Raw genomic sequence first — 72,089 nt, forward strand, 5'->3', positions numbered from 1 at the left:
ATAAATAAATAAAAACATCTTTTATGTGATGGTCTGTGTGTTGTGTGAGAGGACGTGTGTGTGTGTGTGTGTGTGTGTGCAGACAATAAAAGTTCCTAAACCCTGAAGTTCATTTTTACTACATGCGTTTTAAAACTCCCACGTCCCACATTTCTCATTCCCGTTCCCAAAGTCTCTCTCGCTCCTCTTTACTTCTGCCTGTTCTGGGAAACAATCATGAATATTGGGTTTCTGTTCTGGGTCCCGACCCTCTCGCCAGCCTGTTCTTGGATCCGCCGGTGGATCTGCCCACATTCCCCACTTCCGCCCGTTCTCTGACCATGATTCTTGGATCAGTCCTAATAAAAACACCATGTGTTTACATCCACTCGCCTCTGGCTCCTTTTTAAGACAAGTGGCTCGTTTTTTAGCAACTGCTGAGAAAATAAACACATTAGCTGTGACCTGCTGAGGAAACAAGGATCTGTTGTTTCCTGCTAAAAGTCACAGTGGATTTTAATCAAGTCCTGGTATGTAGGAGCTAATGAGAAACAACACAGGAAAGACGCCTGTAAATCTGGAAATGTTAAAGAGATAGAGATACAGTATGGAACCGAAAGTATGTGGACACGTTAGCTCAGCTATGATGGAATCTCGAGCTCTGCTATCAGCCAGTCGGATGTCAATGACTGAATGGGATTTTGTTATAACTGCTGCAATTACAGCATCTGTCAAGGATGCCTGCACAGAAACAGTGGATGATGGACATTGGTGGGTGACTCTCCGTGCACCATACGGATCTCCATATGAAAATAAGCGATCGGCTTGTGGCAGGTAACGGTTGTGACACTAACAATTAAGAATAGAGGTCTGGAGCAGTAGAGGTGACTAGACTGGGAGGAAAACCTGGCAGTAGGTAGTTCAGTACCTTAACCACTAGGCTACAACTGCCCTGGTTGCATAAACAATAAAAGACAAAAAATATGTGGACATCATTTCTAATTATTAAGGCGTTTAGCCACTAGTCTGAAAACCCAGTGATCACTCTATATAGACGCACCTTACGTCATCCTACTCTCCCGAGAAGAGGGCGTGTCTAAATTCCTAGATCCCTTAAAATGCTCCTACTGAGGCGCCTTAATTCTGAGTGATAATCTGACTGAATAACAAGCGAGCGTCTGGCGCCTCCTCAGCGCTGAAGGCAATCCCAGCATCCATGCGGCACAACTTTTCTCACAAAAAATGACAAACATGGCGGACGAATGGAATACGGAGCAACCAACGGAGTTCTTTTCAAATGTAAATAAATTCTCACTGATGTTTAATTTGTATTAAGGTGCACAAGTGGAGATTATTTGTAAATTCAGGCTCGTCAGGGACAGTTTAACGTGCTAGCGGGTTGTGCCGCCTCAGCCAATTGGTTTGAATAGCCCGAGGCTAACTGTGTTAGTAGTGCGTCTAAATAATCTGCCTAGTATTATGGGGTTCTTAGTAGTCTAAGTAGTGCGTCTAAATAATCTGCCTAATGAGTTCGATGTGTTATTAGAATCCTCTACTAAGGCAGCTGATCAGGTAGGCAGTAGGCAGCAGGGCAGCTCACTAGATTTCACCTTTAATGCCGGACCTAAATGGCACTAACTGGATAAACATTATGCTGTTCTTTTCAGGATCTGCAGTAACTGCCCACATCTCGTGTGAGAGACGTCTACAGCCTGGAAGATTGAAATAAAAAGCAGACGCTCCGCACCATCACGTCAATCCTCAGCCTGTCAGAACGGAACGTGCAGTGAGCATCGGCGATGACAAAGCTTCTGACGTTTGACGTATGATGCAAGTCTGTCCGTCTGAACTGAAATGAAGTACAGGAGCGCCGTGCGGTCCGATATACGCCGATTCCGAGAGAGCGAAACACACTCACACACACACACACACACACGCTCACGAGCCACATTCCTGCAGGGAACACGGATTCAATTAAGCAATCCTAATTAGATTCCACCCCTCTCACCACTGGATCTCCGGCTCATGGTTCCACTTTCAGATTTCAGATACTTCCTTCATAGAGATACTTTTCCTCCAGAGAAGGACAGAAACGACTTTCGAATCTACTAAGCAGTCTGTCCCTGTGTCTCGAATACCGGTTGTGCCCTCACATGCCCTCATGCCAGGAAACATGGGCAGCGTTTGTGTTTGAATGGCAGTAATGCACATGCCAGCCTGATGATCAATAAAAAAGACAACACTGGACAAGAACTTAAGCAGCTGAAGTCTTTAATAGCGCAAGAATGAGCTGAAAACATATTTAAAAATTGGTGTACTCAGTTCCCAAACTATTGGGGAGTGTAATTAAAAATTGTATTAAAAATCTAAATGAAATAAAAATCAAAGTTTATTTGTCACATACACATAGTCATACACAGCACAACTGCCAGGAACAAGACTTATTTATTAGGTTTTTTTTATTGCATTTTTTTAACCCGATTGCATTACGCTTCCTCTCTACTGATGCTGATCCCCACTTCTGATTGAGGAGAGCGAGACTGACACAGGCCCCCTCCGACACGTGTGCAGTAGCCGACTGCATCTTTTCACCTGCATGAGACGAGTTCATATGCAGATCAGCCTTGTGTATGGAGAGACACACCCTGAGCAACGCATTATCTCTCGACTCTGTGCAGACGCCGTCAATTAGACAGCAGAGGTCATAATTGCATCAGTGGGATCTGGGATCTGGCTCCCACCTGGATGAACAACAGCCAATCGACGTTCATGTAGCCGCCCAGCCCAGCCGGATGGTGTGCCAGCGTGTTTTACCGCTAAATTGCGTTTATTAGGATTTTAACATCATATTATACACACTTTGGTTACATTCATGACAGAAACAGAAGTTACTGGTAACACAAGATTCATCACTTCATGTTTTTAATATCAAACACAGTCATGGACAATTTAGTCTCTGTGGGACTGTGGGAGGAAACTGGAGCTCCCGGAGGAAACCCACACAGACACGAGGAGAACATGCAAACTCCACACAGAAAGGACCCAGACCGCTCCACCTGGGAATCGAACCCAGGACCTTCCTGCTGTAAAATAAATCTGAAAACATACTTCAGTCTTGTCCTCATAGTGCTCACTCACTCTTAAGCCAAAATCTCTGACAAGTTTCTCCAGAAATGAAACCCTGGTACAGAAGACGGCTGCCACCACAAGACTAAACTCTTGGAGTCCTTTCAAAATGCTGCTTTGTAACCATTCACTGACTGTTTACTTTGTGGGTTTTGTTTGAAGCGTTTGCTCATCGTGTGCTCCTGCTGCTTCATTTTTCTGCCTTTGAACTTCACCCTGAGAAATCAGAAAATAGCTCAAACCCTCCTTTTGGATTCTATTTTGGGCGTTTATTCATCACCACCGTGTCTCTGTCAGTGCGTTCCAACAATGAGTGTGTTGTAGTAAAAAAATACCGCCTGCAATGCCACGGTGACCACAGGGTACATGACCTGGCACGGTGCGAGCTCGGGAAAAACCCTCGCAGGGCACGACCACACGGTGTTTATGGTGTTCACACACGTTTATATACAGTGGCTAACCTCAGCAGAGTCGAACAGGAGCCCGTGATGAACCAGTGAGCAAATTCAAGGAGCTTTTGTGCTTCTTAGAGGAGAAACGCTGAGGGTGGATACCTCACTCAAGAACCTGAGCTCAATTTTTTTAATTGTTTAGTGAGTCAGAAAAGCTTCAAACTACTTATACTGACCACACACAGTCAAACAACAAGGTAAAACCTGTCAGACTTCTGGAACATGACGGGAAGACAGAGAACATGACTGGAAATGATAAAATTAGAAAGATTTCAGAAGATGAAGATGAATAAACAAGAAACTAGGAATAAATAAACCCTGACAGACCAACATATACTCCAAATTTAGAGTATGATAGTCCAAATTTATCCGCACTCTGGCTGTAGAATTTATTTTAATCACCTTTCAGAAAAGACAAATACATCATTTTTCAATAAACTTTTCAATGTCCCTCTGTCAACAAGATTTCACATTCCCTTAAAAACGTTTTAGGCTGAGCTGTGAGCCACGATCGCACAGCTGTCTTCACCTCTTCATCAGACGTGAATCTTCATCCTCATACGGCTTCTCATATAGATTTATATTATATATTATGTCTGAAACACCTGAACTGACTTCTATTTCTGCTGTAAATTTGGGTGCATTTAAAAGTAATACAACATAGCAAACTAGAACCAAGCCTGTCATGACTGATGTAAAATCAACCACGATTATTCAGTTGTGATGTTTGTTTGGGGCGGGTCGCTGTTTACACACTGTAAAGGGGGGCAGCTGTCATGTCCAACATGGTGTGTATAATCTTGCCTGGAACAGCAACGTTGGTCGAATGGAGTTAACGCACACGTACATCCCAGAGGGTTCCAGCAGCTTGGCTCACGTTCAATAAGAGTGTACGGGCGACCTGGTTCCCGAAACCCGAGGCTAGTAGATGCTACGCTATAGCGGATCCCTGTGATCAGTATACACTGTCACACCATGGCACAAAAGTCACAAAGAACTGGTCTGTCAGGGCAGGAGGGTTCGAGTCACTGGGGATCAGCAATAATTCAAGTTGGAGCAAAATTTTTTTTTTTTATAAATTTGGGTTCCAATTGAATGTTTAGGCCAGTTTAGGTCATAAATGCTTACAAATCAATCATCTGATCCACCTGCTGGCATGTAAAAAGCCTTTTAAAACAATCTAACATGGTTAGAAAGTACAGACTACAGTGCTCTTACTTTTATTACATCAATTTTTCCTTTTTTTTTATAATTAGCTTTTTTTTCCATTCATGACAGTTCATTTCAGAACAATAGAGGCTCAGCGATTAAGCCCCTGCTGATGCTAATTGTCTGACCTTCCCCGGTTCCTGATGATGCTACCTGTCTGACCTTCCCCGGTTCCTGATGATGCTACCTGTCTGACCTTCCCTGGTTCCTGATGATGCTACCTGTCTGACCTTCCCCGGTTCCTGATGATGCTACCTGTCTGACCTTCCCTGGTTCCTGATGATGCTACCTGTCTGAACATCCCTGGTTCCTGTTGATGTTACCTGTCTGACCTTCCCTGGTTCCTGTTGATGTTACCTGCTGGACCTTCCCCTTTTCTTGCCGACCACACTTGTTGACCCCACGACTACAGAGAGCAGCTCTTCTAGTTTTTTTCCCTGTAATGTCAAGCTTCCCCTTTTTCCTTGGTCACCAAGTTCCTTTCCTGCACCTGGATCCCCTGTTCCATGCCACATTCCTCGTCTCCAGTCTCCAGTGTTCCTGTCGGCTGCAGCAGTCTCCTGGTTCCCTCGTTGCACCTTCTAAGTATTACTGCTTTAAGTATCTTGGTTTTGTTATCTCCTTGATCCCCTGTTCCATGCTACCTTCCTCCTCTTCAGTCTCCAGTGTTCCTGTTGGTTCCGCCTTCCCCTGTTCCAATCTCTAGGACCCCTCGATGCTCTCCTAGTAGTACCTGCCCTGTGTCTACTTGCTTTGTTGTTCTTAATAAACCTGTTAAACTTACCTCTGTGTCTGTGGTGTGGTGTTCGCCTAGGGTTCTAAAAAAACCTCTTGGTGGCTTCCAGCGTAATAATTTAGGATTAAGGGCCTTGCTCAAGGGCCCAACAGTGGCAGCCTGGCAGCTGGGGTTTGAACCTGCGACCCTCCAATTACTAGTCCAGTATCTTAACCACCAAATAATTGTTTTTCATCATGATCAATCGAACAAATCAGCTTCCGAGAACACGAATATTATTGAGTTGCACTTTGAAAAAATCAACTTTAAATGTTTAATTCATGGTTAATCGTGGTTTAATTTGTGTACCAATGAGAGAAAAACTGCACTGGTGTCACTAGAGGTGAATCAAACCAGGTCTGATTCATTAAAATCGTTTGTCTTGAATCATATCAAAAATCCCTTCACCCCCTACCCTCAGATATTCTTCTACAGAAATACAACTTCACTTCTGATATTTGAGCCGTTTTGCATACAGACTCCTCTCATCCACCCCCCTGCCCTTCCTAAAGCCCCCCTGAGCCCATCCAGTTGGGGATGTCAGGAAGCCAAATGAACAATTTTTTTTAGTCTGCGCCTTATTTGCATAAGAACAGCTTTGCCGCGGCTCTCCGATAGGTGACCTTAATTGCCGTCGTCCTTGCCGAGCCCTGATTGCAATTAATTTCATTAGGCGGAGTATCAGTACGAGCAGAAGAACACGTTAGTGTGCGACTGGGACCGGGATGCGCAAGCTGTTCCTAATCAAGGAGGCTTTTTGGTGTGCGGTTGTCCTGTCATTCTTCTCGTAACGATGAAAAATCGGGCTCGGCTCGGATCGGTCTGCGGCTTATCGCCGCGATCAATCTCGCTCAGCGGCCCGAGCCATGACACATTCATTACTTTACACACTGCTTCAGTAAAAAAGACTTGTTAACGAAGGTGGATTGCAGTGATGGCAAAAAGTGATGTGATTCCTTCTAAAAGAGTTCTGTGTCATCAAACCATGTCTATATAGACTTGGCTTAGTGCACAGGGGCACAGTCCTGCTGGAAAAGGAATGGGCCTTCCCTAAACTGATACCACAAAGTCAGAAACATATAACTTATGTGATCTAATTAATGTTATACACCTGTCATCATATGGTGTGTCTGGGGCAGTTGTAGCCTGGCGGTTATGGTACTGGACTAGTAATTTAAAGGTCGCTGGTTCAAGCCCCATCACTGCCAGGTTGCCAGGTTGTTGGGCCCCTGAGCAAGGCCCTTAACCCACAATTGCTTAGACGATGTACTGTCACAGTACTGTAAGTTGCTTTATACAAAGGCGTCTGCAAAAAGTAAATGTAACTCTGTCATCTGATTCTGTTTGTAGGCAGCTGTAGCCTAGCAGTTAAGGTACTGTACTAGTAATCGAAAGGTCGCTGGTTCAAGCCCCATCACTGCCAGGTTGCCACTGTTGGGCCCTTGAGCAAGGCCTTTAACCCTCAATTGCTTAGACAGTATTCTGTCACAGTACTGTAAGTTGCTTTGGATAAAAGCGTCTGCTAAATGCCGAAAATGTAAACGTAACTCAACACGATTCTGTACTGTACTAATAATCGAAAGGTCGCTAGATCAAGCCCCACCACTGCCAGGTTGCCAATGTTGGGCCCTTGAGCAAGGCCTTTAACCAACAATTGCTTAGACAGTATTCTTTGACAGTACTGTAAGCTGCTTTGGATAAAACAGCGTCTGATAAATGCCATAAATGTAACAGTCTGCAAGACCTCTACTCAATAATTAGATGGGGTGTCCACATACTTTTGGCCATTACTTTTCTGTAGATGAAAGAAGAAGTGAACGCTCTATGCAGGAGCTCGATTCGCCAACAGCTTGTGAAAAAGATCAGCATCACTGTTGATGAGGATATGAACGATTACACTGGTGACAAAGAGCAGGAAAAGCTTCAGGCCCACAAGGCGGATCAGCGGCGCGCCAATTTACACCGTCCTCCGAGCAGCTGCCGGGGAGGCGGGGGGCAGGCGGTACCTCATCTACTCAGGATTAGGTCACCTGGAGGGAGGGAGCGTGTGTTCTGGAGCTAAAAGAGTCCGAGTGTGAGACGGAGCGCCGCTGGATCACCGGGTTCATGCGCTGAAGTACGTAAAAGGAACGCTTTTATTACAACTGAATAACATGTAAACAATAAGGGGCCTTGCTCAGGAGCCCACAGTGCAACAGTAATGGTGATTACTAGTCCAGTACCCTAATCACTGGGCCACCACTGCTCTAGAGACAGAACCAGCACCCAAACAGGGACTTGAACACTGGACCAACTGAGCTATCCTTCATTTGTCATATATTCCAGCTCATTTGAAAGCTGGAGTCAGAGCGCAGCGTCAGCGATTGTACGGCACCCCTGGATCCAAGAGGGTTAAGGGCCCAACAGTGGCTTCATGGCAGAGCTGGGACTCGAACCTACAACCTTTATGATTGATAGCACAAAGTTCTACTCACTTTCACACTGCACTTTCAATAATCTAACAATCTACAACATACAGGACATCAGAATAGACGACAGCATGGAGCTCCTCACTGGGCCAGCACCGTGAGACTGGGGGAACTGGAAGGAGTTCTGCGTCTTCATTTATCTACTGGGTTAAGTGTCTGGACATGAACTGATCTTGCCAAAACATCACTCCCGGCTCAGGACCACTCAAAAGCTTAAATTCTATTAATGGTGAATATTTTCACCATGTTATGGACTGTAGAAGGTGAAAATCCTAAAATTCTTGCAACTGTGACTGTAGGCCGCACAGGTGGCGCAGCGGTAAGAACACACGCTGGAACCAGAGCTGGATCTCGAATACATCGTATCGAATCTCAGCTCGGCCTGCCGGCTAAGGCTAAGCGGCTACATGAACAACGATTGGCCTGTTGTTCATATGGGCGGGACTAAGCCGGATGGGGTCTCTCTCCCATAACTGGTGCAATTATGACCTCTGCTGGCTGATTGATGGCGCCTGCACAGAGATGAGAAAAGAGTGCTCTTAGGGTGTGTCCCTCCGTACACACGCGTCAAAGTGTAGGTGATAACATGCATACGGCTGCTGCCCACGTGTCGGAGGGGGCGTGGGTTAGCTTCGTTCTCCTCAATCAGAGCAGGGATCAGCATTGGTGGAGAGGAAGCATGACGCAATGGGGCAATAGGACGCTCTAAAAGAGAAAAAAGGGGAGAAAATGCATAAAGAAAGTATATTTTTTTAAAAAGGCCAGTTTACAAATCACTGCTTTAATTTGCTTTTTACTTACTGTTCCAATTTTCTTGGAACTGGATCATATGGTTGTATCATAAACAACAACTAAAACTTTATAATCCTACTACTTAGAGCAGGAAATCACCAACATGTGCTGGAAATGTGTCCACCATGCACCAGTGTTTCTTAATCCAGGCCCTGTAGTTCCCATTGTGCCCCTGTTCCAACACACACCCAGTTTAACCAGGTTCAGGTTCGAGAGCATGATAAAAATGAACCACGTTGGATCGTTCCTGCTCCACTCAGCTCTCCGTTCCACACCATCCTCCGTGGCTACTCCCGTTACGCTCGGCTCGAGCGAGCACCCTCTCCACGCCCTCCACGCAGGCTTGTTTTGATTGGCCACGGCTCAGAGCGTAACCGTCCCCGTCGAATCGGCTTCGACCAAAACACGGCGTGCGAGTTTTTATGAATGGAGGGAGGAATCAGGCACATGTGCAGACACGCTCTCAGATCCTACCAGTGAGGCAAGTGCGCCACTTATCCTGATATTAATCCAGTTCGGCGCAGAATTGATGCTGTGATGCAATTTTGAAGTGAAAAATCATCAGACTGAGAAAAAAAAAACAATGAGGGCATAACAGAGGAGCAGAAATGGCACACTTTTTAGGGTGGTGTTGTTTGTAGACACCAAACCATATGCTTGCTAGACATTTTGAACCTTAATATGGATCCAATACTATTCTGGGAAGGCTGAACACAAGATTTTGGAGTGTGTCTTGGAAATTTGTGCCAATTCAGTCAAAAAAATAGCCTCTGTGAGATCAGGCATTGAGATCAGTGGGATTCAGGTCAGTGGTTTGTCCATTTTATCCACACCAAACTACTCAAATCATGTCTTTATGAAAGTTGCTCCTTCGCCTTCTTGATTGCTGCATGTTGCGTGAACATCTTTTATAAAAATAAAAAAAAAAACAGGTTCAATTTGTCTAATTCCATTTCCTTTTCATGTCTGGGTGGGTCCGGGTCCCCAAAATCACTGAATGCAATGCTTTAACACACCCTGAACATGACGCCAATCCATCACAGGGTTTCGGCCATCCCCGCATCCTCAGACACAGCCAGACATACTGTATCTGTATGTAGGGGCAGTGGTAGTTCAGAGGTTACAGTACAGGACTAGTAACTGGAAAGTTGCTGGATCAAGCCCCACATCTGCCAGGTTGCTGCTGTTTGGCCCTTGAGCAAGGTATACAAGTCGCTTTGGATAAAGGCGTCTGCTCAATGCTGAAAATGTTAATGTAAATATATGTAGACACATGGTCCACTGCTAGCACCGCTGGGGATTCGAACCTTGCATCCAAGCAGCAGTGTGCTGGCATAATTTTACTGCTGTGCCACCCGAGCACCTTTGCAAAGGATTAAATGCTTTTATTTTGTGAATGTTTTGTTTTAATACATGCGTTTTGGTTTATATTTATGAATACGAAGCTAAAAGACATCATGTGTAGTTTTTTAAAGAGGCGCTAAAGATATAGTCATGGAAATGGGTCATTAATTAAGATACTTGACTAATTATCTGATGGTCAGTGGTTAAAGGTCGATAGTTCAAGCCCAACCACCATCAAGCTGCCACCGTTGGGCTCTTGAACGAGGCCCTTAAGCCTCAGATTGTTTCCAGTCTTAATTAAAAGTCATTTTGAATAAAATGTGATTATGAAGTGATTATTGAGGTCACCCTATGACCACCAACCCTAAATCAATCCATTTGATCACACACCGATTCTCCTGCTCCAATAAGCTCCTTTAGAAGTGACGTCATCGACACCAATGCTCGAACACACTCCATGAACTTTGTGTCGAGAAGCAAAACTAGGGAACTGGGTTAAGTGCACCCGGAGCGTTTCCATGTGCCCACAGCGCCCCCTACGTGCAGACAGACCGAGTGTGCCAGACTGTAAGAGCATTACATCACAGTTTCTCCAGCCATTCAGAGACACAAAGAGCTGAGCTACATCATTCAGAACACAGTGCTGCAGAAATACACCAGTCGCTGTTCTGATTACACCCTCAGCTCCCATGTCCTGATTCACAATAAGAGTGCTGACACGCTTCAGCTGTTAATAGATGTGGATGAGACCAAATGAATACGAGATCAGTCATTCAGCCACTCATTTTCACTAACTGCTATCCTGGTCCTTGGGCACACAGGGCACTAGGCCATCACACACACACACACACACACATTCCCTGACTCTTTTACACACACACTCAACTCAAACGTAGCTTTATTGGCATGACAAATATGGACATTCGTATTGCCAAAGCTTAGTTACTTACACACACACACACACACACACACACACATTTACTCACTCATGTTCATGTCATGTTTTACACACTTTGGTTCTATTCATGACAGAATGACACAGTCATGGACGTCATGACTCTTATTCACCTCACTTGGACGTCTTTGGACTGTGGGAGAAAACCCACGCAGACACGGGGAGAACATGCAAACTCCACTCAGGAAGAACTTGGACCTCCCCACCTGGAGATTCCCCTTCCCCCCCTCCCCATGGAGAAAAGAAGTACTTAGAGAAAACACAAGCATACAGGGGACCGATATGAGGATCGAACCCAAGTCACCAGGACGCACATTTATGTGTGGCACTCTATTAGTTGTACCTCAGTGCTGCCTGCGTAAACATAATAAAGAATATGTGGCAGATCAGTGGTTCTGGGTGGTACCGGACTCACTGCGACCCTGATCAGAATGAAGAAGTAAGTGAAAATAAGTGCATTGAATTTGTGTCCAGGTTCCTTCCCCAATTTCATTTCATTTGCTGCTGGTGCCACCTAGTGTCTGATACAGAACGTTTAATACAGCTACTACATGTCTTTAAGACAATGGGAGGATGTCAGGAAATCGGGAAACCCACGAGAACATGCCAAACTCCTCACAGTTGAGAAGGCTAATACTGAACCCAGGTCCACAAGACGCAGAGCTATGCAGCACTAATTATTCTACCGACTGCATGGTTTTATTTCTATTAAGCAACAAAAGCATTAATAAAGTTGTAGCCTAGCAATCAAGGTACTGGAGTAGTAAGCAGAAGGTTGCTGGTTCAAATCCCACCACTGCCAAGTTGCCACTGTTGGGCCCCTGAGCAAGGCCCATAATAACCCTCAATTGCTTAGACTGTATAATGTAAGTCGCAAGCGTCTGCTAAATGCTGAAAATGTAAATGTACATGAAATCAGGCATTGATTAGAGATAAGACTCGCAGTCAACGCTCCAATTCATCCCAAACCTGTTGGATGAGATTTGGATGTGGGTTGTGTACAGGAATTTTTTTCTCTCCATATTGAGCAGCCTATACAACTTGCTTTATACAGTGTTTTTAATGACACAAAACAGGAGAGGGCATTCCCCAAACTGTTAGAAGGTTGGAAGCACACAGTTCTCTTGACTGTCACAGTGAGGATGTCGCCAGAAGGGAGGGGTCGCCAGAGTGCGAATTAAGAACATTCTGTTTGGAAAAATACAAAAATAAACTAAAATTATATAAACTTTTACTTTTAAAACTTACTGTTAAGTTAAATGAATGCAAGATTGACTGGATTTACATTCATCCTTATTTTAGCCTTAAAATATGAATCTAATCACAGTAAAATACAACAAAAGCAAACCTCCAGAAAGTCCCCAAAACGGGTGGAAAGTGCAAAGCTAAACTGCGGTCAAGCCAGCCTCCACTTCGAAATGCTCAGTCAAATCAGCCCCCACGTTGTTTGTAAGGATGTGCGTATACTAAACATTACGGTAATAGCGTCTAGTAAAACTGATAAAAAAAAGTCACTGACGACCTGAACGTGACTACATCAGTTATAAATATAGAAATATATCAGTTAATATATATATAAATATATCAGTTAAAAATACAGAAATATATCGGTTAAAAAATATAGAAAACAGTTAAAAATATATAGATATATCAGTGAAAATATATAAATATATCAGTTAAAATATATACATGTATCAGTTAAAAAATATATAAATATATCAGTTAAAAATATATAAATGTATCAGTTAAAAATATAGAAAACAGTTAAAAATATATAGATATATCAGTGAAAATATATAAATATATCAGTTAAAATATTGGTAATAACCTGACAGCAATTCTGATAAGTCATTTCTAAATAAAGGCTTTTATATTTCAAATTTCAATTATTTTCACTCTAGATTGTTATTAAAAAGAATTCTCTAGTTTCCACAGAATAATTCCACTTCATAATGATAGTACATCATCTGTAGATGTCACTCAGTTAATATCAAGCAATTCTGATGTATCATTTTTAAATAAAGGCCTTTATGTTGTTATATTTCTATTATTTTCAATCTAGACTGTAATTTAAAGGAATCCTCTTGTTTCCACAGGACAATTCCACTTCATAATGATAGTGCACCATCTGTAGATGTCACTCAGTTAATATCAAGCAATTCTGAAGTATCATTTTTAAATAAAAGCTTTTATATTGTTATTTTTCTATTATTTTCAATATAGACTGTTATTAAAAAGAATTCTCTAGTTTCCACAGAATAATTCCACTTCATAATGATAGTACACCATCTGTAGATGTCACTCAGTTATTATCAAGCAATTCTGATGTATCATTTCTAAATAAAGGCTTTTATATTTCAAATTTCAATTATTTTCACTCTAGATTGTTATTAAAAAGAATTCTCTAGTTTCCACAGAATAATTCCACTTCATAATGATAGTACATCATCTGTAGATGTCACTCAGTTAATATCAAGCAATTCTGATGTATCATTTTTAAATAAAGGCCTTTATGTTGTTATATTTCTATTATTTTCAATCTAGACTGTAATTTAAAGGAATCCTCTTGTTTCCACAGGACAATTCCACTTCATAATGATAGTGCACCATCTGTAGATGTCACTCAGTTAATATCAAGCAATTCTGAAGTATCATTTTTAAATAAAAGCTTTTATATTGTTATTTTTCTATTATTTTCAATATAGACTGTTATTAAAAAGAATTCTCTAGTTTCCACAGAATAATTCCACTTCATAATGATAGTACACCATCTGTAGATGTCACTCAGTTAATATCAAGTAATTCTGATGTGTCATTTTTAAATAAAGGCTTTTATATTGTTATATTTCTATTATTTTCAATGTAGACTGTTATTAAAAAGAATTCCTTAGTTTCCACAGAACAATTCCACTTCATAATGATAGTACACCATCTGTAGATGTCACTCAGTTCATATCAAACCATTCTGATGTATCATTTTTAAATAAAAGCCTTCATACTGTTATTTTTCTATTATTTTCAATGTAGACTTTTATTAAAAATAATTCTTTAGTTTCCACAGAATAATTCCACTTCATAATGATAGTACACCATCTGTAGATGCCACTCCGTTAATATCAAGCAATTCTGATGTATCATTTCTGAATAAAGGACTTCATTCAAAAATGATACATCAGAATTGCTTGATATTAACTGAGTGTAAACTACAGATGGTGTACTATCATTACAAAGTGAAATTGTTGTGTGGAAACTAGAGAATTTTTTTAATAACAGTCTAGATTGAAAATAATAGAAATGTGACAATATAAAGGCCTTCATTCAAAAATGATACATCAGAATTGCTTGATATAAATTGAGTGTAAACTACAGATGATGTACTATTATTACAAAGTGAAATTGTTGTGTGGAAACAAGTAGATTCCTTTTAATAACAATAAAAGTTAAAAAGCTAAGATTAAATTTTAGTTGACTTTAAATTTAAAGTAAAATCATAATGTCAGGTTATTAGCAATTCTTTTTTTCAAAGCTTGAAATTGTATCCCAAATACAGTTTGCAGAAAGAAATTGGTTTATTTAATTATTAAATTTTTAACTGATATATTTAGATATTTTTTAACTGATACATTTACATATGTTTTAACTGATACATTATATATTTTTAACTGATATATTTATATATTTTTAACTAATATATTTATATAATTTTAACTGATATATTTATATATTTTTAACTGATATATTTATATATTTTAGATGATATATTCATATTTTAACTGATATATTTATATACATTTTAACTGATATATTCATATTTTTAATTGATATTTTTATATACATATTTTAACTGATATATTCATATTTTTTAGTGATATATTTATATATATATATATATTTGTATCCGATATATTTTTATATTTTTAACTGATACATTTATATATATATTAACTGATATATTTCTATATTTATAACTGATGTAGTCACGTTCAGGTCGTCAGTGACTTTTTTTATCAGTTTTACTAGACGCTATTACCGTAATGTTTAGTATACGCACATCCTTACAAACAACGTGGGGGCTGATTTGACTGAGCATTTCGAAGTGGAGGCTGGCTTGACCGCAGTAAAGCTAACGTTTAGCCAAAATCCAGTATTTAAATCTATTTATTTTCATAACCCATTCATAACGTGAATTCAGGAACTTGTAGACATGTTTTAATTTAAAATCTTTCCATGTCAGATTATATTTAGCTCAGTAAAGATGTAAGGAATGAGCTGCCAGTATAAACTTACGTTAGCTGTACAAAATGTTTTCCTCTCCTGTAATGGAGTGGGATGTGGTGAGAACATGTAAGGTGATCACATAGTTAAACTCGTGTGGTCAGAGCTCATGATTATGTTCCAAAACCACATTTCAGTCTGTCCATGAGCAGTCATAACCACTCATAACCACTCTGATCAAATGTTTCCCTGTCTGAAGTAGCACAGCTTCCAAAAAATACAGCACATACCATTACTTTCAACCCAGCTAACAAAATTATGTTCTGAGAACGTTCCCCAAACGTTCCATTTTGGTTGTGGGAACGTTGCATTGGAATGTTCCCTCAACGTTATTTTGTCCAGTTTTCTTGATGTTCTCAGAATGTTTTTTTAAAGTTCTGAAACTAGCTGTAGCCTAGTGGTTAAGGTACTGGACCAGTGATCAGAGGGTCGCTGGTTCAAGCCCCACCACTGCCAGGTTGCTGCTGTTGGATCCTTGAGCAAGGCCCTTAACCCTCAATTGCTCAGACTGTATGCTGTAACTGTACTGTAAGTCGCTTTGGATAAAGGCATCTGCTAAATGCTGAAAATGAAAACGTTCATAGAACGTTATACCTAAACCTCATTTGCAACCATAATTTAACGTTCTGGGAACGTTGTCTTGGAATGTTCCAAGAACATTGTAAATAAGGTCCTCTGAACGTTCCCTTAACGTTCCATTTTGGTTGTATGAATGTTTTATTAGAACGTTCCCTCAACGTTATTTTGTCATTTTTTTGTCAGTTTTCTTAATATTCTCAAGACATTCAATACAAGTTAAAGAACATACCCAAAAACATTTTTTAATGTTTTAAATGTTACTTTAACATACTTTTAACATAACTACAGATAATGTTAATCCAAGACAATGTTAATCCCTCTGTCTCTGTGATAAATTGGATGAAGGAGATTACAGGCACAGAGAGAATCCGTTTAACTCTGCACATTTATTCTCAACATACACACACACACACACACATTCATGCTTCCAACCCGTTACATGTGCATTCACTTAGTAATTCTACCATCATTATCTTATATAGTCATTAAGTATTAACTGCCACCTTCTAACCGTCAACTAACGTACAGTTATATATCACCAAATACAATTCTAATATACTACAGTCTTGAACCCCCCAACCCCCTCAGACATTACCATTAATTTAAAAAAATATCTGAATTACTCTGATAACATTTGCTATGATGGTCTAATTCAAACAGTTCATGTGATAATACTGACATAAACTGAGGCAAAAATCAATGTAAACATATTAATTTAAAAAAATCATCAATCAAATTAAACTGAATGAACGAAAAATTAAAAAAGAACAATCCCTCAATTTTTCTATCCCTTATAAACTGAGGTAAAATCAGTTACAATATATTGTATTTATTATATGTTATTATTATTATTCAAGCAATTTTATTTATTTATTTAAATTAATCAATGGAAAATGGAAAAAAATATATATAAATTCTAATGTAAATGAATGATTGGAAAATAGGGAAAAAAACAAATAAAGTTAGGTAGTAATTCAGGGCGTCTCTGCATTCTCCACCTGCAAAGTAAACAGAGGTTTTTAAAGTATTTCTGCATATTTATCAGTACATGTAAAACATTTTACACTGTAACCAAGTCATTCTGGGCAGCTAAAATACAAAGCTTCCTTGAAGTTATGTTGCAGTCTTTAATTTATTTTAAGTCTTCAGTGTGCAAGAGGTGTCTGTGGCTCTTTTTTAATGGTTGAATTACTTGTATGTGTGATTTTACAGTGAAAATCATGAAATAGCATTGTTTCATGAGGTACATGGCGGTATTTAATATGCCATAAAATAATTACACAGCCAGCTTGATTAAACAAAATTAAGAAGGGAAATCATACCAGTGTTGTGGATGATTTAATATTTATTTAAATATTGTTTTTTTTTGTAAATATTGTTTCTGTTTTTGTATTTTAAATAATCCAACTAATCAATTAATCAAAAACAAAATCACCAGATTGATTAGGAAAATAATCGTTAGTTGCAACCCTACATGTGAAGTGAGACATTTTTTGTGTGCATACATGTTAGTTTAGGATTATAAACTGTTCAGACAAATGTAAGATACTGTATATGTCACATTAAAAAGCTACGGTGGAAAAAAAGACTAATTTAGTAAAAAAAAAAAGCATTTTTTGACAGAGAATAATCCACCGGGTAAAATTGTCATTATAAGAGTTGTAGTATGTAATGTGGGTTACACTTGATAAAATACAACTTGTTTTTAATATGCTGAATACTTTAAATGCTATTAAAGTTATGAATAAAAATCAGTTTTTATTACATATAAAAGGTAAAAGTGTCAGTATAAGAGTTGTAGTATGTAATGTGGGTAACACGATAAAATACAACTTGTTTTGGAGCAATTTGATGAATACTTTAAAAGCTATTGAAGTTATTAATATGCTGAATACTTTAAATGCTATTGAATTCATTAATAAAAATCTTTTTATTATGTAATACAGGGTAAATTCTTTATCATTAATCTGATGAAGACCCCAACAAGGACATCGACACCCCGAGTTTCAAACTGAAAGTCCACAACAAGCCCACGTCCAAGGTGAAGAATCAATGTTTTTAAATGGTATTCATAAAAATCCCAGCTTGTCCACATATGCAGTACAGTGTATCGCTCATTGTTTACTAGATAACTGTTGTTCATGCTGTTTTCAGAATATCCTTCAACTCATTTCAAGTCACAACTGGATTATCTTACCTCCTTTATCATAAGTCTGATAAAGACCCCAATGAGGACATCGACACCCCTGAATTTGAAACTAAAGGTCTACACACTTGTTTACATTCATGACAGGACAGGTAGTATCTGGTTACACAAAATCCATCAGTTTAAGTTCAATGTCAGTCTTGGACAATATTGTATCTCCAATTCACCTCGCTTGCACGTCTTTGGACTGGGAGGAAACTCGCACAGACACGGAGAGAACCCAGACCACTCCACCTGGGAATCAAACCCAGGACCTTCTTTCTGTGAGGCGACATGTCCCGGTCTCTTAAGGTTTCTCACCATTCTACTGACTTGCTAATATACAGAAAGATTACAGAAAGAGTCACACTTTACACCCTTTCTAATGGGGAATTCAATTCTAGTCAAGTCCATCACCACGAGACTATATATGACCAAATGATCATGTAGAATATTTGAATCGGAGATGTCCACAGCTTTACAAACCAACCAGGCAACTGCGTTGAAAGGTACAACTGACAGTGTTCATTCAGCAAGTCTTGGTCTTTATAGTTTTTGCTTGATTGGTATGAAAAGCAGCTTTACATTAATACTTACTGGATCCGATTTGACACTTCTGGTCCAAGTGAGGCATAAAATGTCACACTGTTAGTGAAAACTTGGGTATATACGTTTTATTATGACTGCATCACATGATGCACCTCAGTAATCCATACAAACATACAGTACATTAATAATCTACAAAAGGTGACATTTCATTGCATTAGGTAAATGACATCAAAGTTAGTCGAAGCTTATTAACGTCTTTATAAACACATACAAACAGTCTATTGTATGTTTAAATAGTTTAGAATTCATGGTTTTACAAAATCTAGCTGTAATATGGAAATACTGATAACTGCCCTGAGAAGAATCACTACTGTGACTTGAGCACAGTACACACACGGTACACACACACAGTACGCACATAAAACCGGGTCATGTACACGCCGGCCACTTCATTAGGAACACCCGTACATTCATGTAGCTATTCAATCAGCCGGTCTTGTGTCAGAGACGACGGAAAGCAATCATTTCTTACAAAAAACACCCAGCGAGCAGAACACAGAGGTATGAGCAGTCCAGACCGGTTTGAATTGACTGTAAGGATACAGCAGCTCAAATAACAACCTGTTACAACTGTAGTGAGCAGGAACACGTAGGTGGGTGGCCTACAACAGCAGAACACCACATGGGCTTCCACTTTGTCAGGCAAGAATAGAAGATTTGAGGCTACAGTGGGCACATGCTCCCTGAATCTAAACAGTTGAAGGATTATTAAGAGAAAAAAAAAAAAAAAGACCTTGGCATAGATAGCATGTGCCCGTCTGACATAAGTGGCACCAGTGGTCTCAGAATTTATCATCTTGTGCATCCTGGGCACCGCCAGGATGCCAGGCGGTCAATTTGCCTAGCCCACCACCGCGGAGATCTGCGTTCGTACCTCGGCGGTGCTATTAGAGGCTTGGGCTATGAGTGGTTCATTACTATTATTATTATTTATGATGGAGAATAGGAGTGTTGCCATTGTAGTATTCTTAACATTGTTGGTATCACAGTCATTGGAGGTGGTAGACATAGTGTTACCTTTATTTTACCTTTTGTTTAGCATATTAAATATTTATTTTTTCAGCAAAGCTTTGACAATACAAGTGTAAATATTTGTCATGCCAATAAAGCACCATTTAATTTGAGTGGTTAAGTTATTGTAACTATTCTGCCAGCCAAAACCATTCTAGTAATTGTTCTGTACCCACATATCATTAATTGATGCTCACTTGATGTTTTTCTGCACTATTCTGTGTAAATGCTAGTGACTGTCCAGCATGTAAATGTAGGATTAGTATTTTTTGACATACTCAAAGCTGCCAATCTGGCAACCACAACCATACCAGGTTCAGTGAGTCAATCAGATCACATTTCCCCTTCATTACATTTTCGGCATTTAGCAGACGCTTTTATCTAAAGCGACCTACAGTACTGTAAGCAATTGAGGGTTAAGGGCCTTGCTTAAGGGCCCAACAGTGGCAACCTGGGAGTGGTTGGGCTTGAACCAGCAACCTTTCAATTACCAGTCCAATAACTTAACCACTAGGCTACAACTGTCCTCCGTGTTACTGTTGCATGTAAAGATTTACCTGTAAACAAACAGGTATACAGGTGTTTCTATTAAAGCGACCGGTGAGTCCATAGTTTCCATGTAAAATGAGCAGAATCCTTGTTTGCAAAGGGAAAAAAGTTTACCTGGTTACCAGCTCAGTGGCTCAACCTCAGACATCAAGATCAAGCACCATTCATCAAGAACTACACTATTCACACAGCACACTTAAAATCAAACCATTCTCCCAGGTCTGACGACCAACACAACCCTCCCCCACCCCCTCGCCAAAACTAAAAACATCACTGGGTATCAAAAGTACCAAAACGTGACCACTACGCACATCAGACTCGTCCAGTCTCACGAAGTCCACTTTGTTCCAATTCAAGTATTTGAAATATCATCAATAACGAACGCACACGCCCGTCCCGTGCGGCTTCACACCATGAGCAGCTCATCCAGAGGCAGCATGTCCAAATCACAGGAGTCGAAGAGGTCGCTGATGCCCTGATCCTCATCCATACCCAGCTGGTACTCGTCCCCCAGCAGTGCAGGCGAGAGGGTCACGAACGGCCCCAGGATGGAGGACAGAGACGAGCTGAAGGGGGACAGGGGTGCTGCGCCAGTCTGTGCCACGCTGCTTTTGCCAAGGACGCCGTTCGACTGGCCGGCATCTGCAGCTCCTGTGACTTTAGCACCTTCTGCAAGGAGAAACAAATAGTCATAAATATGCAAAATGCAACTTGGACAAACAAACTGGTGACGTAGAGAAAACTAGTCATGACAGGACAGGTAGGTAGTTACTGGTTACACAAGATTCATCAGTTCAAATGAATGTCAAACAGTCATGGACAATTTTGCATTTCTAGTTCACCTCTCTTGCACGTCTTTGTACTGTGAAAGGAAACTGGAGCTCCTGGAGGAAACCCATTCAGACAAGGGGAGAACATGCAAACACCACGCAGAAAGGACCCAGACCGTTCCAATCAGGACCTTCTTGCTGTGAGGCGACAGTGCTACCTTGTCAGTAAATAAGTACTACGGGGCTGGAGGCTCCTCAGTGACCATATAAATAGAGCTAGCCAAGTGCATGACCTCAGCCAAGAAGCCACGGTTACATGTACCATTTAATAGGTGCGGTCAGACTTGGTCTGCCAGTAAAGCAGTTGAATCTGCATATTTGGTTTGGCACAGTTTTAGGGCCGGATGCCCTTCCTGACACATCCATCCTATTTATCTGGGCTTGGGACCTGCACTAAGAGAGCACTAAAGAGTCCCTCTAATGGATAGGTTCACATAACACCATGCACCTTGTGTATTTGTGAGTCCAGCCAGGGATTTGAACCCAGGTACTCGAGTACTGCTATTACCAGCAACACTACACGAGCTCAAAGCATTTCATTGCATGTCCGTCATGAAATGACAACAATGAATTGCGAATAAGCACCTGTCGGACGCTCATTAGTGGCTCATGTCAAGAGCATACGTGGCTCACCTTTGGACATTTGGAGAAGGTTCGTCTCGTTTCCGTTCACATCCATACCGTTCTGTATCGGACCGGCCGAATCAGTGGTGTCCGTGCAGAGGAAAACGTCGATGGGGCCTTTGGAGCTGCTCAAATGCACCTGTAAACTCTACATAAAATATAAAGAAATTCAGTAATGCATCGGTTAGCTTAAATTAATGCCAAAATATCAGTGATTTAACATCAAAAAGACAAACATGCACTATAACCATAGTGGTTGAGGTATTGGACTAGTGATCAAAAGGTCTCAAGCCCCACTACCACCTAGTTTTAACTGTTGTGCTGATTAGTAAGGCACTCGGTGTGGAATAGCGTGCTCTGTATCAGTCAAAATTGTAAGTCTCTTCAAATAAAAGCATCTGCTAAATGCTGTAAATATAAAATCTAGAGATGTACCGATCAGGGTTTTTGGCACCGATTCCGATCTCCTTTCAGGGACATCGGCCGATAGCCGATTCCGATCGGGTTTTTAAGTTTATTTTTAAATAAACTTAAAAAGAGCCTCACAGTAAAGATAAACCGGAGCAGCGCGCGTGTGTGTGTGTGTGTTTGTGCCTTTAGAAGAGACGCTTTGTTCACAGTATCGCTATAAGTGATTCATTGATTCATGAGTCGATTCATTTTTATGTGAAGCGTAAGTTTCTCTTCTCGGTTATCTCTCCGTGTTTACTGTTATTAATTAAATGTCATGGTTTTAAATAAACACCAGCTACTACAGAACATTGTGTGACTCTCTTACATTAAAAAGCTTCATTAAAAAGCTTAATTAAACTGCTATTACCACAGATCTGTAACCGACCGTCAGACTCGTTCCGTCTAAAGAGCTAAAAGTTCAGCAGATGATCCTGAACTAACGAATTTGGTAATGAATAAACTTTTGCCTCTGATTGGCTCTGTAACGTCTTCTGTTCTCATCTACATCACAAGTAAGAACCGCTTACGATTTACCAAAGTGAACCAGGAGTTTATATAACGTGCTGATAGAATCGACTCAGATGTGACCGGGTTGAATTATCTTTTTAAAGTAAATATTACAATCAGCAAAATTACATCGTAAGAGCTTTCACGATGGTTTCTGTACGATTGTTGATGAATGGTGATGTGATGGTTGGTGCTTCATAGCTCAAATTCTGGATCAATCCACTGAGCTGTTAACTTAACGTGGTCTTTATAGATCACACGATCGGATCGGCTACTTTTAGGAAATATCGCCGATCGCATATTCTGATTAAAAATCGGCCGATACCGATTCGTAGCCGATCGATCGTCCCATCTCTAATAAAATCCAAGCAACTAAACGTCAATGCTGCACACAGTGTGAAATAATAAAACATGTCATAGGTCAGGGCCCCAAAGGGCCCCATATTTTGTCCATGATTTTTATTGCAAGCCAGGCAAAACAAATACATCAAAACGAAATTCAAATAAAATATACTTAATTAATAAGACATGGCTATCTGATTCCACTGTGGTTTACAAGATGTAAAGTAAAGCCGCCACAAGGGGGTGCACGTGTACAAGTTTATTTCGTGTCTGTGCCAGCTAAAATTTGTTGATTTATTTATTTTGTGGCTTACAGAGAACCCTGTATCTGGCTGAAATCTGGGTCTTTATCTCAGCTGTGCTATCGGACAGCCGGGTTTCCACACTGGCAGGATTGGCTAGGACTAGGATTATGACCCTGACCAGGATGAAGCAGTTGATGAAAATAAATCAATGCCGTAAAGAAGAAAACAAAAACCGACAGCCCACAAAACTCCTCCTTGGTTCCTTCCCATCACAAGATGAATAGTCACCATAAGCTAACCAGCAGAGAGAAGATTCGTTTCCTTACCTCCTTTGGATCGGGCACCTCCAGCTTAGTTTCTGACGGGGCTTTCACAGCGATCACGGTCTGATCCTGCAAGCTTTTGATTCTTCTGACGTCCTGATATGTGACATAGGCATACGTGAGCGTAGATAAGGAAATCCAAACCATCTGAGAATCTGTGCTGTGTTATTATCACAACACAAACTGCCCATTGTACACACACCCATACTGTATGCTTTTAATCTCAGCATTTATTGTACATTGTACTTTATGAGAAGGTTTTTAAATCTTTACAGCTGCGTTTTATCACGTTCAAACTGAAATCAGTACATTTACGGTATTTAGCAGACACCTTTATCCAAAGTGACTTACAATACTGTGGGAGTATACTGTTCAAGCAAATGAGGGTTCAGGGCCTTGATCAAGGGTCCAACAGCACCAACCTGGCAGTGGTGGGGTTTGAACCAGCGACCTTATGATTACTAGCCCAGTACCTTAACCACTAGGCTCCCACTGTACCTAGACAGCGACGTCTTATTTAGCCAACAGATTAAAGTGCATCTGACGAATCTATATGTACACATTTACATTTTTCGGCATTTAACAGATGCTTTTATTCAAAGCGGCTTACAGTACTGAGACAATCTAAACAATTGAGAGTTAAGGGCCTTGCTCAAGCCTGGCAGAGGTGGGGTTTGAACCGGCAACCTTCTGATTACTAGTCCAGTATCTTACCCACTAGGCTACAGCTGCCTACACAGATCTAAAAGTACCAGCATGTATGTAAGAGTGCAGGAGTGACATGATAACATCTTGACATAAGGTTAAGGCACTGGACTATTGATCAAAAGGTTACTGGTTCGAGCCCCTTCACCACCAAAAACACCGGAGCAAGACCCTTAACACCCAATCGCCAAAATGTGTCATCAAAAGCAGGTTTGCATTTGATTTTGAGTGTGCTGCTATTAGCTGGTCACTTAATAAGTAAGTATGGACTAATAATGGCAGATTATCCAAATTTAGGAAGTTTAATACTGCTGCTCATGTGCTGTTCATAGCCAAAGCCAATACGAAAAGTATGAGGAAGGGGAAAAAATAGCTTAAAACTAAAATGTGCCCATCATGGAGACACTGAATGGGCTTTATAAACCACTGTGGTTACTGTGGCTATGGATCCGTCACTAGCCACAACAACAGTAACCAGAGATCAGACCAGCTATGGACCACAGAATTATTGATCTGGGTTAGATAGAAATCCAGTTGATGGACATCCAGTTGTGAAGACATTTGCCACATAAAACGTCTCTCCTTCACTAGGCAGAGCAAACCAACAGTACTGGTCTGTATTTCTCAATTCTAATTATTGGACGGGCTTAGTCAGTGTTAATTAGCCGATTTAATACTGATTTATTCATTTATTTGGGTGTTATTTATTTATTTATTATGTTTTAGTCCATTTTATCTTGTCTTTATACAGTATTTTGGTCCATTTAATATTTTTATGGCTGAAACATAGGTTAAAACTGTTCTTGTGTTACATTTAATACTGATAAATGCACTGAAAAGCACGAAAGGATATTTTTGATTGTGCATCTCCTCGGTCATCTGCTGAACGTTGTTGGTGCAGGTCTGAATGAGCTCGTCCAGTCGTCTCTCCTCGTCTCTCAGAGCGATCATCTCTCTGCTCAGGTTCTGCAGAGGAACCAGCGGACCCGATTCCGAGGGCAGACTCGAACCCCTGCGACACACAGCGCAGTCCTGTTTACATTTACACATCAGGGTACAAACAAACTTCTTCGCTGCAGAATTGCCTTAATTCAACCACACTGGAGGACTTTCTAGCAAGGACGGCCAACTTAATGTCCAGCAGGAGAATCAAATTAAGAATTAAGTCAAAGGTTTAACTACGTAACTACAAAACAAGGAAGCGAGCGAAGACCCTGGTTCCAATTATGGCAAGTCACACAGTCCCTGAAACAGCAGAGCATCATCATTGTGAACTGTGGGTTTAGCTGTATGGCAGATCAACAAGACCATATTTAAACATATCACCAAATATTGTGGAAGCTACTAAAGAGAATTAAATAGCCATCATGTTCAATTTATAGTGTCCCAATTCTCAATTGGAGATGTGGGTGGCAGAGGACTGTACAGGACTATTTGTGGTGCATTACACTGGCCCACCACAACAGAGATTCAAACCCCTTAAACATGATTAGCTATGTTTAAGAAGCCCTACATTGGACTAACACTCTGTCTGGGGTGTTCTTGATGAAACAGGACCCTCAGTGACACTGACCAAGCTTAAGTGGTTGATGAACCTTTAATATATTTAGAGAGAATGTTATTCGAGTCCATGCCAGTACACACACCACAGCGCGCACACACACTTACAGCCATTCGATGTTGTTCTTAGACTTCTTCTTGATGAGCCGCACTCCCTCCAGCACGTTGGTGATGTCGTACAGGCGCCTCTTCTGGACGTTGAGAGCATCGGCAGCCTGGTTGAGATCCAGCACGCCGTCGGAGGACTGAGCCAGCAGCTGACAGAACTTCTTGGTCAGGAGGCCGAGCGACGTGTCGTATCGCGACTTCTCGGGAGGGGTTTTGGGAGCTGGTGACGTACAGGAGGAAGTGTTAGTTTGGTACAGCATTTTATTGACTCTCTAAATGCTACACTGCTCTCTGTGTAAACTTGTCCTGTCTGACAGGTGAAAAGAAGTGGTTGCAGCAGTATAGGAAAGATGCTACTGAGTAATTTGATAACATGTTACATACTTTTGGGGCTCTTCATTCGTAGAGTTGCTCTGCGCCCCCTCGGTATTCTTGCCGGTTCGGTGTACTGATGATCCCCGATGTCCAACTCCAAGCGGCGTTTGGCCTGCAGAGAAAAATATTCGTGGTCGAATAAGAAATGACCATCACCTTGCAGCCAAAACCGAACAGCAATAAAGCGATCGATGCTAATCTTGAAGCAAACAAGACAGACGAGCGTTACGGCAGTTCTAGCACTGAACCCGTCTGACTCATTAAACAGTGTAAACACTTCACTGATGAAACCAGGAGTGGAAAATCAATAGATAATCCAGCGTCACCACAATGGCCAGGCGACAGCGAGAGGTTTCGAGTGGAATACAATGCTGCATTGCATCGCAAGCAACCCATTCCATCTGCAGAATGAACCTCTGTATATAAAAAACACTGTCAGAAAACCAGACGTTCGTATTCATACTTCTGTACTTTGGTAAAAGGAATGGTTTTAAAAAATGTAATCAGTCAATTTCACACCGTAGTTATTAGACCAGCATAAAAACAAGCACTTGAATTGGGGTTGCTTGAATAGGGATGAAACTGGTTGTCATTCACACCGAGTACTCAACTGAGAAAACGACTGAGCACCCCGAGCCTCGGCAGGGGTCAGGGTCTTGTAAAGGGGGTCGGGATTCAGGTCAAGTTACGACGCTGCACCTTTTCAATACACGTCCGTCAAGCTGCCAGTCACCATTACACATTTACTCTAAACGATGAAGCTTATTGTTCTCATCAGGTGACGTGAATGCTTGTTTCACGTCTTCATTTTATCTTTGAACACAATGAAGCACAAGTACAAGAGTGCTGGGGGGGGGGGGGGGGGGGGGGGGGGGGGGGGGGGGGGGCTCATGTTGGAATCCCTACTTCTACACAATCGGCTGTGCGCATACAGTGAAGGACGGAAGGGTCTGGTGGATGAGCTGCATGGAGGAACCCCTGTATTGGTTGTTTATTAGGATTTTAACGTCATGTTTTACACTGGTTACATTCATGACAGGAACGGTAGTTCCTCATTACACAAGGTTTATCAGTTCACAAGGTTATCGAACACAGTCTTGGACAATTTATTATGCATGTCTTTGGACTGTGGGAGGAAACCGGAGCACCCAGAGGAAACCCACACGGACACGGGGAGAACGTGCAAACTCCACAAAGAAAGGACCCGGACCGGACCGCCCCGCCTGGGGATCGAACCCAGGACCTTCTTGCTGTGAGACGACAGTGCTAGTCAGTGTGCCGCCTGAACCCCTGTCCAAGTCATAACGTGTCCAAGTGCTTGGTGAAGACGTATTTTAGTATCTCTATCCACAGCTGGTTTCTTTCTTGGAATAAAAACAGCTTGACCAACACCACCAACGGAAAAATTAGTTAAATGGGGTTTAATGCCAGGACAGCTTATTGGCCATTTTCCTGGCAATAGTGATTTCATTGGACACTGCAATGGGGGGGGGGGGGGGGGGGGGGGGGAGAGATGAGCTGAAACACTGATATTGATCCTTGATTTCCTTTATAGTTGGTGCTATGTTAAATTGGCATCTTTTATGGTGGTAAATTATGCATTCTGTTGATAAATGCTTAACTGTAATGGGAGTTTGGCAGCTTTAACAGTAAGTAGTACCCTCACCCCCTGTTAGGGGTGTCTGAGGTATGTGACCTGGTTCCATCTGTTTGGCAAATGAATTCAGGTTGGCAACTGAAACAACTCCAGCAAGATTTAGGCAACAATGGCAACTTGGCAGTGATGGGGATTGAACCCGTGTCCTTCTAATGACTAGTCCAACGTCCTTAACACTGAGCTACCACTGTATATAAACTGTAAATCTAGTCATCCTTGTATAATATCCACCTGCTCTTGACGCAAAAGAACACATTAAAGCTTAATACCAAACACAATGCCAAAGAAATCAAGCCTGATTGAAGTCTTTGTGACTAATTTAGGGAGGTCAATGATTAACTGATGAACTAATGAGTCGTTCGGTTCAGACCATCAGTTAATATTGTCATTTAAATTTGTCAGCTTATGCTTGATTCGAATTAAGAGCAGTGCTAAAACACACTTTTATTCTCACCGAATTGAGAGTCGCCCCTCACTTACCATTGGTGTACTCAAGCCAGTAATTTTATATTATTTACATGATGAACTAGTGAAGCTGTTTAGTGTTAGTCTGGAGGGAAACTGCATGTTAACCTAGTGAAGACAAGCCCATGTTTCTGTATAATCAGTTTCCTTTATGGTGGTCTGTAGAATAAAACACTGAACTTTAATCTGAGCCGATATCTGCTCTAAAGTTCAACACTGTGGAGGCACCTTAATAAAAAAGCTTCACCCAACCCCCATCCTGACACAAACTGAGGGCTTTGACTTGAATCCCAAATGGTTCTCTATTGAAATGTATAGTGAACTATGTAGGGGGTGGAAGCCACTTACATGAGGGGAGTTTAAAAATCAGTCCTAGTGTTCATGTTAAAAAAAAACGAACGGTCATGTTTGGCTTCTTTTCTTCTTTTTATTCCAATGCAAGCATTTTAAACAAACTATGTCTTAACAAAACCACTCATATATGTATAAAAGTCCAACGAAAACTTGACCAGTGGCATCAATTCCTCTCAAGAAGTGAAGAACTACGTTCACTAGACAGCCTTTCGCTTAAAATAAACACAATCAGGCAGCTTGTGGCAGCTTGCACAAAAATCTTATATTTGCCAATAAAACCAGTCAAATGTGTCGGTTCCCTTTTAATCTACAAACCCTGATTGTGAAGAAACTCCACATAACACGATATACATGACTTCCACTTCATGCGATGGAGTTTTAAGCTAGTAGATGCAGTGATGACCTGCGTTTACTGACAAGTATTCCCAAGCACCACTTTCCATCATTACAGAAACATATCCAGCTTTAATGCAGTGCCATCTGAGGGAACAAAGGCCTTGACTCTGGCATCAAATATTGGTTTTAACCAGTATTAAAGATTCTTATAATAATGTCAAGGACTGTAGATGGTGAAACCTCTAAAATCTGTGCAATCCTGCACTAAGAAACATTATTTAACTGGTGGACAATTCACTCACCCAACCCTCAACCTATTCATGCTTGTAAATTACTAAATCTTATGATTTATAACATATTGTATACCCATGTGTTTTCAATGTAAAGCATTAAATCGTTAGATATATTTATCTTATTACCTGTAAAAGACATTCTCATTTTATGTGCATTATACCAGCTGCCCTAACTTATTTGGAGCTGGGTATGGACAATTTGTACAACACTGTATTTCTCCTATGTATAAACTAACAGTCTAAGGCTCTTAACTGATACACTGCATACAATAAAAAGCCTTTGCTCTCAATGTGGTGCAGTTATATAGTAAACAGATATTAAGTTGTAATTTGTAAGTTTTAAGAAGCTCAGGCCTGTTTTTGTCCTGCATTGTAGCAGCTTTACTTACCTTTAAATATAAAGTTCTAGCTAAAGCAAGAGAAAAGTACAAAGATAATCATTTCGACAAATAAAAAGCTGAGTGACATATAACTAAACTAAACACTAATACTGGCATTTACATTCACAACTAGCTAACCAGACAAGTTAGCCATCATTGTTTAGGCTGCTACTCGCCATTTAAAGCCTTTCAATGAGTAAAGTAACATGTTATACCCCAAACTACTGATTTCTCACCGTGTTTTGATGCTGACTCTCAAAATTAAAGTTGTAAAGTTGATAGAAATAAGTTAAATTAGCGGAGAGTGAAACAAATCAAGGACTGGGAGACGAATCCGCAAAGAACCGAGTCAATTCACCAAACTCAGGAGTCGAGTATGAGGAGTCGGCGCCAAAACAAAAGTTCACTAGAAAACATATTTCTTTGTATAGCGTCGAATTAATATAAATTTACAGGATATTATTTATTTTATATACTTCTGCAGCTAAGCTGATGAAAACGAGAATTAAGAAAATGTGTTGGCTAAGACTTTTCGATCGATTCAGGAATCAAAATCAGAGTCGACTCTTCCAAAATCAAACGATACTATAGGGCTACAGTCAAAAGTGATAATTCGTCTATGCAATTCAATGCAAAGAAAACGATAAATATTTATAAAATTCAACATTACGTGCACGACTTTACACCACAAAGTGTGTAAATTTGCATTGAATTGCATTGTTTATCTACTACTTTGCATCTAGCTAACCAAACAAGCTAGCCATTAGTTTTTCGGTCGCGATTGAATGGTACAAGTTCTTAAATAAGTTATTTATTCGTTTGTGTGCCGATATATGCCGACAAACATGTTTCAACAATTTGAACCTAGTCATTAATATAAGTGAATTACGAATACTTTGTCACTTTACACGAGTCATCGAATCGATTCTGAACTTTCTGAATCGACGCTGATTCGATTCATTTCAGGACCCAAACAACAACAGGGAAAGATTGTATATGTGTATTGTAATTTTCAGCATTTTCAGATTAAATCAAACATGTTTTAATGATAATCAATTTAAAAAAACATATTAAACACACGATATAACAGAGTCAAACTGACATTTATTCGTAGAGTTTTAATGCTAGCTAACCAAACTACTTAGCCATCGATGTTTAGTTAAGGGTGTGAGGCAAAACACATTTAAGTCATTCATTAAGTTTATTTTGTATACCAAATTATTGTCCTTCATACAAAGCTGAGGCAAAATTATTTACAAAATTTCAGTACTTTTCGTAAAAAGACGCAAAATTGAGAGCGAAAATGATTGTACACTGGGGAGTCGATTCCAAAAACAATCAAGTCGATTCTGTGATTCACTCCGAAGTCAGTCGTTAATACTATAAAAACATTAAAAGTGACTAATCTATTTTTATTTCTAGACATCTTTTACGAATATTTTATCATAAATTTCCTTCTGGTTCGTGTTTGTTTAGAAGTCCACAACAAACGACTCCTAATCTAATCGACTCTCAAACTGACAGACCTCCATTTTAACATAATATTTACAGCTATAAAATACAAACATGACAGACTCCCTTGTTTATTATTATTAAGAGCGGTCCAGTTAATTCTAAATCCTGGCGACTATGTAGGATGTGCTTTTCCTGAACATACTATCTTCAATTTGGGTCTTTAGGTTATTAATGGCCCATTTATTGTGCTCTCTAATTGTATCTATTCATCTTGTTACTGGCCGTCCTCGTCCTCTTTTACCTTCAACATCTTCGATCATAATTGTCCGTTCCTATGAATGGGTTCTTATCATAACGTTTTACATGCGGACACGTGAATTTAGATTGAGAATCGTTTGTTGTGGGCTTCTAATCAACTCACAGACTGACGGGCCTCCATTCCATCGTAATGTTTACAGCTATAAAATACAAACATGACAGACTCCCTGGTTTATTATTATTATTAATATTAAGAGTGGTCAAGCTAATTCTAATCCCTGGTAACTATGTGGGTAGTGCTTTTCCTGAACATACTATCTCCAATTTGGGTTTTTAGGGTTCTAAATGACCCATTTATTGTGCTCTCATTGTATCTATTCATCTTCTTGCTGGTCGTCCTCGTCCTCTTTTACCTTCAACATCTCCAATCATAATTGTCTGTTCCTATGAATAGGTTCTTATCATAAACACAAACTGACAGGCCTTTATTCCACTGTAATATTTACAGCTATAAAATACAAACATGACAGACTCCCTGGTTTAATATTATTATTAATAAGAGTGGTCAAGTTAATTCATATTCCTGGTGACTATGTGGGTAGCACTTATCCTGAACATCCAATCTTCAATTTGGGTCTTTAGGGTTCTTAATGGCCCATTTATTGTGCTCTCATTGTATCCATCCATCTTGTTGTTGGTCGTCCTCTTCCTCTTTTTGCCATTTCCTATAAATCGATTCTTCTCAATGTCTCAGATTAATTAGATTCCCTTGTTAAATGGATATTATTATATTGTGGTTGCTGTTGTACCACATGCACATTTTGATGCATTATGGTTTGGAAAGTGAACTATTATTCTGCACAATTCAAGTGGATCATCAGGATTAAATAACCAGTTACATGCACCATTGCACGACCATCATTTATAAACAATGCAGTAGTAAACAAGGACTAAATTATTGTAATAATAATGCACTATTTAATGCCTTTATAGACACACTTACCGGCGGTCTTCCTAAAGCTGGTCGTGTTCCTGTGCTGGCTGCAGATCCTTGCAGAGGAGTTGTGTACAAACTGCCCACTGAATTACCCAGGGCATTATTAAGAGCATTATTACCCTGAGAGGGTGAGGAGAGCATCTGGATAAACGTGGGTGATGAAAAAACTGCAGTCCTGCGATCAGACCCCGAAATGAGTCCAATATTCGGATCAAGAGTCGAGCCTCCCTTCCTCATCTTCCCTCCCTGGATTCCCTGTATGTACCTCCTCTCCTGCTTTAAGTGTATTTTACTACAAAACGCACCCACAGACAATCAAAATAATCATCAATACTGATAAATAAGAGTCTTATGTATCAAACGAGCCCAGAACATGTACACATTAGTCGCTCCGAAGCGTCAGATGGAAGCGATTTCGACGAGACGCTGAACTTCCCCGGGAGCCGCTTCGGTTAAAAAATGGCTCCAGGAAGCGGACAATGAATGGAGGGGGAAGCGCTTTACCCGCCAAACACATCCTCGCGCGAAACTCAGATTTCCCGGGAAATTTTTGAAACGGATTTGCATGTCGAACGCGATTGGTCGCTTCTGCTACGCCGTGCGTCGTGATTCGACACCGCGTTGCGAGAGACGAACCAATCAGAACGCAGAAGGCGGTGACTTCAGAAGGGCTCGAATTGCTTTAGTGACGAAAAACATTAACAATAAAAAAAATTCTTATTAATTATTGTATTTAATACATATACATATCAAACATGGTGATTTTTTAAAAAAAAATAAGACCCCAAAAAGTAAAACTTCAGACCCCCAAGAGGAGGACATTAAACCCCAATAATGAGGACATCAGACACCAAACAAAAAAACATCAGACCCCCAAAAAGAAAGAACATCAGACCCCCAAAAAGAAGGAACATCAGACCCCCAAAAAGAAAGAACATCAGACCCCCAAAAAGAAAAACACCAGACCCCCAAAAAGAAAGAACATCAGACCCCCAAAAAGAAAAACACCAGACCCCAAAAAGAAGGAACATCAGACCCCCAAAAAGAAAGAACATCAGACCCCAAAAAAACACCAGACCCCCAAAAAGAAAGATCAGACCCCAAAAAGAAAAAACACCAGACCCCCAAAAAGAAAGAACCTCAGACCCCAAAAAGGAGGACATCAGACCCCAAAAAGGACATCAGACCCCAAAGAAGGAAGACATCAGACCCCAAAAAGGAGGACATCAGACCCCAATAATAAGGACATCAGACCCCAGAAAGGACATCAGACCCCAAAGAAGGAAGACATCAGACCCGAGAAAGGAGGACATCAGACCCCAAAAAGGACATCAGACCCCAAAGAAGGAAGACATCAGACCCCAAAAAGGAGGACATCAGACCCCCAAAAAGGAGGACATCAGACCCCAAAAAGGAGGACATCAGACCCCCAAAAAGGAGGACATCAGACCCCCAAAAAGGAGGGCATCAGACCCCCCAAAAAAGGGGCGCATGACAGTGTGTAGTTAGGACAACCTTAACTGATATAATTGTGATGCAACAAAATAAACTAAAAATCCCCATATTAATGAATGTTCTTCTACTCACCACATTTACAAAAATATCATCGTGATACTTCACAAAAAGCATGAAAATAATCTACTCTTCGAAATGGAAGGGCGGCGAGTCGACCACTCAGAGCTGTACGTCGTTTTCGGTTTGGCATGTTGACAGCAGGAACATTTATTAAAACTTAAGTGATTAACTGGCATTTCAGGGCTGGATGTCCTCACAGAAAGTGGTGGCTTTAAACCAATGAAATACAATAATTTCTTTTGACATGTTCGTAAAGCAAGTGACAGTTAAATTAATAATGATCGTTACAAGCATTTGGTTAGCTTCAAAAAGAAAATAAAGGCGTCTCTGTCCAGTCATTGAGCCAGACTTTAATCAGGCAGATAAAAAAACCAATCCGTCCTCCCTAAAACTGGACGTATGGACACCCTACATCCAAGTCATGGTAGTCCTACAGACAGTGATAAAGCACCAGCATTTTTACAGCCTCAAGATCTGCAGATTAAACTGTGCCTCATTGTATTCCAATTAAAACAACTCAATCTCACCTGGAGCTGATTTACAGCTGAATTACCTGTATTGTTTTTGCACACCTGATGTTTTTAATAAAGAAGACTTGGACACCCAGAATCACCCTTTTTAGGAACTGTTCACATGGATGATAAGCCCACTTTGGACTTACAAAATCATTTATTACAAATAAAATGACATAAAGCCACGATGTTATTCAGACCAGGACCATGAAGCTTTCTGCATGTGTTAATGACTTCAATTGCTTGTGAGATATATCAGCCTGGTAACTCCTGTACAAAACTAAAGAACTAAACATCAGATCTCACACGAGTATTTGTTAAACAACTGCCTGCTATATTTTCAACAACTGCTTAACATCATACAATGGAAGAATTAGTAAACAAAAAGATCAGGTTAATCATCCAGATCAAATTTAATCTTCTTTCCTTGGAAGGCTGTGATCTGAGCTTGTTGTTCTTTCCTTTTCCTGCTGGCCTCCCACGATGGATGCAGGGCCTGTTGCGACTGCTTGCCTGGTTTATTATCGTGTCGGTCAAATGCCGGTTTTGAAGGCTGGCCTCTGCGGTCACCTGCTGGACCAGTCTGCCTTGGACCTTGATTTCGAAATGGCCTTTTGTCAGTTCCAGAGTCTTGGCTTTTAAACCAGGACGGTTTCCCATCGGAATGTTTCTGGTTCTGGAAGCGCGGTGGCTTTGGTCCTCCTGGTTTCCCTTTTTGATTGGGACCGCTGGATTTCGACAGAGCGGAGCAGAAGACAGACTGCATTTTAAACTGAGATGCCTTACTAGATTCTGTCGTGTCCTCTCCTTCGGCTGGTTTTTCAGAGTCATTTTTCTCCTTGCTAGGTGCGTTAGATGAGCTGCGTTTCTTCTTGAATTTGCTTACTTTGCCGAGGAAGAAGTCGTCATCGTCATCGCTCTGCTCCGACTGGGAGGACTGCTTATGGAAACGTTCCTCAGTGCTGTCGTCGAAATACTCCTTCTCCTCCTCCTCCTCAGAATCTGACAAATCCGACTCGCTGTCATCTTCATCGTCCGTATTGTCCGGCTTCTTGGTCGCAGGTTTGGCCGCTTGTTTCGGAGTCGGTGCCGATTCCTTCGTCTTGGAAGGATTTTTCTGGATGACTTCAGGTTTTTCTAAAGTTTTAGGACTTTTTAGATTGCCGGGGGGTTTCAAAGCCTTTTCAGTCTCTCCTAAATGTGATTTTGTGGTGGATGGCTTGTCTTTTGCAGATCTGGACTCAACTGGACGCTTTACAATATTCACCCTCTTTAAGGGAGGATCTTTAGCCTTTCTTTTCTCAGCATCATCTCTTCCATCATCAGCATCATTCAAATTTGTCTCATCGTCCTCTTCATCTTCCTCATCAGCTACACCATGTATCGTCCCACTTTCCGCCTCTTTGCTATTATTCTCCTCAGCCCTTGCCACCTTGCCACTTTCCGCCTCTTTGCTATTATTCTCCTCAGCCCTTGCCACCTTGCCACTTTCCGCCTCTTTGCTATTATTCTCCTCAGCCCTTGCCACCTTGCCACTTTCCGCCTCTTTGCTATTACTCCCCTCAGCCCTTGCCACCTTGCCACTTTCCTCCTCTTTGCTGTTTTTTTCCTCAGCCTTTGCCGCCTTGGCTTTTTCCTCATCGACTGCTGAGCGGACAACCTGAAGCTTCTTCACGAACCGCGCATGTGTGGCTATCCTCGCTGCGGCTCTCTCCGCCGGGCTGGATTCCGGATCCTGGAACACTCTTTCCAGATCCACGATGCCCTCGAGGGCCCTTCTGGTAACAAAGTCAGGTTGAAGTCCCCGCAGCACTTGGACTTCTTTCTGGAGCCGTGCAGCACACTCCTGGTTTCCTGTACGTTCTGACTCTTCAGCCGTCGGCTTCTTCAGACCGGTGATCTGCTGGGTGAGCTTGCGGATGATCAGCACCCTCAGTTTCTTCACCTCCTTCCTCATTCTGGACACCTCTGGGGGTGTGCTGTCTGATGATTTCTGTGAGGAAAATAAAAGTGCTTAAAAACATGTAAAAACAGCTGTTGACATCATATTATTATTATGTTTTTACCTCATTACTAGCCCTAAATTGCCCCAGTCCCGACTTTTTTTGGCTGCTCGCATTTATAGGGGTTGCCACCATGGTCCACATACCAAACTTAGCATATCCCAAGGGGGAGATAAGTGCGTATCCCAATGACTAGGCTGTTTCAGCCACCTCTATCCTCAGACATTAGCCAATCGTGTCCATGCAGACGCCTAAACGGGTGATGGCACCATTAAGATTCAAACCCTGAATCCCTAGATCTCAGAAGTAGTGGGATAGCGTACTGTATCGCTGCACCACCCACCACCTAGTCTAATTTTACATTTTCAGCATTTAGCAGACGCTTTTATCCAAAGCGACTTACACTTTTGGGGTTAAGGGCCTTGCTCAGGGACCCAACAGTGGCAACTTGGTGGTGGAAGGGCTTGAACCGGCAACCTTCTGTTTACTAGTCCAGTACCTTAACCACTGAGCTATCACTGTCTAATAAATAACATCTACTGCAGGTGAGTTTTAAATATGTTGTTTGACCAATCAATGGTCTGCAATGTTTCTCGCTCAACCCATACCCCTTTTTCCACCGATGCAGCACAGAGCCCGTTCCGGTTCCCGAACTTGATTTTGAACCGGTTCCACGTGTTTCCACCGGAAAAAAGAGGTTCCAGACAGTGAACTAGCGGGCCAATCTAGCACCACAGAATACTTGGTTTTTCAGCCCGAACCGTGACGTCAGTGGGCGTGTCATGTTGTACAGCATAGCACGTTAGCAACAATGCTGTCCGCTGGAGTCTCATGGAGCTTATCGCTGCATTTTTATCTTTTAAACTTTACCTGATTACATTTCGAGCCAGTTTGCCGCTTATATTTTCAAAGCGTCTTTAAAAAGATGAATTGTGTGATATTACGAGATAAAAGTGACCCGGACAGAACGAAAAACGCTTAACGTGAAAAATAAAGCATGAAGCTTTTTCAACTTCCCGAGCTGCATAAACACACGTGAAGTAAATCCAGCTAAACACAGATACACGTGGTATTTTAGAGTGGATTTGACGTTTATTTCACACAGATTAATGTTCATGTTGTGGAACTTTAATGATGTTTCACCGCTCGAGTCGAGCGCTGAGCAAATCAGTTATTTGCGCCGAGAGTCGCGGTGAAAGCGAAGCGCAAAACTCCTCTCACGTCAATAAACTAAAGAAAACAACAACTGAGACAAACACGTCACGTCTTCTTATCACCGATAGTTAGATCGCTGCTTTTTACATAAAAACAAACATCTGTAACAGCAGCACAAATGCTCGCACATAATCCACACACTCCTCCATTACTACTCTTAACTCTTAGTAAGTAACACCCACCGATGATGACGATGCTTGGTTCTCAAAAACTGGTGGAAACGTGCGTCGGTTCTCTACAGAACACCAAAATTCAGAGAAACCTGAACAGAACCGGTTCAAGAACCACGTTTTTTTTGGTGGAAAAGGGGTACCAGAGAGCCAGTTGTGGTATTCTTGGTACCTTTTAAGTACAGTACTGGTCATGTGGCAATGAAAACAACTACTAAATATCATATCATAGGGTATCCTGCAGTGGAAAAGAAAAGAACAGGCTGATTAGTCCTCCAGATATGCTGTTTGTTTGAATACGCTACATTTTGGACTAGTCAGCGGGTGTATAGATTTAATTTATGATTAATTTAATCAGTATAACATCACAATACAGGTTCATCAGACAAGAAGCTGCGATTATTTATGCATACAAACCTCTTTTGCTGTACTTGGAGCTTCTTGCTCTTCTGCTGTGGAGATCTGCTCTGTCAGATCATCACCACACTCAGATTCTTCATCTTCTGATTCCTCTTCATCATCACTACCCAGATCGTCATCACTCTCTTCCTGATCCACGTCTCTGGATTGTTTTGCGCTCTTTTTTTCAGCAGCGCCCGTCCGTTCGGCTTTGAAAGCCTCGACGGCGGTCTTGATGCTCTGGATTTTCTTACTGAAGTCAGGGTGGGCGGCGACGCGGGCGGTCGCACGTTCCGACAGGCTGGTGTCCTTATTCTGGCACACTTTCTCAAAGCTGATGTCACTTTGCAGAGCGGTCTTGGTTATTACGTCCGGCGCGAGAGCTTTCAGCACACGGACCTCTTCGAGCAACCTCGCCGCTCTCCTCTGGTTCCTCTCCAGGTCGGCCTCCGTCCCTTTCTTCTTCTTCAGGGCTGTGCTCTGGCGGGTGAGCTTACGGATGATGAGCACCTTCACCCGCTTCACCTCCGCCCTCATCTTCACAACCTCATTGCTGAGGTTTAGTGCTGCTGGCATCGTTTCGTCTTTGTGACCTGCTGGAGAAACATGAGGATGTTAAAGAAGTAGCACAGAGGACACGAGCAGTTCATCAGGAAAGACAATACTTAACAATATAATCGATAAATGTTCAACCACTGTTACTTTAATCATTTAATATACACCATACAGCCAACAGTATTTATACATCTGACCATGAGCTTGTCGGACAATCGACTTAAAAAAAATAAAGCTATAAAAATAGAGCTATAACAACAGCCGTTCATTTCATCAAAATTATACATTCAGAAATGTTGAAAGTATATTGTTTATTATTTATTAAGATTTTAACATCATGTTTTACACTTTGGTTACATTCGTGACAGGAACGGTAGTTACTCATTACACAAGATTCATCAGTTCACAAGTTTAATATCAAACTCAGTCATGGACAATTTTGTATCTCCAATTCACCTCACTTGCACGTCTTTGGACTGTGGGAGAAAACCGGAGCCTCCGGAAGAAACCCACGCAGACACGGGGAGAACATGCAAACTCCAAACAGAAAGAACCCAGGACCTTCTTGCTGTGAGGCGACAGTGCTACCCACCGAGCCACCGTGCCGCCCTTGTTGAATGTACAATTTTCGCACAGCAAACCAGTCAAATGAAACCCTACAACAAACGTTTAAAAGAACTTAAATTGGGGCAATTTAGACAGAAGTTTGTTTTCAACCATTCAGTCACAGATTTCAGTAAAAAGAAAAAAAAGCTACAAAAATCATTAAAACCACAACACGTTTCCCTTCAAATATAAATATTTCACCACATAATAACAATACTAAGTGGTTATTTAAAAACATGACATATTTATGAGTGTACTAATTTATTTTGCTTTACTTTATTATAGTTATTTGTATTAATTATAGTAACATTAATTATTATCAGCAGGGTTGTTATGTTGTTTACGATGGCTCGGTGGGTAGCACTGTCGCATCACAGCAAGAAGGTCCTGGGTTCGATTCCCAGGTGGAGCTGTCCGGGTCTTTCTGTGTGGAGTTTGCATGTTCTCCAGTGTCTGCGTGGGTTTTCTCCCACAGTCCAAAGACGTGCAAGTGAGGTGAATTGGAGATACAAAATTGTCCATGACTGAGTTTGATATTAAACTTGTGAACTGATGAATCTTGTGTAATGAGTAACTACCGTTCCTGTCACGAATGTAACCAAAGTGTAAAACATGACGTTAAAATCCTAATAAATAAGAAACCCGACAACTAACTTTTGTAAAAAAAAAAAAGAAAACTAAAAAAAAACCTAAACTTGCATATTCAGGCAGAGACATTTCCCTATAAATATAAATATTGCAACACATAATAACAATACTAAGTGATTAGATTTAAAAAGATCACGTTTGTGTGTGTGTACTAATTTATTTTTCTTTATTGTGGTTATTTGTAATAATTATAGTAACATTAATTATTATGAGCAGGATTATTATACTTATAAAATATGTATTGTATTAATTTTAACCCCATCCCTTGTTCAACAAAACTCCCATAGTCCTACTCCAAAACTAATACATTTACATTTTCAGCATTTAACAGACGCTTTTATCCAAAGTGACTTACAGTACTGCGACAGAATACAGTCTAAGCAATTAAGGGTTAAGGGCCTTGCTCAAGGGCCCAACGTGAAAACCTGGCAGTGGTGGGGCTTGAACCAGCGATCTTTTGATTACTAGTCAAGTACCTTCACTGCTAGGCTACAACTGCAAACTTTTTTTGCATATAAAATATGTATTGTATTAACTTCAACCCCAACGCTCTTTCAGCAAAACCCCCATAGTCCCACTCACTCACTGCCTTACCCACTTATCCAATTAGGGTCACCGGCCACCGGTTTTCAATGGGCGCAAGGCACACACTAACACCCTGGACGGGGCGCCACACATATACACACACCCATTCACCTATAGGGCAATTCAGTGTCTCCAATTAACCTGACTGCATGTTTTTGGACTGTGGGAGGAAACCGGAGCACCCGGAGGAAACCCACGCAGACACGGGGAGAACATGCAAACTCCACACAGAAAGGCCCCGGACCGCGCAACCTGGGGATCAAACCCAGGACCTTCTTGCTGTGAGGTGACAGTGCTACCCACCGAGCCCACACCCCTATAGTCCAAAACTAATAAAACGTTTATATGATGAGACATTATGAATTATAATGGATCCACTTTATTATCATAACTTCTTTTATACATGATTCCACATGTGTTAATTCCTCAAAGCTATAAATAGAAGCACCGGTCTAAGAAGTAATTACAGCAGAACAAATAAATATAATGTATATAATGTAAACGTTCTGATCATGATTAGTTTGATACACTTGAGTGTTTAGAGAAGGTTGAATGTGTGTTTACAGCATGGCACAGAGAGAACAGCACACTATCAAGCATACCAAGTTCCTCCTAAAGCAAATCATTACTGTAGGAAGCTTAAACTATACACACCCCAGTAATTAATCCCCTATAACATCCATTAAACCAGTTCCGTCACCATTCTTACATACCGTTATAGCACAAGCATCAGATGGACGCATGGAGCTAGATCCCACCGAGCGCCGCCATGATGAGCTACGTAGGAAACAGCATGTTGTGTGACGTCAACACGTGAGGACAGACACATCAAAAAAGGGGGCGGGGCTTCATGCGTGGAGTTGTTGACGGAGCTGTTCGGAACCAGAGTCGATTCAGACTCAGATTCCAGGTGTTGGCATTGAGGGAGTCGATTTCCAGAGCCGACTCCCTGAATCCATTCTCGATTATTACGAATGTATTTGTATTCCTACATTCATTCATTCATTTTACTAACTTTTTAATACCGGTCAGGGTCGCGGTCAGTCCAGCCACATAAAACTGGACAGGGTGTCAATCTATTGCAACCCTAAAACCGTTACTAACTTAGTAACTCACTCATTCACTCACCTACTCACTCACTCACTCAGTTACTTACTCACTCATGCACTTACCTGCATACCCACTCACTCATTCACTCACCTACTCACTCACTCATTCACTCACTCAGTTACTTACTCACTCATGCACTTACCTGCATACCCACTCACTCATTCACTCACCTACTTACTCACTCATTCCACCACTCAATTACTTACTCGTGCACTTACCTGCATACTTACTCACTCACCCACTCATTCACCCACTCAGTTATTCACTCTCATCCACTCACTCACTCATTCCACCACTAAGTTACTTACTCACTCATGCACTTACCTGCATACTTACTAACTCACTTATTTACTCACCTACTCACTCACTCATTCAACCACTCACTCCTGCACTTACCTGCTCACTCACTCACCCACTCACTCACTTGTTCACTCACCAATGCACCTATCTGCTCACTCACTCACCTACTCACCCACTCAGTTACTTACTTACTCATGCACTTACCTGCATACTCACTCACTCATTCAACCACACACTTGCTCCCTCTCATCCACTTGTTCAAACACACTTTGTTACTCACTCACCCGCTTACTCACCAATGCACGTCTGCTCACTCACTTACTCACTCACTCATTCATGCATTTATCTGCTCACTCACTTATGCACTTACCTGCTCACCTATGTACTTACCTACTCACTTACCTACTCACCCACTCACTCCTGTACTTACCTGCTTACCTATGCACTTACCTACTCACTCACCCACTCCTGCACTTACCTGCTCACCGATGCACTTACCTACTCACTCACCCACTCACCCACTCCTGCACTTACCTGCTCACCTATGCACTTACCTACTCACTCACCCACTCCTGCACTTACCTGCTCACCTATGCACTTACCTACTTACTTACTTACCCACTCACCTATGCACTTACCTGCTGAATTGTGCACTTACTTGCTTATTCACTCACTCACTCACTCACTTACCTGCTCACTCACCAATGCACCTATCTGCTCACTCACTCACTCATTTAAAGCATTTACCAGACATTTCTATTGAAAGGAACCAACAGTTGTGACTGAATACAATGGGCCTTGCTCAGGGGTCCAACAGTAGTAAGTTGGTGGTGGTGAGGATTGAACCAGCGAGCTTCTGATTACCAATCCAGTACCTGATCTGCTGATCTAATAACTAGTAATAATGAGTGTATATTATGTAGTATTAAATTGTGTGGTTTAAAAACAATAATAAAATATTTACTTTAAAACGTAGCACCATTCACAAAATTAATCCAAAGAAAGGGGATTCATTATGCTGAGTCGATTCTTAACAGCCGTCTAGGACGAGTTGATTCTTTTGAGGAATCGACTCCGAGTTGGATTTGTTATTATTTATTGCTCTGTGCCAGGCTCTCATGATGGCGAGCTAGCCCGTGAGGAATAACGCGAGTGAGAGTTGATGTGGTTCCCTAATTAAGTTCCTCACAAGAGCCTGTAAATATACGCGTGTGAATTGGAGTGAAAAGGAAGGAAAGAATGAAGCGGCGCAATGCGGACTGCAGTAAGCTCCGTCGCCCTTTAAAGCGGAGCCGAATCACCGAGGGAATCCACGGCAGGTACGCGGGTGAAGGCGCACCTCAGGCCGGCCACTTCATCACTGCGAGTCTGCCTGCCAATCAGGCCTTTGTTCTGAACATGCCTGCTTGATGGCCAGTGTGTACCCAGGGCTCAGGGTGGTTAAGTGGTCATGGGCTGGCACGCTTAGCTGTAGCTTTTGCAATGCCTTTTAAGGAATGCCATGCATGCATGGGTTATATATCAATTAAAAGTCGCATCAATGCATAAAACCTATAGATTGGCAGCATGGCATAAGTGGCACCATCTAATTCACTGTTCTCCATCACATTTCATTACAAGCAGAAATATTTTAAGTGCCACAGATGGCAGCTAGGCATTGGCACTCTTGGCAACTGGCAACATTGCACAATAAAGTCTGTGCAAATGTTAATGCATGCATATGTGGCATGTACAAAAGTTTGGACACCGTACTTGGTCAATACACTGCACAGCAAGAAGGTCCTGGGTATCCTATAGATACCGCGCCGCTAGATGCACGGACCAGTGCATTGTAGTGCCGGTCCCAAGCCCGGATGAATAGGGAGGGTCGTGTCAGGAAGGGCATACGGCGTAGAAACTGTGCCAAATCCCGCCGGCGACCCCTAACGGGAAGAAGCCGGAAATGCCGACCCCGTAATCGAAAAACGGGACAAAGGCTGAGGAACAAGAAGAAGAAGACTTGGTCAATACACAGCATTTTTAATGCACTCCTCCTCCCAGAACACCTCATGGTTAAGATCTAGCCACTGATTTTAAATAATAATTAAATTAGATGCCTGTATGTCCATCCCAAAATCAATTTCTGTTTATTATTATTGTATATTTATTTAATTTTGGGTGTCTTGTTTGATTTTTTCTTGCAGTACCTTCCTGTATCTGAAGTTCCTGCTGGTGTGGGCGCTGGTGCTACTGGCAGATTTTGTGTTGGAGTTCCGCTTCGAGTACCTGTGGCCCTTCTGGCTCTTCATCAGGAGCGTGTATGACTCCTTCAGGTACCAGGGGCTGGTAAGTTGGAAGCTGGTTTGGTATCTTGGCTACTTGCTTTCTGTGCTTAGATGCCTTAAAGCCTTGGAATTTTTATTACTGTGTTATATAAAAAGGCTATTATTTAGATGTACACTGATCAGCCATAACATTAAAACCACCTCCTTGTTTCTACACTCACTGTCCATTTCAGCTCCACTTACCATATAGAAGCACTTTGTAGTTCTACAATTACTGACTGTAGTCCATCTGTTTCTCTGCATGCTTTGTTAGCCCCCTTTCATGCTGTTCTCAAATGGTCAGGACCCCCACAGGACCACCACAGAGCAGGTATTATTTAGGTGGTGGGTCATTCTCAGCACTGCAGTGACACTGACATGGTGGTGGTGTGTTAGTGTGTGTTGTGCTGGTATGAGTGGATCAGACACAGCAGCACTGATGGAGTTTTTAAACACCGTGTCCACTCACTGTCCACTCTATTAGACACTCCTACCTAGTTGGTCCACCTTGTAGATGTAAAGTCAGAGACGATCGCTCATCTATTGCTGCTGTTTGAGTCGGTCATCTTCTAGACCTTCATCAGTGGTCACAGGACGCTGCCCATGGGGCGCTGTTGGCTGGATATTTTTGGTTGGTGGACTATTCTCAGTCCAGCAGTGACAGTGAGGTATTTAAAAACTCCAGCAGTGCTGCTGTGTCTGATCCACTCATACCAGCACAGCACACACTAACACACCACCACCATGTCAGTGTCACTGCAGTGCTGAGAATGATCCACCACCTAAATAAAACCTGCTCTGTGGTGGTCCTGTGGGGGTCCTGACCATTGAAGAACAGCATGAAAGCGGGCCAACAAAGCATGTAGAGAAACAGATGAACTACAGTCAGTACTTGTAGAACTACAAAGTGCTTCTATATGGTAAGTGGAGCTGATAACATGGACAGTGAGTGTAGAAACAAGGAGGTGGTTTTAATGTTATGGCTGATCAGTGTATATATGTTTTATAATATAAGTACACACCCACAGTTAATTTCCATGATGTTTTGTTGATGCTTTACAGCAAACAAACTTAAATATGCACCTAATTTGTACATTCTGGTGCAAAATATCTATTTATTTTAACATATCGGGGGGGGGAAATGTGCAGTTATTTAGGTTAAGCCTTCCCATGTCGGGGGTGATGCATCAGTGTTTGTTTCCTGATGGGAGATTTCTTCTTTCTTCAGGCGTTCTCTGTGTTCTTCGTTTGCATCGCGTTCACATCAGACATCCTGTGTTTGCTGTTCATCCCTGTGCAGTGGCTGTTCTTCGCTGCCAGCACGTACGTCTGGGTTCAGTACGTGTGGCACACAGGTATGTACGGCGCCCTTCACTTCTTTTTAAATACACTGCATACACTGAATGGTTACCTGTGGGCTGATTTTTGTGAGCTGGTCGTCAGAACGATGCACCATGCTGAGCTTAAAGCACTAACCGGGGTGTGTATACCTGATGGTATTTTTAACAACTGTAAACACAGCAAGAGGGAGTAAAATAGATAAAGGAGTCAAAACAGCAACAGAAATTTCTCCAGACAAGGTTCTCTGATCTCTCACAGTGCAATTATTAACGGATCTTGTGACATTATGTACTGCTTTTGATTTGTTTAGATGTCTTTGGTTTGAATCGTACCGGAGTTTGTTTAGAAACTGTCTGTCTGTCTGTCTGTCTGTCTGTCTGTCTGTCTGTCTATCTATCTATCTATCTATCTATCTATCTATCTATCTATCTATCTATCTCTCTCTCTCTCTCTCTCTCTCTCTCTCTCTCTGTCTGTCTGTCTGTCTGTCTGTCTGTCTGTCTGTCTGTCTGTCTGTCTGTCTGTCTGTCTGTCTGTCTGTCTATCTATCTCTCTCTCTCTCTCTCTCTCTCTCTCTCTCTCTCTCTCTCTGTCTGTCTGTGTCTGTCTGTCTGTCTGTCTGTCTGTCTGTCTGTCTGTCTGTCTGTCTGTCTATCTATATGTCTGTCTGTCTGTCTATATCTGTCTGTCTGTCTGTTTGTCTGTCTATCTATATGTCTGTCTGTCTATCTATGTGCCTGTCTGTCTGTCTATATGCCTGCCTGTCTGTCTGTCTATCTATATGTCTGTCTATCTATCTGCCTATCTATATATCTGTCTGTCTGTCTGTCTGTCTGTCTGTCTGTCTGTCTGTCTATATGTCTGTCTGTCTATCTGTTTATATGTCTGTCTGTCTGTCTATCTATCTGTCTGTCTTCGTCCGTCCGTCTGTCTCTGTCTGTATCTCTCTATCTATCTGTCTGTCTGTCTATCTATCTATCTATCTATCCATCCATCCATCCATCTATATATCTATATATCTATATGTCTGTCTGTCTGTCTGTTTGGTGAGGGCAACAAAAAGTGACAGGATTTTTAAACGTTTACTGAAAACATCAAATGAAGCATTTAAAAGCATTAATAAAGCTTCTCATTTCAGGTTGTACAGGCCTTGCATGTGTTCACGGACGGAAAATAAAAATGTGAGATCTGATACAGGTGACTGAACTGGATTAATGACCCGTGTGTGGTTTGTGTTTCCCCAGAACGTGGGGTGTGTTTGCCCACCGTCTCTCTGTGGATTCTGTTCGTCTACATCGAGGCTGCCATCCGTTTTAAAGACCTGAAAAATTTCCACGTGGGTCTTTGCCGTCCGTTCGCTGCTCACTGGTAAGGACACCAAGCATGCGGAGCTATTGTAGTATTTGTGTTTTTATTAATTTTAAGGTGAATTTTAACCCCCAAACCTTTAATCCTGGTGTGAAAATCTAAAATATTACACATATTTACATTCACAAATGATTTAGACCACCGGTCATCAGATTTTTTTAAAAATAACAGCATCGGTTACCCCATGGTGACGCTGGGCTTCGGCTTCAAGAGCTACGTGAGCTACAAGATGAGGCTGAGGAAGCAGAAGGAGGTGCAGAAGGAGAACGAGTTTTACATGCAGTTGCTTCAGCAGGCTCTTCCTGCAGAACAGCAGATGCTGCAGAGACAGGACAGAGACACCGAGGAAGGTGAGCAGCGCTGATATGGCCAAAAGTATGTGGACACCCTTCCTAATAATTGAGTTTGGTTGTTTTATCCACACCCATTGCTAACAGGTGTATCGGATGAATTATATAGCTTTGTGGGAACAGTTTGGGGAGGGCCCTGGTGCAAAAAATGAGGTCAGTAAAAACCACAATAAGTGAAGGAACTTTAGTAGCCTGTACAGAGCCCTGACCTCATCCATAGTAAACAACTTTGGGATGAACTGGAACACCGATTGTGAGCCAGATCTTCTCTTCCTTAAAATCAGCATCAGTGCGGCAAATACTAGACGGTGGATGATCCATGTCGTTGGTCCGTTTCATCCTTGCGGGGGATGCGGTGGGTCCGGACGGGGAGGCAATCTATCACAGGGTCTCGATAGCCAAAGCCAATCATTTCTCTATGTAGCCGCCCGACTGGCCGATAGCACCTCTGGGGATTCGAACCCTGGATCCAAGCCATTTTCTTTTTTGCATCTTTGGGGTGGCACGGTGGCTGGGTGAGTAGCACCGTCGCCTCACAGCAAAAGAAGGTCCTGGGTTCGAATTCTGTGTGGAGTTTGCATGTTCTCCCTGTGTCTGCGTGGGTTTCCTACGGGAGCTCCAGGTTTCCTCCCACAGTCCAAAGACGTGCAAGTGAGGTGAATTGGAGATACTAAATTGTCCATGACTGTGTTTGACATTAAACTTGTGAACCAGTAGCTACCTGTCCGGTCATGAATGTAACCAAAGTGTAAAACATGACGTTAAAATCCTAATAAATAAACATAAATTAACCCGCATCAGTTCACATTCCTTCTCTGTGAGTACTGGACTCATCTCTGACTCTTTTCTTCCCACCTGTCCAGCCTCATCCAAGTCCACGTCAGAGTCGGAACCGACGCATTTGGCTCAGAACGGCACCAAGAAGCTTCCCGCGTCTCCGCCCGAACCGGAGCAGCGATCCAAGAAGCAGCATCAGCATCACAGTATAGGAATAAACAACAACATCCTGCACACCGCGGACACCAAGCTGCAGGACATCGAGTACATGGAGAACTACTTGAGCGCCAAGAGACTCAACAACGAGCTGAACGGCTGCGCGGACGGCCTGGCGGGAGCGGACGCGGGCTCGGCCTCGTCCGGCAAACATTTGAAGAACTCGTCTCCGCGCAGTCACGGCTCCACCAACGGCAGCGTGCCGTCCTCGTCCGGTAAGAACGAGAGGAAGCAGAAGGGTGTGGGGAAGAACGCTCACCGAGAGCTGATGGAGAACTGCATACCCAACAACCAGCTGAGTAAACCCGACGCTTTGGTGCGGTAAGACATGTGTTTACAACCTGGTGATGTCTCTACATAGACGCATTTTATGTCATCCTACACTCCTGAGAAGAGGGTGTGTCTAAATTCTTAGATCCCTTAAAATGCTCCTACTGAGGCGCCTTAATTCTGAGTGATAATCTGACTGAATAACGAGGGAGCGTCCGACGCTTCCGTAGCGCTGAAGGCAATCCCAGCATTCAGTGCGGCACGACTTTTCTTACAAAAAATTACAATTATGCCAGATGGATGCAGAGCAACCAATGGAGTTCCTTTCAAGTGTAAATAAATTCTCATTGATTTTTAATTTGTATAAAGGTGCACAAGTGTCGTTTATTTGTAAATTCGGGCTCGTCAGTGACAGTTTAAACGTGTTCGGTACACGAAGGGGGGCGTTAGCCGGCGTGCTAGCGGGTTGTGCCGCTTTAGCCCGTTGGTTTGAATATCCTGAGGCTAACTGTGTTAGCCTAGTAAGCTAAAACTGCAGTGACGTAATCGCTGTCTGAGTAGTGCGTCTAAATAATCTGCCTTATAAGTCGAATTCTCTCTACTGAGGCAGCTGCCCAGGTAGGCAGCAAGGCAGCTTACTAGGTTTTCGGACAGACTCGATATTATGTGGACAGCTGAACATCCATTTCCACAACCATAGGCCTTCTCAACCCTCTTTACGGCTATAAGATTCTCCAAGCTGATGTGTGTCTATGGGCATTTGTGCCCATTCAGTCAGACGCAAAGGCCTGACTCGTAATTAACATTCCAATTTATCCCAGCGGTGTTCAGCTTGTGTAGATGCTTGATTTTCTCTTGAAACTATTCTGAATTTAAGCCCAGATCTCATTTATTGGAACTTTTTGGTTTTTTTTTTTTGTGGTTGAACAGAAGATTTGAGGTTACAGACTCCACTGGTAGAAATGTGCTACAATTTATAAACAATTGGACACTCAGTATTTATGCAGTAATTGAACTATTCTGTGCACCCTTCAAGTTTGTGTGAATAAAAGCGTATGCGGTGTGTTCTTACAGTCTGGAGCAGGATGTGAAGAAGCTCAAGGCCGATCTTCAGGCGAGCAGACAGCTGGAGCAGGAGTTACGAGCTCAGATCGGCTCTCTGAACAGCGCCGAGAGGAACACGCGGTCCGAACTCGGCCAGCTCCGCCACGAGAACGAGCTGCTGCAGAGCAAGTGAGAGAGAGCTCAGACATAAAAAACACCATAAATGTATCACCTGATGGTGATACGTGGCTCAATACAACACTAGTATAGATATTAAAATCACACAAACATCTGGATGGAAACCTTCACTCAGTAGCCACTTTATTAGGAACACCTGTACACCCTGTTACCCTGTTATATTTACTAAACTGCTGATCTTCACAAAGAATGAGGCAGTAAACATCAAGTGAGTGGCAGTTCTGCTGGCCATGGTACCTTACATTTAGTTGGGACTGAAATGTGCTATATAAACACACTCCCTTTGGCCTAAAACACAAAAAGGGGTTCCATGAACACGGAACTGGGTTCAGTGTGCTTCAACGGCCTTCCCAGTCACCAAACCTGAATCCAACTCATCACAATGGGAATGTGGTAGAGCGGGAAATTTGGGGCATGACCGTGCAGCATATAAATCTGCAGCAGAAATGTGATAATGTCAAGATCAAAGACCAAAATCCCTAAGATGTTTGCATAGTCTGAATAGTAAGAGCCACACTGCTGGTGAGGGATCGCAAATACACTGGTCAGATGGCGTTACGTGCACCTGAGCCTGGATAAATAGAAGGATTGGGTAAACACTGATCAAATAAAATCTGCAGACGAATGATCCGCTGTGGCGACGCCTAACAGAAGCAGCAAATAAATGTTTTTGTTTCCTCTTTGTGTCTCTGTCAGGCTTCATAATGCCATACAGGCCAAGCAGAAGGACAAGCAGACCATCGTCCAGCTGGAGAAAAGGTTAAAAACCGAACAGGATGCAAGATCAGCAACCGAGAAACTGCTGAACGATGAAAAGAAGAGGAAGAAGCTGGAGGAGGCCACGGCCGCCCGGGCTGTGGCCATCACTGCGACGTCCAGGTAAAGCCAGGAATTAATGTAATGAATGGTTCACTTTGCAGCCATAAAAATAAAAATGAAAATATAAAATGGACCAAAATATAAAAACAGGAATAACAGACAGAAACATAATACCTGTTTTGACATTAAATGACACAAATGTGTTAAACATGGCGTTAAAACACAAATAAATAAAATAGATAAATAATACACATTTTAAAGTGCATAGTTTTCCATAGTAAGGAACCTCTGATGCGCCTGAGGGTTTACGGAATTTAAGGCGGTTGTCAGTTGTGCCCGAGATTGGATCTTACAGTCATCTGGTCACTAGCACGGAACCTTAAGCACTGATGTGTTAGATTTACTAACAGCAAGCAAATAAAGTGATATTTACTCTGTTTTTATGTTCACTTGAGCTGTTGTGAACCTACTTAACATTGAGCTAATGAGGCAGGACCTTAAACAGGCAGATTTTGATTGGAAACCTTTAAATGTGGCCAAATTGAAGCAAGGGTGCTAAAAGATCACAAGGCTTCGGCCATCCTGCTGCAGACATAGCCAATCGTGTCTGTTTAGACGTGTGGCTGGCCGATAACACAGCTCTGACTCTTAATGTTGATGGGATAGCGTAATAGACCGTTGTGCCATCAGAGCACCTTAATCTATAATCAGCTATATACAATAAATAACACTCTTCAAACGATTGGAGGTTATTTTTTGCTGTTAAATGTTCCATTCCAAAACGCTTTGCAACTACAGCAGCCTCCTCTCGTCTGGAAAGGCTGTTCACAAGTTTTTGGAGTGTGTCTGTATAAATTGGCGTCAAAACAGCATTCGCTGGACTTCAGAATTTTGGACAAGATGCCCCTGCTGTCCTCTGTGGTGGTCTAGCGTAATAGATCGCTGGACCCCCTCGACTGTGGGGTGGGGGGGCAGGAGCAAAAAGAGAGAGATATTTGATTATGGCGCAAAAGAAAATACAGTATAATTTGTTCCCTGTTAAACATGTGCTAATTTATCAGTGTGGGACATGACGCGAGGTCAGTTTACTGACCGTATCCTTTTGAAATCCTGCAGAGGGGAGTGTGCCGACTCTCTGAGGACTCGTATTCGGGAGCTGGAGTCTGAGTGTAAGAAGCTCTCACATGACTTAAAGTCTAAGGAGGAGCAGCTCCAAGAGCTGGAAGGTAAAGCACAGGTGAGTCACGACTTTTAACCACCGAAAAAAATAATTCCAGTCCATACTGGTTTTAAGAGCCCTTTTGCGGACTGCTGGACCACTGTTGGACGTCCCTATCTAAAACTGTTTGTACCTACAATAGCCGTCTCTGATCTCACTTTAGGCTCGACATTAGCTGATGTAAACAGACTTTATGTTCCACTGTTTTGTCTCTTGAAGGAGTTGCGGAAGTACAAAGAGAACGAGAAGGAAACTGAAGTCCTGATGTCGGCCCTGTCGGCCATGCAGGATAAAACGCAGCACCTGGAGAACAGCCTGAGCGCCGAGACCAGGATCAAGCTGGATCTGTTCTCGGCGCTCGGAGACGCCAAGAGGCAACTCGAGATCGCACAAGGTCTTTACTTTCTTTTGTTTTCCGTTTTACAAGTCACACACGTCGGGTTTCGCAGCAGGGTTTGTTGCTTTGATATGTAATTGGCTTTTCTTTTTATTTACCAAAACTACAAACACTGGCTGTGTCCTAAATCACATACTTAAACAGTACGCACTAAATTTGAGGCCGGTAAAGCAGTAAACTCATCAACCTCAGACGTACTACGTCTCAACAGTTAAAGCCCTGTTCGCCAAAATTGTATTATATATATATTTTTAAAATTTTATTCAGGGCATGTACACATTCATAACATTTTTATTTTTTGTCTTACTTACACTTGTAAACCGCCGACTCTACGCTTTAAGCTATCTCTTTTCTTTTGCTTCAAACGTTCCAGTTATGGAATTATGGTATAAATTATTGGACCACAGGTACAGTCAGGTCATGCAGGTACTTTTCCCATACCGTTTAATGAATATTACATATTCGGACACACTACCTGCTCTCACATAGTGCTTTTATGTACTGTTCAGTATGGAAGTATGCGATTTCAGACGCAGCGAATGCTTATGTTTGATGGTTGTGTTAAGATATTAGCAGTTGGAGCTCTGGTTTAGTGAAGTTTGTGATGCTAATCCAGAAAATTAAGATGAAATAAAAGTACTTAGGGCATGTTGATTTTACATCAAGTCTGCAGTCGTTCCATGCAGATAAACCAGCACAATATTACTGATTTCCAGCACAAGATCAATACCATTTTAAATCGTAAATTGGTGTACTGTGTGATACAGGTATCATTAGACCCCTAATATGAACCGTTTTTCTTATGGCAACATTAACAGTGTGGCTCTGATACTCCTCTCTTTAAACCCCATGAACTACAAGCTACACATTGCACATATGCCACAAAGTTCGGTTAAAGAAGCTAAAGCGTCGTCTTTTTCCCCCCTCAGTTATCAAATCTTGATTTTTCTTTCATGCTTTACTCATAATTGTTCTCAGGTCAGATCCTGCAGAAGGACCAGGAGATCAAGGAGCTGAAGCAGAAGATAGCCGAGGTCATGGCCGTCATGCCGAGCATCGCGTACTCGGACAGCAACAGCATGCCCCCCGTCTCACCTCACTATTCATCCAAGTTCATGGACACGGCTCCGTCCGGTCTGGATCCCAACGCCTCGGTTTACCAGCCTCTTAAAAAGTGACGCTTTGTTTTCAGAATTAACCAGGATCAGTATGAATTTTTACGTTTCCATGTGTTTTCGGTAATGTGGTTAAACCAGATCGAGGAGGTAAATAATGGAAAAAGAATGTTTGGTGCGTAGAGGTTTTGCTTTGGCTTTGATTTTGTGTTAATTTGAAGGATTTAAATGCTAACAAGCAGGCATGCATCGTTCACGAACGTGAGACAAAAGTATTGATGATTAAAGCTTTATCCAGATGCTGCGCATGTTTCCGTTTAATTACAACAATAGTATTGTATGGTTTTCTTCCCCTTTTGTTTTAAACGGAACATTTCTGTGCAGACAGTCATAATTGTTTATTTTTTCTCCAAACCTAATTTGTTAAATACTGAAATGTCATTTTCTGGCCCCTGTTGGGGTCAAGGTTTCAACTGATCTCGACTTTTTGTGAATTAGTTGCTGCTTTAATATTTGGGAATGTCTTTTGGCTTTTGTATTATTTTTTATATTTGATTTGGACCAAATTGAAATGTTGGCAAGTAAATAGCTGATTGTTTGATGCAGTGCCTTGGATGATCCAGTAACATGACCACACACTATTGGTCCTCGATGCCCATGATGCCCTGATATTTCTTCTGTACAAGTCACAGATTGATCGCTGAAAGCAAGCGAACGCCTTTAGAATCTAAAATTGTTTCGTCTATGAATAGCTCTCGAAATGTTTACAGCGTTGACCTTGTTTAGGTTGTTCTGAATGTTCTAGTTCTAGGTGTGTCGCCACCTCCACATCACTAAAGTCATAATGAGGTGGATCCTTGTAACACTGAAGTCAAAATGGAAAATGGACTCTTGTTTATTTGTTTGTTTATTATTTGGAAAAGTATTTCTGTGCATTGCATTGACATTGTATTGGTTGGGTACTTTTTGAGATGAGTAAACACAAGCAGTTGTTCATTTTTGTCCTGTGTTTCCTTTAGCACGACTATACAAATGCTAAGATTAGCAACACCAAGATTAGCTTATCCAACGCACACGGGTGTGTTCAATATAGAGTAAAAAGCCTAAATTACAAAAAGAAACATGGTACAACACATTTGTTTTCCTTGTTTGTTGTATAAGCTCATCAAACAAGCTAATAATAGTAACCTAATTCTATAAAAAATAACTTTTAAACAATGTGTTAGCGCAGAAGTTTCTGGATCGTTCCATCTGCAAACTTTGGCATTGCCTCCCAGTACTGTACTATTAAGTGTATACAACACATTTTACATTGCATTTACACCGACCAGTCTCAACATTATGAGCACTGACAGGTGAAGTGAATAACACTGATTATCTCTTCATCACGGCACCTGTTAGAGGGTGGGATATATTAGGCAGCAAGTGAACATTTTATCCTCAAGTTAGAAGCAGGAAAAATGGGCGAGAGGGCCAAATTGTGATGGCTAGACGACTGGGTCAGAGAATCTCCAAAACTGCAGCTCTTGTGGGGTGTTCCCGGTCTTCAGTGGTCAGTATCTATCAAAAGTGGTCCAAGGAAGGAACAGTGGTAAACCGGCGACAGGGTAATGGGCTCATTTACTTTATATCAGCAGTAGTACCAGATTTATTGTCTATGTGGACAATCAAGCACATGCCAGCCTGGCACAGCTCATCCATAAACAGTAGAGGTGCGAATCCCAGTTGCGTAAAGCACAGATGAGGTTCTCAATCAGCATCGTAGTCATGCTAGCACAGATACTGGTCACATACCGTTTCATTCAAGTCATTCATTCATTTGAATCAGGGTTGCAGTGGTGAAACCAGACCTTCTGCAACCCTGACCAGGAGGATAACGCTGTAGTAGTTTTGCTATAGTAGCTCAATTGTTAAGGTACTGGACAAGTAATCAGAAGGTTTCTGGATCAAAACCTACCACTACCAGGTTGCCACTGTTGGGACCTAATGGATGTGGCAGAACCGGGGTGTCCACATACTTCTGGCTTTACAGTGTGAACGAATTATGTCCGGTTAATAAAACTGGTCACCAGCAGATGGCAGCAGCTGCTTACTGTTGATATGTTAAACCATCTCATCACATCTTTTTCTATCTAACACACACACACACACACACACAGACAAACCAGTGACCTCTTTTATCGTGTGTGTGAGTCCTTGTATTTCCTCCCTGATTGCCACCTCTAAATTGACCCTGGGTGTGGGCAGTTATATGGGTCCCTGTGATGGACAGACACCACCCTGGACCCACCGCAATCCTGACCAGGATGAAGCAGACAGTAAACCTGATATTATTCAGTGATTACTTTTTCACATTTCTGAACTGAGCAGGCCGCGCTGATCTCAATTTTGGAACAAGGTGTATGGGCTTTGTTATCGTCCATGTATGGCAGGAGCTTCAGTCACAAAGGCTGCTCGACTGGCCGGTGTTTTATGTGCTGCATGTGTGGTGTACACCAAGAGATCTACACAGACCTTAATGCTTGACCTCTACAGGAGGGGGATCTGGTTGCTTTCTTATGCTGTTCGGGGTATTTTGCTGATAAGGTTTGGATTTATTCTTCCCTTTAATGGAGTCACTGCATTTTCATCAACCGCTTTGTACTGGTCAGGGTCACGATGGGTCCGGTTCTGCCAGGAAACGCTGGGGAAAACGATAGCAGGCCAAACAATGAGCACAGATGAGATTCAAACCCGGATCTCATGAGGTGGTGGACTAGCAGGCTCTATGATGTAACAGTTCTATCCTAATGGGAGCAGTCTCTTCCAGTATGACTATGACCCAAACCACAGGGCATGAGGAGTCACTAAATATTTTCATGTGTGTGAAAATATTTTAAATCACGGTCAGTTATGACATGAAGTCACCAGATCTCAACCCAACTGAACATCTGAGAGATTTTGGACCAACCAGGAATTCAGACGGTCCTGTATGGCCAGTGTCCGGCAAAGTATGGTGACCTTTCCGAATTAAACCCAGCTAACTTAACGTGCTTTATCAAAACATCTACTGAGGGTCTGAGATCTTCTCAGCCGTCCTCTGTGTGGTGAGCACAATAAATAATGCAATAATAATAATAATAATAAAGTGTTCCAAGCTGTCCATGTGAATCAGACATGTGCATGAATTGTGTGTGTGTGTGTGTGTGTGTGTGTGTGCATGTGAGGGGTGAAATGAGTGACGCACAGTCCTCCAGAGTACTCGCACATCTGATAATGTGTGGGTGGCACATGTACCCAGAGGAGCATGGCACGTTTATTATCAATCTGCATGCATTACAGCGGGCACACACACACACACACACACACACACACACACACACACACATACACTCTCTGTCTTGGCAGCCTTGAGCGCTCTCATCACAGCTATCATTAGAATCACCCGTTTCAGGCTTTCTTTTTAAAAATGGCCCCTCCTGCCTAATGTAGTTTTCCATTCCTCATTCCAGCTCATAATGCCAAAATTGCATTACTGAGTTGGTACAACCCACACAGATCCGATCCCACCGGAAACAAGTATCAGACCCGGTGCAGCTCAGAGCGTTTTAATCAGACATGAAACATTGGCGTGATGTTTAAATGGTCGTGAATTTGTGCTTTTGACATTCAAATGGTTAAAACCATAAAAATATAGCTGCTAACCATCTGAGCAACTAAATAACCTTTGTGGTTTATTATTATTATTATTATTATTATTATTATAGTGCTTGGGTGGTGCAGCCTACTATGCTTGCTCACCACTGCTGAGACCCGGGTTTGAATCTCAACAGTGCAATCTGTCGGTGGCGGCATCTACACAGGCATGATTGGCTATGTTATACAATGTACTATATACTATACTATACATACTATGTTATACAGTACAATGTACTATACACTATACTACACCTACTGTTCTACAATGTACTATACACTATACTACACATTTACATTTACATTTTCAGCATTTAGCAGACGCTTTTATCCAAAGTGACTTACACAATGAGCAATTGAGGGTTAAGGGCCTTGCTCAGGGACCCAACAGTGGCAACTTGGTGGTGGCGGGGCTTGAACCGGGAACCTTCTGTTTACTAGTCCAGTACCTTAACCACTGAGCTATCACTGGCCCACACCTACAACTGCACCTACTGTTATACAATGTACTACATACTATACTACCCTTACTGTTATACAATGTACTATATACTGTACTATACTATACTGTACTATACTATACTATGTTATACAATATGCTGTATACTATACTATACAATGTGCTTTAGACTATACTATACCATACTACACAATACAAGGTACTATGTACTGACACAACAACAGCATTTTTGAGAAAGGCTTTCACAAGACTATGTCTGTGGGAATTTGTGCCCATTCAGTGTTACAAAAGAGCATTTGTGTAGTTGGGCACTGATGCTGATCAAGAAAGCCTCAGTCGATGTTCCAGTTTATTCCAGAGCTGTCGAGTGAGGCTGAGGTGGCACTGGCGCCTCACAGCAAGAAGGTCCTGGGTTCGATCTCCAGGTGGAGCTGTCCGGGTCCTTTCTGTGTGGAGTTTGCATGTTCTCCCCGTGTCTGTGTGGGTTTCCTCCGGGTGCTCCGGTTTCCTCCCACAGTACAAGACGTGCAATTGAGGTGAACTGGAGATACAAAATTGTCCATGACTGTGTTTGACATTAAAAACTTGAACTGATGTACAATAAAAAGGGAATCATGTCTGTTTGAAAATATTGATACTTTATTAATGTGTGGCAGTACATAAGACGTAATTTAGATGTAATTAAGTCCATATAAATTGTATCATTATGTACAGAATAGCAGAAACATGCTAGCCCTCATGAAGCGCTGTTTTATGAACATCAATCACCATACAGACCTAATATAACATTAAACATTCATCCGGATTTTGTACATTGAAGTCCATGCGTCAGAGTAAATATGTGGAACAGCGGTCTCGGTGAGTATCATAATTACTCTTAATTTTAACAAAAAAAATTATTCGCACACTTAAAATATCAGCATTTCTCTGTTATGGTGCTTTAAGGCTTGGGCTTAGCTGAGAGCGCTATAAAAGTAGCCACAACACACACATCTATGTACAATAACAACAGGATCAAATTATTAATATACAGGCTAGAGATCTAGCAGGCTCATCTCCATGCTGTAAAGATGAAAAACTAATATTGTTTTGTAAGTTATTGGTGTTAGCTTGTGTGTGTATTGCTACCTAGCCAATTTACCTCACAGACATTTGCTAGCTTTCTTTAGCCTGATTATTTAGCTTGCTAGATTTAAAGATCAGTTTTGCAAGTAAGGTAAACAGAGGTCAGTGATGCTGTCGGATCATCTTTACTAGTGTTTTATAAACAACATACTCGAACTCTTCCCAATTTTCCTCCCAATCTAGTCGTATCCAATTAGCCGATTGCATTACGCTTCCTCTCTACTGATGCTGATCTCCCCTCCGACACGTGTGCAGTACCGACTGCATCTTTTCACCTGCACAAGGCGAGTTCATATGCGGATCAGCTTTGTGTACGCACCATGATCAACGCATTATCCCTCGACTCTGTGCAGGCGGCATCAATCAGCCAGCAGAGGTCATAATTGCATCAGTTATGAGGTCCCTCTCCGGCTCGCCACCCTGAATGAACAACAGCCAATGGCCGCCCAGCCCAGCCGACGAGTTTTAAATGTCAGCTCTGGTGTGCCAGCGTGTTTTACTGCTGTGCCAGCTGAGCGGCCAACAATTTGATAAGTAAACTTGCATTAAATAAATTAAAAAAATATATCTGAACATTTGTGTACATTTTTTGGAAATGGCTCTTTAACATTTTTCACATTGATACTTAGAAACACCTACTGTCATTGTTTTAATATATTTCTGCATATCAATATTAGTGCTATTATTATCACCTCAAATGTTGTTTCTCATGAGATTCTGTTCACACAAACTTAAATGCTTCAGACCTCCAGAGAACCAAAACGTCTGCTTTAATAAAAGTTGCCACACCTTAAATTTACAACCCTTAAAAGTACAACCCTAATTATGTGCATCTAATTAGCAGCTTGTTAATTGCTATGAAAGTCGTAAGGTTGTACTTTGTGGAGCCCACAGGGCTTCTGCATATCGGTTTATATAAAACATGATAGAATCTGAAATGTGGTGATCATTGTCCTTTATATTCTTTATTAAATATGTATGTATTTAGCAAATATTTACTTATTCTAACTTAAACCAATTAGATTTATAGCAAAAATAAAGCAGATTTGAAGTCCAGTACAGCCAAGTGTATATTGAATAAAACTGATCAAAGTTTTATAGATTTTAACAATAAATTTACGCTGTTTTTATTATTTAAAACAGTTTTTTGCCAATTAAGGTTACAACCCAAGCATACATATAAATAATAACAGCCTTCCAGGGCTTTCTTATTACTAAGCTACCGTTCATTTGGTAATCATTGGGTGTTTTCAACCTTTGAAACAAAGTCATAATTAAACGTCATAATATTCACCCACGTGTAAGTGAACAACAGCAAAACAACAGTAAATGACCAAAATAAAACGAAAGCACAATGTGTATACACAGGATATAAACCATCTTTACACATAGCAGGTATTATATGCTGTTATATAAACCACAGGCTTACAGAGTCTCAACATGGTTCACAAACACTAACATGATTAAATATCACTTTTCATTCTGGATGGACCGATTGATTATTGGAACTGTACTTATATTGTACGTGTAGTGTAACGTACAGAATTCGAATGGCGGGGTGGAAGGGGGGTGTTGGATGAAGCAGAAGCAGAAAGCAGTGTTTGGAAAATAAATAGATGGTTCATTAGTGGTGGGACACGTCGTCTTTTATCTTTATTTTCCTTTATGTGTGTGTGTGTTTTCCTCTCTTATTGTATGTGTGGTGTGTGTTTGTAGTTGTGTTTTTTTAATTATGTTTATCTTCTGTAAAAAGCCAGTTGACTTCATATTGCCTGTAGACACAAGCTTGTTAGCTGGTTAACTTGATATATATATACAGTGTATCACAAAAGTGAGTACACCTCTCACATTTCTGCAAATATTTCATTATATCTTTTCATGGGACAACACTATAGACATGAAACTTGGATATAACTTAGAGTAGTCAGTGTACAGCTTGTATAGCAGTGTAGATTTACTGTCTTCTGAAAATAACTCAACACACAGCCATTAATGTCTAAATAGCTGGCAACATAAGTGAGTACACCCCACAGTGAACATGTCCAAATTGTGCCCAAATGTGTCGTTGTCCCTCCCTGGTGTCATGTGTCAAGGTCCCAGGTGTAAATGGGGAGCAGGGCTGTTAAATTTGGTGTTTTGGGTACAATTCTCTCATACTGGCCACTGGATATTCAACATGGCACCTCATGGCAAAGAACTCTCTGAGGATGTGAGAAATAGAATTGTTGCTCTCCACAAAGATGGCCTGGGCTATAAGAAGATTGCTAACACCCTGAAACTGAGCTACAGCATGGTGGCCAAGGTCATACAGCGGTTTTCCAGGACAGGTTCTACTCGGAACAGGCTTCGCCAGAGTCGACCAAAGAAGTTGAGTCCACGTGTTCGGCGTCATATCCAGAGGTTGGCTTTAAAAAATAGACACACGAGTGCTGCCAGCATTGCTGCAGAGGTTGAAGATGTGGGAGGTCAGCCTGTCAGTGCTCAGACCATACGCCGCACACTGCATCAACTCGGTCTGCATGGTCGTCATCCCAGAAGGAAGCTGACGCACAAGAAAGCCAGCAAACAGTTTGCTGAAGACAAGCAGTCCAAGAACATGGATTACTGGAATGCCCTGTGGTCTGACAAGACCAAGATAAACTTGTTTGGCTCAGATGGTGTCCAGCATGTGTGGCGGCGCCCTGGTGAGAAGTACCAAGACAACTGTATCTTGCCTACAGTCAAGCATGGTGGTGGTAGCATCATGGTCTTGGGCTGCATGAGTGTTGCTGGCACTGGGGAGCTGCAGTTCATTGAGGGAAACATGAATTCCAACATGTACTGTGACATTCTGAAACAGAGCATGATCCCCTCCCTTCGAAAACTGGGCCTCATGGCAGTTTTCCAACAGGATAACGACCCCAAACACAACCTCCAAGATGACAACTGCCTTGCTGAGGAAGCTGAAGGTAAAGGTGATGGACTAAACCCAATTAAGCACCTGTGGCGCATCCTCAAGTGGAAGGTGGAGGAGTTCAAGGTGTCTAACATCCACCAGCTCCGTGATGTCATCATGGAGGAGTGGAAGAGGATTCCAGTAGCAACCTGTGCAGCTCTGGTGAATTCCATGCCCAGGAGGGTTAAGGCAGTGCTGGATAATAATGGTGGTCACACAAAATATTGACACTTTGGGCACAATTTGGACATGTTCACTGTGGGGTGTACTCACTTATGTTGCCAGCCATTTAGACATTAATGGCTGTGTGTTGAGTTATTTTCAGAAGACAGTAAATCTACACTGCTATACAAGCTGTACACTGACTACTCTAAGTTATATCCAAGTTTCATGTCTATAGTGTTGTCCCATGAAAAGATATAATAAAATATTTGCAAAAATGTGAGGGGTGTACTCACTTTTGTGATACACTGTATATACAGTGTATCACAAAAGTGAGTACACCCCTCACATTTCTGCAGATATTTAAGTATATCTTTTCATGGGACAACACTGACAAAATGACACTTTGACACAATGAAAAGTAGTCTGTGTGCAGCTTATATAACAGTGTAAATTTATTCTTCCCTCAAAATAACTCAATATACAGCCATTAATGTCTAAACCACCGGCAACAAAAGTGAGTACACCCCTTAGTGAAAGTTCCTGAAGTGTCAATATTTTGTGTGGCCACCATTATTTCCCAGAACTGCCTTAACTCTCCTGGGCATGGAGTTTACCAGAGCTTCACAGGTTGCCACTGGAATGCTTTTCCACTCCTCCATGACGACATCACGGAGCTGGCGGATATTCGAGACTTTGCGCTCCTCCACCTTCCGCTTGAGGATGCCCCAAAGATGTTCTATTGGGTTTAGGTCTGGAGACATGCTTGGCCAGTCCATCACCTTTACCCTCAGCCTCTTCAATAAAGCAGTGGTCGTCTTAGAGGTGTGTTTGGGGTCATTATCATGCTGGAACACTGCCCTGCGACCCAGTTTCCGGAGGGAGGGGATCATGCTCTGCTTCAGTATTTCACAGTACATATTGGAGTTCATGTGTCCCTCAATGAAATGTTACTCCCCAACACCTGCTGCACTCATGCAGCCCCAGACCATGGCATTCCCACCACCATGCTTGACTGTAGGCATGACACACTTATCTTTGTACTCCTCACCTGATTGCCGCCACACATGCTTGAGACCATCTGAACCAAACAAATTAATCTTGGTCTCATCAGACCATAGGACATGGTTCCAGTAATCCATGTCCTTTGTTGACATGTCTTCAGCAAACTGTTTGCGGGCTTTCTTGTGTAGAGACTTCAGAAGAGGCTTCCTTCTGGGGTGACAGCCATGCAGACCAATTTGATGTAGTGTGCGGCGTATGGTCTGAGCACTGACAGGCTGACCCCCCACCTTTTCAATCTCTGCAGCAATGCTGACAGCACTCCTGCACCTATCTTTCAAAGACAGCAGTTGGATGTGACGCTGAGCACGTGCACTCAGCTTCTTTGGACGACCAACGCGAGGTCTGTTCTGAGTGGACCCTGCTCTTTTAAAACGCTGGATGATCTTGGCCACTGTGCTGCAGCTCAGTTTCAGGGTGTTGGCAATCTTCTTGTAGCCTTGGCCATCTTCATGTAGCGCAACAATTCGTCTTTTAAGATCCTCAGAGAGTTCTTTGCCATGAGGTGCCATGTTTGAACTTTCAGTGACCAGTATGAGAGAGTGTGAGAGCTGTACTACTAAATTGAACACACCTGCTCCCTATGCAAACCTGAGACCTAGTAACACTAACAAATCACATGACATTTTGGAGGGAAAATGACAAGCAGTGCTCAATTTGGACATTTAGGGGTGTAGTCTCTTAGGGGTGTACTCACTTTTGTTGCCGGTGGTTTAGACATTAATGGCTGTATATTGAGTTATTTTGAGGGAAGAATAAATTTACACTGTTATATAAGCTGCACACAGACTACTTTTCATTGTGTCAAAGTGTCATTTTGTCAGTGTTGTCCCATGAAAAGATATACTTAAATATCTGCAGAAATGTGAGGGGTGTACTCACTTTTGTGATACACTGTATATATATATAAATCTTTGTGTTCCTTCTAATCCATTTTGTCACTTTGTCAGTTTGTAGAACTACAGATTGGGGGGGGAGGGGGCTGGAGCCTATGCCAGCTTTTCAATGGGCGCAAGGCACACAGTAACACCCTGGACGGGGCGCCAGTCCATCGCAGGGCATACACACATACACACCCACACACACAACCATTCATCTATAGGGCAATTCAGAGTCTCCAATTAACCTGGCTGCATGTTTTTGGACTGTGGGAGGAAACCGGAGCTCCCGAAGGAAACCCACGCAGACACGGGGAGAACATGCAAACTCCGCACAGAAAGGACCCGGACCGCCCCGCCTGGGGATCAAACCCAGGACCATCTTGCTGTGAGGCGCCAAGTCATAAATGACTAAAACTATATTTCTTCAAGAACTGTTCTGCATCAGAAGTCAAAAGCTGGTACAGAACAAACAGTATCAGTATACATTAACATATAGTCTCAATATACGCCTGAATTTACCCACCACGCTGTCAGTCTTCAGAGAATTACTCTCTCCAGAGCAAAAGCAATTGAAATCTATACAGTTATAGTTGGTTTCCTCACCACTCACGAGTGAGAATATACTCTTAATCCTTTTTGATGATTTATTTCTTAAGAAACAGAAGTGAGAAACTTGAATGTGCAGGTATAATTTAATTTGCATTCAATACTGTATAAAAAACACAAGAGGTAAAACCAAATGTTCTCGTTTTTTTAATATCAAGGTATCTGAAAGTAACGGGCCATCCTGCCATGGAGATCCATAGTGCTAACCTTAATTTCAGAAAAAGTTGGGACAGAATTTAATACAAACAAAGAGCTGTGATTAATAATAAACAAAAGGCTGTGATTTGTAATAAAACAAATTATTGAAAAGCTGTGATTTGTAATTGCAATGTTTTAACTTTTTTCTTACCTGCAACACATTCTATACTCCTATAAACACTTGATCTACTTCAGACGGTGTCCTCTGTTGCCATTTGTCTGTTATCTGTAAGCACAGTTAACCGTGTTAAAGTGTAATTGTTCAATAAGTGGCCTGTATCGTCTTTTTAAGCATCTTAGTGCAATAGTAGTCTTTTCTGGACTGCAGACAGGCCAATGTAGCACCTGCACTCTCTAATTTTGCATCCATGCTGTTCATTATTATGTGCACAATGTCAATTTGTGCTGTCGTGTTGAAAAACACATGGATGTCCCTTAAAAAGAAAGGAAGCCAGCGGTAAAACACACGCTGAACACCAAGCTGGAATCTCGAATACATCATATCAAGTCTCAGCTCTGCCTGCCGGCTGGGCTGAGAAGCCACATGTACAACGATTGGCCTGTTGTTCAGATAGGAGTGAGATATTAAAGCCGGATAGGGACTCTCTCATAACTAATGCAATAATAACCTCTGCTGGCTGATTGATGGCGCCTGCACAGAGACGGGAACAGAGTGCTGTCAGGGTGTGTCTATCGGTACACAATGCTGATCCGCACTGCACTCGTCAAAGTGTAGGTGACAAAATGCATACGGCTGCTGCCCACGTGTCGGAGGGGGCGTGGGTTAGCTTTGTTCTCCTCAATCAGAGCGGGGATCAGCATTGGTGGAGAGGAAGCCGATTGCTCTAGAAATGCTCATGCGATGGGCTCCTATATGGTCCGCTTGTTAGATCACAAAGCACGTCCATTTAAGTTGGAGCCCGGAGAAATTGGCACCATTTCTGGACGTTGTTGACAAATGGCTTTCGCTCTGCATTGCATCTGTAAATGCAATAGTGTTTATTATCAAGTATTTCTGAGCCCATGTGGTGATATTCTATCATTTTCATCAGGTCAACAGCATTTAATAGCATTTCTTTAGATATTTTTCAGGTTTTCATTTAAAATAGTCAAGTATTCACAAAGCACTGCTGTTTAATTTGCATTTTACAGTGTCCCAACTTCACTGACAATAAGGTTTGTGTAATTTACAGTAGATTATTTGTAGAATATGGTTATTAGGATCTTTTTTTAATGTGTTTCTTTACATACGACTGAATGTTTCTCACTGTGCTTCTCAAAACCTGACAGTAAAATATTGGTCTACATACTTAAGGACAAACGCTTTTCCATTTTGTTGGTTTTATACAGAAATACTGACAGCTGGAACTGTAAAACTGTAGGTGGCTGTGACAAAGCCATTACTGAGTGTGAACTGTAACAGTAATATAGATCGCAGGTTCGGCAGGTTCGGTGTCAGGGGGCTAACGTGCTACCCTGATTATTTCATGAATCAGGAGCCGGTGGTCGAAGGAGCCGAACATTCCTCCGTAACGCTGCAACCTCTGTTTCACTATACCGAAAGAAGCAGGATGACAAAAGAGACGATCTGCCAAGTGGAAAGCGTAATCCCTTCTGCCTTATGTAAGCTGCCCAAACACGTCGTCCATTTTTCATCCGGCGGCACTCCTGCTCGCTCCCTCACGGCCAAGGTTAATTAGCAGTCATTAAAAAGGAAATATCGCGACTCTCCGTCTGGCAAGTGGAGGAACGGTGTGAAAAATGAGAGGACGCCGGACTCGTGGAGAGGAAGGACATTCTGTTAGGTGATTGAGGAGAGGAAATAGCCACAGGTGTGGACGGGGGAAGTGTTTAATTACAGCGAGGCTCCTTCAGTTACCCTTCAACACATTGGGTTAGCACTGTCATCTATCAGTGCGGGGGCTGAAAACAATCGCTGCCTAGTAGGACTGTACGGTATATTCTGTGCAATCGTAGATGTCATTCAAACCAATTTCTGCTTTGTTTAATGAGCCATGTTGCCATAAATAATCCTGTACTGATGAACTGATGGTGAAACAGCTTGGCAAATGTTTGAATGTTAGTGGTGCTATCAGCCTGGTTTGGGGACTCAACAGACACTATCGGCCGTCTCTGAGCGAGGGAGGGTTGGTTAGGGTTTCTTCACATTGCCTGCTGTGCTGTTGGGGTGCCAGTACAGACAGCCGAGGAACACACAGGGCACCTCCTTGTTTCTACACTCACTGTCCATTTTATCAGCTCCACTTACCATATAGAAGCACTTTGTAGTTCTACAATTACTGACTGTAGTCCATCTGTTTCTCTGCATGCTTTGTTAGCCTCCTTTCACCCTGTTCTTTAATCATCAGGACTTTCCCAAAATCACTACAAAGTAGGTATTATTATTTAGCACTGAAGTGACACTGACATGGTGGTGGTGTGTTAGTGTGTGTTGTGCTGGTATGAGTGGATCAGACACAGCAATGCTGATGGAGTTTTTAAACACCTCACTGTCACTGCTGGACTGAGAATAGTCCACCAACCAAAAACATCCAGCCAACAGCACCCTGTGGGCAGCATCCTGTGACCACTGATAAAGGTCTAGAAGATGACCGACTCAAACAGCAGCAATAGATGAGCGATCGTCTCTGACTTTACATCAACAAGGTGAACCAACTAGGTAGGAGTGTCTAATAGAGTGGACAGTGAGTGGACACGGTATTTAAAAACCAGCAGTGCTGCTGTGTCTGATCCACTCACACCAGCACAACACACACTAACACACCACCACCATGTCAGTGTCACTGCTGTGTTGGGAATGAGCCACCACCTAAATAATATCTGCTCTGTGGTGGTCCTGTGGGGGTCCTGACCATTGAAGAACAGGGTGAAAGCAGGTTAAAAAAGTATGTAGAGAAATAGATGGACTATAGTCAGTAATTGTAGAACTACAAAGTGGGTTCCACGTGTCCCTTTAGACGAAGAGCCATTTGCATTTTTGCTCTGGAGGCCCAGCATCTTTCTGAGACACTTTAGGTTGGGGTTACTTTACATTTGTTACCTATCTTTACTGTATGGCTGAAAGTATGTGGACACCTGACCGTGTGGGTGTTGGACAAGTCATTTCAACTGGGCTCTGCCCAGGCTGTTGGAGTTTCTTTGTAGCAAACCGTGTCTTTATGAGCCCTGCTTTGAGCACAGAGGTACAAATTGGGAGAGTAAAGGACCCTCCCCAAGCTGTAGCCACAAAGCTGGAGTTATAAGTGATATAATAAACACAGACCACGACTACATCCGGAACCAAATGCTGGCATATCTGTATCACCAAAGCTAGTTTGATATTCAGACTCAGCCTTTGCATTTGCATTTCCCGTCACTTGGCCGAATCGAGTGTTCCGACCCCCTGAACCACATTATGCGCGTCTCCTGCTCGGTGAAAGCCGAGAACTCGTGGAGTTTCTCCCGGGAGGACGGCGTCCTTGTCAGAAAGTGAGCCGCGAGTGACAAGTCCATCTGTCCCGACACTTCAATAACACGCTGTCAAAGTGCTCCCTCATCGCCTCCCTCGGCATCAAATACTGAATATTACAACACGTGTGAACCTGAGGGGAGAGAATCTGAGCGGGAGACAGAACGTGGAGGAAGAGGAATTCTGGAATAAAAGGTCTGGGATTCTCTAATAAAGCCAAAACAGGATGGAGGTCCCTGTTGAGTCTGGTTCCTCTCAAGGTTTCTTCCTGTAATTTTAAGGGAGTTTTTCCTCGCCACTGTCGCCCTCGGCTTGCTCAACAGGGGGTTTTTAGTCTGTTGGTCCTGGATTCTGTCAAGCTGCTTTGAGACGACGTCCATTGTAAAAAGCGCTATATAAATAAATTTGACCTGACTCGACTCAGATCTGAGGAATAAAAAAACATACTGTGTACACATGTCTGTGTAGTAATGGATATATTCAGAACACAAAAGAAGAACTTCTAAAAATTTAGTGTAAATACATTTTGAAAAGGCAAAATACAGTATATAGACAGGCTCTTTTTCCTACAGCACTCCACGCAAGCTTACCAAGTGCATAGCGTTTCCATTAAATTGTCTACTGATCTGAAATGCTGCCACATAAAGGTTAAATAATTATTTTATAGCCTTACTTCATTATTAGACCAGTTTATTATGATCATATATACTGTACTATATAGCCAAAAGTAATTAGACACCTAACAATGAGCTTGTCAGACATTCAATTCCAAAATCATGGACATCAATTGGCACAAGATTTAGGAGTATGTTGGGATTTGTGACCATTAAATTAAAAGAGCATTTGTAAGGTCAAACACTGCCTTGCAAATCAATGTTCCAGTTCATCCCAAAGATCAGCTACGACAAGGTTGATGTCAGGGATCTTCTGTGCAGCACACCCCAAATTCATCAAAGCCTTGATTTTCTATGCCTGTCCACACCTCAGATCCATTCCAGACTTTAAAAAAAGATGGTCCAGGATTTACCAGGTTGCATTTACATTTTCCTGTTTTCAATTCCAATTTAGTCATGTCTAACTCCCCGTTACAATGCCTCTCTTATGGGCACAGGAGCACCGTCGTGCGGAAACTGGTCCGGACGTTCCTCAAACTGCTGACACTATTTTGCAGCATGTTATTCAGTTTATATAATTGATTTTCCCAGGTAGGGCGGTCCAGGTCCTTGTTCTCCCAGCGTCTGTGTGGTTTTTTCCCGGGTGCTCCGGTTTCCTCCGAAGACATGCAGTCAGGTTAACACACACAGAAAAGACCCGGATCGCTCCACCTGGGAATCGAACCCAGGTCCTTCTTGCTGTGAGGTGACTGTGCAACCCACCGAGTCACTGTGCCACCCCACCGATCATTCAGGCTCAATCACTAAAAGTTTAGAGTATGTAAACGTTTGACTGTAGGTGCCTTTGCAAAATGTATTCATGTGTTAATGTATTAATTATTCTTAGTTGTTTTAAAGATCCTGCCCAGCCCTGAATGTACATTTATGAACTCACTGATGTCGAGCTATATCACTATATGATTAAAATATACAAATATAGTCAGTGTATCGCAGTGCTGATGGTGTGGATGGTGTGATCTGGTAAAACTGTGCTTTACTATCTATCAAATAAACCACTCTATTAATAATCTGAACTCTGATGCCCTGAGAGCCAGAGAGCGCCAATATGAGAGAGATCGATACACATTATCAGTCGTACAGCAGCCAGTCGGGATGGAAACGAACGATAACAAAGGAGCTCAATGCAGAGCGAAAGATATACGAAATAGCTTCATATCTTCACAGCTTCAGTTCATCTCCTCCTCAGTAACTGTACCACGATCCTGTCTCAGCGCTGATAAGAAGCAGGAAAAATGACCCCAAAAAAAAATCTGCTTTATTTATCGTCCGTCTTTGCTTATCTGTGTGAGGCGGTGCTGGAGGCGGAGCGGTGCCCTTGAGTCCTGGAGCAGCCCCGGATTCCACCTCTGTATCGCTGAAACGGAGCTGAGACGGAGCGGAGACGGAGCTTAGGGAGCGTCTCTCTGATGGGAACATGGAGATCACACACTTCACGTTACACACTTCCACTCCACGTTTCAGTTCGGATGTGCTCGAGTGTTCTCCTCACTCATCACCTGTGCTCATGCTTTGTGTGTTTAGTTTTAGAGAAGCACCGAGGGGTCCTTACTGCTCAGTATTAATAGATTGTCTTTTCAAATGATGATGTGCACTCCGCTTCACGACGTCCCATGATGGCTTTTTTGTTTATCTCAGAGCTCTACAGAAATAAAAATGGGCATTAATGAGAAGTGACAAGGAAAGAGCAGAACAATAAACTCTTCAGAGCGTTGAACTTAATTAGCAGCTCGAGCTGATGTTCGCATGTTCGTGCACCAATAAAAGCAGCAAAGCCAGTTAATTTTTTTTCTCATTTAATCATTTAATTTGGAAATTTATTTATTCAGGTTAAACATAAAATTATTTGCCAAAGAGACTCTTGTGTTTTATTTTAACTTCATTTATTTTAAACATTTATTTTATTTAGAATTTTTTTTGTTTTGCCCTGTAATTTATAAAACCATTTACATTTACCTGATTATTTATTTATTTATTTTCCATGTAACTGTTTCTATTTATTTTATTTTTAAATTTTATGTGATGCTAACATTTATATCCTTTAAATGTTTAAAAATGAACACAAATCCATTTATCAATCAACAATAATGCCGTATTTATAAAATATTTAATTAATTTTCAATCCACCCATTAATCCATCCATTAATTATCCATCCATCCATCTATTGATCCATCCACTAATTTATCCATTCATCAGTTTATTAAACCATCCATCAACAACAGTATTTATAAAATATTTAATTCATTTCCATCCATCCATCCATCCATCCATCCATCTATCTATCTACTGTATATCCATCCATCCATCCACCTGACTGATCGTAGACCTGATCTCTGTGTAAATCGTACGTACGTGTCCTGAGGCTGAAGCCGTTATTGCCGGTGCGGTTAGACTTTGCTGCGCAGTAGGCCCCCTGTAGGATGTTCGGGGGTGCTGCACTCTGATGAGTTCTTGGCTTTGTCCTTGTTGTTGTTGGGCTCGTTGTCTTTGATGATGTCGTACTGACGGCAGAACAGAGCGATCACACCTACAGGAGGGAGAGTTACGATCAGAGCCGTTCGGTACAGGGTTAACTCACCCTCACTGACTTAAACTGTATTACTGATAAGAGACAAGAAAGGAGAATCTGTGTGTTACGGGGAAGCCGGACCCACCCACTGCGACCCTGACCAGGATAAAGTGTTTACAAGAGATGAATGAATGATAACAGTTACCTGCCCACATGATCAGAACAACCACGATGATGATGAGCTCTCCGGCTCTCAGCTGGGCGGCCTGGCCGACCTCCTTCATCGTCACCTCATCTGATAGAACACACACACACACACGCACACACACACACACACACACACATGAGAATCTGAGTCCTGGAGGAACATTGTTTCATTTCAGTATGTACACTATATGGCCAAAAGTATTTGGACACAAATGCTATAAAGTCACTGTTGTGTGATCTTTTTAGCTATAACAACAGCCACTCTTATGAGAGGGCCTCTCACAAGACAAGTAGTATGTCTGTGGGAATTTGTGTCCATTCAGTCAAAAGAGCATTTGTATGGCTGAGTGCTGATGTTGGTCAAGAAAGTCTCTGGATGTTCCAGTTCATTCCAGAGCTGGTCAGTGGGGCTGAGGTCAGGACTCGGGGGCACAGCCATGCTGAACAGGAAAGGCCCT

General features: G+C 41.9%; 4 protein-coding genes across 6 annotated transcripts in view; 1 reads left to right on the top strand and 3 right to left on the bottom strand.

Moving 5' to 3' along the window:
* Positions 1 to 20,570: 20,570 nt before the first annotated feature.
* e2f3 (E2F transcription factor 3) lies at positions 20,571 to 32,812 on the bottom strand. The gene is made up of 7 exons (XM_062989614.1): positions 32,582 to 32,812; positions 26,390 to 26,492; positions 26,006 to 26,225; positions 25,191 to 25,349; positions 23,636 to 23,750; positions 21,772 to 21,910; positions 20,571 to 20,974 (listed from the first exon to the last, which is right to left on the bottom strand). Exons 1-7 carry the CDS (start codon positions 32,810 to 32,812, stop codon positions 20,715 to 20,717), a joined length of 1,227 nt encoding a protein of 408 aa, XP_062845684.1. The 3' UTR covers positions 20,571 to 20,714.
* Positions 32,813 to 34,788: 1,976 nt separating this feature from the next.
* srfbp1 (serum response factor binding protein 1) lies at positions 34,789 to 41,622 on the bottom strand. Of its 2 annotated transcripts, none has more exons than XM_063010051.1 (3): positions 41,557 to 41,622; positions 38,468 to 39,042; positions 34,789 to 36,655 (listed from the first exon to the last, which is right to left on the bottom strand). In XM_063010051.1, exons 2-3 carry the CDS (start codon positions 39,023 to 39,025, stop codon positions 35,057 to 35,059), a joined length of 2,157 nt encoding a protein of 718 aa, XP_062866121.1. In that variant the 5' UTR covers positions 39,026 to 39,042; positions 41,557 to 41,622; the 3' UTR covers positions 34,789 to 35,056. The 2 variants fall into 2 exon arrangements, with proteins under 2 accessions (XP_062866121.1, XP_062866112.1); XM_063010042.1 differs by having other exon boundaries at positions 38,468 to 39,045; positions 41,557 to 41,611.
* A 1,752-nt stretch (positions 41,623 to 43,374) lies between these two features.
* maco1a (macoilin 1a) lies at positions 43,375 to 54,664 on the top strand. Its single transcript, XM_063010061.1, has 11 exons — positions 43,375 to 43,572; positions 44,437 to 44,578; positions 45,785 to 45,911; positions 47,142 to 47,265; positions 47,437 to 47,615; positions 48,479 to 48,929; positions 49,953 to 50,111; positions 50,817 to 50,999; positions 52,056 to 52,176; positions 52,378 to 52,552; positions 53,534 to 54,664. The coding sequence occupies exons 1-11, from the start codon at positions 43,493 to 43,495 to the stop codon at positions 53,731 to 53,733; spliced, it is 1,941 nt and encodes a 646-aa protein (XP_062866131.1). The 5' UTR covers positions 43,375 to 43,492; the 3' UTR covers positions 53,734 to 54,664.
* A 10,046-nt stretch (positions 54,665 to 64,710) lies between these two features.
* fndc5b (fibronectin type III domain containing 5b) overlaps positions 64,711 to 72,089 on the bottom strand; it is a 12,671-nt gene continuing 5,292 nt past the window's right edge. The window contains exons 3-6 of one of the 2 annotated variants that reach the window (XR_010007744.1): positions 71,630 to 71,719; positions 71,268 to 71,442; positions 64,926 to 65,000; positions 64,711 to 64,783 (exon numbers count right to left, since the gene is read on the bottom strand). Coding sequence is in view for 1 of the 2 variants with exons in the window: in XM_062989628.1 (XP_062845698.1) it covers positions 71,303 to 71,442; positions 71,630 to 71,719 (230 nt within the window). In the remaining variant the exon portion in view is untranslated. Of the gene's footprint in view, positions 64,784 to 64,925; positions 65,001 to 68,764; positions 70,557 to 71,267; positions 71,443 to 71,629; positions 71,720 to 72,089 lie in introns of those variants that run through there. The other variant, XM_062989628.1, reaches the window with a different exon arrangement.

Source organism: Trichomycterus rosablanca, chromosome 2 (assembly GCF_030014385.1).
Source record: "Trichomycterus rosablanca isolate fTriRos1 chromosome 2, fTriRos1.hap1, whole genome shotgun sequence".
NCBI lineage: Eukaryota > Metazoa > Chordata > Actinopteri > Siluriformes > Trichomycteridae > Trichomycterus > Trichomycterus rosablanca.

Excerpts from the sequence above, each read along its gene's own strand:
- maco1a (XM_063010061.1), top strand. The coding sequence starts at position 43,493 with ATGAAGCGGCGCAATGCGGACTGCAGTAAGCTCCGTCGCCCTTTAAAG. Across the intron at positions 50,112-50,816 it reads AACGAGCTGCTGCAGAGCAA|GCTTCATAATGCCATACAGG; the intron begins GTGAGAGAGAGC and ends TGTCTCTGTCAG. Across the intron at positions 52,553-53,533 it reads GCAACTCGAGATCGCACAAG|GTCAGATCCTGCAGAAGGAC; the intron begins GTCTTTACTTTC and ends AATTGTTCTCAG.
- srfbp1 (XM_063010051.1), bottom strand. The coding sequence starts at position 39,025 with ATGCCAGCAGCACTAAACCTCAGCAATGAGGTTGTGAAGATGAGGGCG. Across the intron at positions 36,656-38,467 it reads CTCCAAGTACAGCAAAAGAG|AAATCATCAGACAGCACACC; the intron begins GTTTGTATGCAT and ends TTTTCCTCACAG.
- e2f3 (XM_062989614.1), bottom strand. The coding sequence starts at position 32,812 with ATGAGGAAGGGAGGCTCGACTCTTGATCCGAATATTGGACTCATTTCG. Across the intron at positions 26,493-32,581 it reads CAGCTTTAGGAAGACCGCCG|GCCAAACGCCGCTTGGAGTT; the intron begins GTAAGTGTGTCT and ends TTTTCTCTGCAG. Across the intron at positions 21,911-23,635 it reads AGGTGCCCGATCCAAAGGAG|AGTTTACAGGTGCATTTGAG; the intron begins GTAAGGAAACGA and ends TATTTTATGTAG.